This window comes from Squalius cephalus (genome assembly GCF_949319135.1).
Source record: "Squalius cephalus genome assembly, chromosome: 8".
In the NCBI taxonomy this organism is placed as follows: Eukaryota; Metazoa; Chordata; class Actinopteri; order Cypriniformes; family Leuciscidae; genus Squalius; species Squalius cephalus.
The window spans coordinates 14737671-14809759 of NC_137129.1; the positions used below are offsets into that span (position 1 = coordinate 14737671).

The following is a 72089-nucleotide window of genomic DNA, read 5'->3' on the forward strand; positions in this document are numbered from 1 at the left end:
CTGGTTTGTATCTTATATAACATTATTTTACTTTTTTTTTTTAACAAAATTATTCTCATAACATTTTTAACTGTGGAGTTCATTTCTATTTTTACATGAATGTTTGAAATATCGCTTATGTCCACACCTTGACAGGTTTTAATCAATATAATATCAACGAGAGGTCAGATGTTACATTTTGTGACAGCTTCCATTTAGGAACCAGAACCCTGTCCCCTGTTTCACAGACAAGACTTTAGTCTAGTCCCAGACTAAAATGCACGTTTGAGCTGTTTTACCTGAAAAAAACTTGCACTGACAATCTTAAAATATACCAGCACTATTGTTTTGTCTCAAGAAGCACACCAGTAATGTTTTTTTCCTAAAGCACATTTATTAAAGATACTTGAATGTCCTAATTGAACTAAAGCCTAATCCTCCTGGCTTAATCTAAGAACTGTCTGTGAAACCAGGCCTATTCCAACCGACACACATCAATATTAAATGAATACACTGGATAGCATGATTTAAAGTGCATAAATCATAACAGTACAGATGTCTGGCTTAGATTTATTTTATTCTGTTAATATGTTTGAAATGTAAAACGCTAGATCAGTGAATTTCTTTAGCTTATTGCTGGCGTGCCCTTGTCTTGCTTATACTGCCATGGCTTCCAATCTCACACCAAACCAATAGCGAATGGCTTATGTCTGGGATAAATCATACAAATACACCTGTTATGCAGTTTTGTAAATGTCCTTATTCATTTTCTTCACTAAATTCTCGCAGCACACTGAATAACAAGTACATATTAGATCACTGTCCATGGTGCTGAAATGAACAAAATAACCTCCCAATCACAGCCTCTTTGGATGAAAAACAGGAGGGGAAAACCATTAGAAAAGCACAATTACTGAATTTAATAACACATTATGGGGTTTTATAATGAAACACAACTGTGTGTATTTTGAAATGTATGTAAATGTAGTTTAACTACATAAGGATATTTTTATTAGCATTTTTTTGCAAGACGCCAAATTCACAGTCAACCTATTTAGTTACATGTATTGCCTTTTTAAATTTACAACCTTATTAATAGCTTTTAAAACTTAAGGACATTTATTCCATTTGGTTTGCATTTTAAGGTTTGCTGATTCTCATCCAAATTGCACACAGATACCACACTCATATTTCAAGCATACATGATGGTGCACGATGCAAACTTGCGCAGTGTAGTGTATCATTTTGATTGACAATATTTCTACCCTTCAAAATCTCACAATATAAAAAACTACTTTAATCATGATCTCCTCCTACCTCTCTGAACACACACATATACACAAACACACAGGTAGACATGATGAGGGGATGCAGCGCGATGCTTATGTCCTCAGATTCATCTGCTTTTGGTACAGCATAAAGTCATCTGGTATGGAATCTGTGCAAAATACCAGAAGAAAAAAAGTCACTCTGAATCGAGATGTACACGCTTTCAATTTGAAGCTCACAGTACAATGAACCATTACAATTCCGATTTTATATTTCTATATATAGCCTAGAATTTTCAAATTGACCCTCAGATACTGAGATTCCATTTAGAATGCATCTCACATCATGTTACTTACCATTGCATCTATAGCCGAGATTAGACCATATGACGTTCTCCTGGGAGAAGCAGAAGACGCCCAACCGCCCTCCTCTCATAGTGGTGTCTATCACGACTCCTGAATCGGCCACCAGGGCTGTACCTTCATACAGTCTTAATCTGTCCCATAGATATAAAGAACCCAGTCAAACTCTACAAAACTAAATATTTCAAGTTCTAATAGTAAGAGATATGATTGTGTGAGTCCTCATTTATAGAAAAATGTTTTGTGTATCTCTTAAAGTTAAATCAGATCAGCTCTCACCTTATGTAGCCCACCTGTGGGCGGTGAGAGAGGTGCCAGCGATAGGACGTTCTGTCCTTCCAACCCACATTTCTTGGGTCCTTCCAAAGCAAAGTAACTTCCCCTGACGTGTCTCCTGTGTGCCACAGGGCATTACGCAGATACTCACCAGGGCCGGTACGAGACTTCACTGCCTGGAAGAGTGAGGTAACAAGAGACTTCTGAGTAATGTTAATAAAAGGCATTTAAACATGAATATATGCACTACTGTTTAAAAGTTTCCCGTGAGTGAGATTTTTAAAAAGAAATTAATACTTTTAATTAGCAAGGATGCATTAAATTGATCACAAGTGACAGCAAATAATTTTACATTGTTAAAGAAAAATTCTATTTCAAATAAATGGTGTTTTTTTAACTTTCTATTCATCAAAGAATCCTGAAAAAAAAAAAAATTTGTTTTCAACATAAAATAATAATAAATGATAATAATAAATGTTTCTTGAGCAGCAAATCAACATATTAGAATGATTTCTGAAGGAGCAAGCATGTGACACTGAATACTGGAGTAATGGTGCTGAAAATTCAGCTGTCATCACAGGAATAAATTACATTTTAAAATATATTCAGATAGAAAACATTTCACAATAATATTTTTTACTGTATTTTCGATTAAATAAATGCTGCCTTGGTGAGCTAAGAGAGTTTTTTTTTTTTTTTTTTTATATATTACTGTTGCCAAACCTTTTAATATTTTTTTTTAATCAGGCCTACATTATGTCCCAAATGTTCTCCTTTCTCCCTCCACATTCCTTTCTCACAATCGTAAAAATGCAACACTGGTGAATTTTTGTGTATTCAATGCTTTAATTATCTGCCACAATAAAGTACTACATTTGCTTTGCTTTTCTCAGCAAATATTCACATTCAGTTAATTCATTAACATTATTCTGCATATCAGGTTCCTTACAAAAAATAAGTATACTTCTTTAAGTATTCTTACGAAAAGTTCAAGAATATTTTGAAGTATAGGCTACTTTATGTATTATACTAATATCAATGTACTAGTAGTATCCTTGTAAGTGTACTATTTCAATACTACTTGGGACTAAACTGACCCACCTTTTAGTGTATAAAAGTATACTTTTAAGCATGCTTTAAGTGTAACAGTAGTAAACTTTGAGTGCACAACTAGTTTACAACTGCGTTTTTCATTTATACTGAAACTATACTACAAGTGAAGTATACAATACACTTATAGGTGTACTGATAGTTTACTAGTCGAATATTGTAGCACATTTCTTAGTAGTTTTGAGTGCACAACTAGTTTACAACTGCGTTTTTCATTTATACTGAAACTATACTACAAGTGAAGTATACAATACACTTATAGGTGTACTGATAGTTTACTAGTCGAATATTGTAGCACATTTCTTAGTAGTTTTATACTGCAAGTATATTTGTATCTTTAAGTGAACTTAACATCATAGATATAGTTTACTATTTATGTATAATTTTTACACTTTAAGTATACTACAGTACTATATTTCTATTTAGGTATTCGTTTTTATACTTTAAATATACTTTTCACTGTACTTTAAGTAAATTTGAAGTCAATTCCTATGTACACTACCACCAGTGGACAAAACAATTCAAATACTCAGAACTAGGAACATATCTGTTTTCTTTTTAAATCAATATTTTTTAAACAATGTAAAACTATGAGAAAATACTAATTAATAGGTTACTCAATCAAAAGAGTAAATACAACTACAATCCAAGTATACTTAGAATACTTAATTATACATTTAATTATACACTCACCTAAAGGATTATTAGGAACACCATACTAATACTGTGTTTGACCCCCTTTCGCCTTCAGAACTGCCTTAATTCTACGTGGCATTGATTCAACAAGGTGCTGAAAGCATTCTTTAGAAATGTTGGCCCATATTGATAGGATAGCATCTTGCAGTTGATGGAGATTTGTGGGATGCACATCCAGGGCACGAAGCTCCCGTTCCACCACAACCCAAAGATGCTCTATTGGGTTGAGATCTGGTGACTGTGGGGGCCATTTTAGTACAGTGAACTCATTGTCATGTTCAAGAAACCAATTTGAAATGATTCGAGCTTTGTGACATGGTGCATTATCCTGCTGGAAGTAGCCATCAGAGGATGGGTACATGGTGGTCATAAAGGGATGGACATGGTCAGAAACAATGCTCAGGTAGGCCATGGCATTTAAACGATGCCCAATTGGCACTAAGGGGCCTAAAGTGTGCCAAGAAAACATCCCCCACACCATTACACCACCACCACCAGCCTGCACAGTGGTAACAAGGCATGATGGATCCATGTTCTCATTCTGTTTACGCCAAATTCTGACTCTACCATCTGAATGTCTCAACAGAAATCGAGACTCATCAGACCAGGCAACATTTTTCCAGTCTTCAACTGTCCAATTTTGGTGAGCTCGTGCAAATTGTAGCCTCTTTTTCCTATTTGTAGTGGAGATGAGTGGTACCCGGTGGGGTCTTCTGCTGTTGTAGCCCATCCGCCTCAAGGTTGTGCGTGTTGTGGCTTCACAAATGCTTTGCTGCATACCTCGGTTGTAACGAGTGGTTATTTCAGTCAAAGTTGCTCTTCTATCAGCTTGAATCAGTCGGCCCATTCTCCTCTGACCTCTAGCATCAACAAGGCATTTTCGCCCACAGGACTGCCGCATACTGGATGTTTTTCCTTTTCACACCATTCTTTGTAAACCCTAGAAATGGTTGTGCGTGAAAATCCCAGTAACTGAGCAGATTGTGAAATACTCAGACCGGCCCGTCTGGCACCAACAACCATGCCATGCTCAAAATTGCTTAAATCACTTTTCTTTCCCATTCTGACATTCAGTTTGGAGTTCAGGAGATTGTCTTGACCAGGACCACACCCCTAAATGCATTGAAGCAACTGCCATGTGATTGGTTAATTAGATAATTGCATTAATGAGAAATTGAACAGGTGTTCCTAATAATCCTTTAGGTGAGTGTATCTCGATCAAAATATTGAGTACAAGTATAGGCCAAATATATTTAGACATTTATAATTCAAGTATACTTGAGTGTAATTTTAAGTATATTTCTGAGAAGTAAATAAAAAGTAGACTGAAAGTTTTATTTTTAGTTTAAAAGAAGTATACTAGTAGCACACTTAAACTTAAACTTTTTGTAAGGGGTGCATAATTCAGTTACATTATTGACAGCCCTAATTTGAATGCATATTTTAAATTGACTTTACCTTAAGCTGTAGTCCAGGCTGAGCTGAGGCTTTAAAGGGTAAATTCTGCCAGTATGTCTGTTCTGTCTGTTTCCACATCACCACATAGAAGCTGGAAGAGTCCTGATAGCCAAAGATGAAGCCCACGTAATCATCATCAGTGGCCGTGTTCACATGGATCGTGCCCTCAAAATCAACACCATTAAATGCTGTGTAACCTAAATAAAAAAAATTGTTGAGACACAGAAATGTCAATTAATCTGTTGAAAGTGAAGTAAATGAACTGTGAAAGTCACAAAACACCAACTGTGATTTTATGGCTGTGCGAAAATGTAAAAGAGTTTTATGTACACTATTAAAACATGTTAAAACAATGTTTTACAAGAAAATACTATTTCAGTCTTTCTTCTTCAAAATTTCACGTTTAATTCAATGTATTACTTGCCATTTCTTTTTAATTATTTGTGACTTTTACAAGTAATTTCTGAGTATAAATTGTTATAAAGTAGGCCAAAACCTTACACAATTTTTTGTTCAGTGTACATACCCACAGCCAAACCAGGGTCGCTATTCATGGTCTGCACAATCTCCATTCCCTAAAAAAACACCAAAGTTGTTTTTATAATACTTCAAAGACTTTGTCTACAATAAGCACAACAATATAGGAAAAGCTAGCTGATCAAATAAAAGCCATTTTAATCAATAATCACCTTATTTAGTACCAGCCAATTGGGGTCGATCTGAGCATCTCCTTCAGGGTCAAGAATGACTGTCTGGAACGCCCTGAAATCTGTCATAGTGACCTCAGCACTTTCAGGGCACGCATCCAACAAGTCATTCACCTTATCGTTGTCGAAGTCTGTCTCACACATGTCACCAACTCCATTGGCTGAAAGGAGAGAAGGTACAAAACAAATATGTTAATTTCTAGAGTGTCAATAAGACAATAAGTGTATATATGTGACAGGTATCTTTGGAAAAGAATATTAGCATACCGGTTACCGTTACTGCATCATATTTATTTTTTACAATCTGAAAAGTCTGTGAAACAGCACATGTTGTTTTTTAAAATGTTATACTATACTATACTTTATTGTTGTCACATAATCTCATTACTTCAGAAGTTTAGTTCAGTGAGTGTTGGTCCAGATATCATCTCAGAAATAAAAAATCAAATTTTCTGTAAAATGTCCCACTCCAATAAAACATTATGACCTCCAGTCAAGCAAATATGTTTAAAGTTGTGGTTGATATTACTTTGAGTTCCTTCGTCACATTGGAAATAGAAAGCCAAGTTGAATAGATAGCATTGTGGAATATACTGTAGTATTTCGTGCAATGCGCTCTTCTTACTGCACATTCTGGCAAAAATAGTATGAAATTTAAAATTTACATACTGTGCACTGAATATATACTGCAGAAACAGTAAGTGTAGTATGCTTTTACAAAATACAGAATTAAGAATCAGACCATCAGTGTCTTTTTGACTGGGGTTGGGAACAAGTCTGCAGTTATCTGGACCAGGAGGGAGGATATCTGGAATTCCATCGTTATCATCATCATCATCACACTCGTCCCCAATGCCGTCATTATCCGAGTCCAGCTGAGAACTGTTGGGCACTTCAGGGCAGTTATCCCTCGTGTCCTGATATCCATCATCATCCCTACACACAGAGAATCATTTTCAGTAGGTCTTTAAACACTAAATAAGCTGATTTTTCTGAGTGATGAATTATACCACATAAGAAATTGAAACGGACTTATACTAAAAGAAAACAAACTTAAAACAACTATTACACTTTAAAAGAACTGTAAAAATCCCCTGTTCTTGGGTAAAATAAACATTTATCAACACAAGTACTCACATGTCCTTGTTTGTATCACACACATCTCCCACCAAATCGTTATCCATATCTGACTGCAAAAAAGCAAAATATGAGAATTAATCATTGCATTCATATTTAAAAAGCAGGGTGGTCATAGTCCCTGCTCCATTGGCTTCAGTTGATTAAGTGCCACTATTTGTTCACAAAATCTAACCAATTTCATTTTATTTATTATTTATATGCCTCTTTAATAATTATGGAAGAAATGTTGATACATTCAACTAATGTCATTGAAGCCCTCACCTCTTGTAAATGAACAGAAGTTAACCCTAACATAAGCTACTGTTTCTGTAGTTATCAACAGTTCTGAAAAAGTGATGAAAAGTGATCATGTTCATTTTTTGCTTCAATTTTGCTTAAGTAGTCATGTTGTGGAATTTGGCTATTGAAAATGCAACATTTTAATTTGACTGCTCAAATGAGCAGAGTTAAATTAAAGCAATGGGTGAGCAATGAGCAGTAAACAATTTATGCAAAATATTTTGTCAGGCAACCTAAAAACCCTGGGGTGCCTCAAGGTTCAGTGTTTGGACCTCTACTCTTCTCGATATACACAACCTCACTGGGCACTAACATAAAAGCACACTAGTTCTATGATTCTACACAAATGATAGACAGTTTTACATCATTCCGGCCTAATGTCCCCACTATCTCAGCTGTAGCTCTGCCTCCATTTTTTAGACATCTCAACCTGAGATGAAGAACCTTCAGCTTCATCTCTGGATGGTTCCCCCTCTTCCCTTCCTTTTACCATTATATTGATCCCTTTGTCAAACCTGCAAAGGATCGTTGACCTCAGGACAGCTGTCACACGCGTCACCCACACCATCTCCGTCTCGGTCTGTCTGCATGGGATTGGGTATTTTAGGACAGTTATCCAAAATGTTAGGGATGCCTGCGCAGAGAATACAGTGGCAGGAGTAGATGATGTTGTACAATGCTGTAAAACTACAGAACAGTTAAAAGTGAGTAGACCAGTACCATCTCCATCAATATCATTGTCACAGATATCTCCTTTGCCATTGCCATCCGTATCAAGCTGATCTCCATTGGGAACGTTAGGGCAGTTGTCGCAAGCATCGCCATACGAATCTGTGTCAGAGTTCTGCTGGTCCTTATTGGGCACTAGACGGCAGTTGTCCTAGAAACATGCAATTAGAATAACTACTGCTTAGGATCTGTCCTACAGACAATTGGTTTCAAAATAATTAAAAAAAACAAAAAAAACATCAGGACATCTACCAATATGAAACCGGTATGGTATCTAATTATTGCTCAATATTTCAACAATCCTTAGCCACTTGATCAGAAACCTCAACATTTTTGATTCCATCTCCATCTGCATCCTCATCACATTGATCACCAATCCCATCTCCATCTGTATCTTCTTGTCCAGAGTTTGGGGTATTCGCACAGTTATCCTGCACAGGGATATTCAAATTATTAATACTCATATTATACCAAAAAGCATGATTAAAAAATCACAACAGAGATGTTAAGCAGAAATCTGTTCACAGGATAGTAAACAATGAATAGGACAGAATGTGGCAAATTCAATAGAGTTTCGGCTAATTTAACCAGGTGATATTTGGACTGGTGTTGCGATGCAATAAGCATGTTAAATTAAGTAATACTCTGATGACCAATATAATTTTGTTTAAACAAGATTTTGTACACGTTGTATCAATCGATGGTAGTAATTCATCAATTGATAAAGAAGAGTGCTATAACCAGTGTTTCTCAGTATTTTAGACATTATGATCTGGCCAGTGCAATTCGGCATGGATATTTTATTCAGCACAAGTGTTTGTCTTCTGATGATTAATTTCTTTAGTGAATTGGGTGATTAAACAAGGCAGATGAGCAATTTAAAGAACTATTAGTGGGTCCAATTTATTCTTTGTGAATGAGCATGTACCGCTCTGCAGTGTTGGTCATTGTCAATGCATGGAAGTGGTTCATCAGGGTAACCATCAATGTCTGAGTCTGGACCACAAATGTTCCCATTACCTGCCCAGCCAACGTTACACTGCGGGACACAAAATGAAGAGAAGGATCAGCCATTTGGACAATTCTGGCTTTTTGAGTTAAAAGAAGCAAAGAAGTAATCCAAAACATTAAAGAATTTGTCATCTCACTTAAGAGCAGCATGTGCTTTAATTACAAATGAATATTTTATATTCAGAATTTCCAGGTAGGAAAATTAATTTCTAGATTCTCACCAAGCATGAAATGTCATTATTGCGGCCCATCGCACAGTGTGCATTTACATCACAGGGGTTATAGCCCAGAGTTTCACACGTCCTCCTTGCAAAACAGCCAGCAGTCTGATTACCCACAAATCCTGCTTTACACTGGCCACACTTGAACGATCCCTATGAAAAGAGAGAAGTCAGTTTGACAGTGGTACATTTATGTTTCACCAATTATATTGGCTTGCGAATTCTGGTGTTAACTTAATTAAAGTGCAAAATTTGAGAGTTTACTCACCACTGTATTTATACAGACTGAGTTGGGCACACAGGCACTTGAGTGCTCAGCACACTCATCAATATCAACACATTCCTGAAAAAAATTAACAATATTCTCACAGTAAAAGCCTGTTCACACCAAGAACATTAAATAGTAAAGCTAATCGCAGACATAATGTCTGTTCAATTAAATAAAAAATACTGAGGTCTGAATGGGCCATATCTTTACATTTTGTTATCCTCACTATTTTTGGTTGTAATTGGATTTTTTTACACATTTTTACCTGCTTGTGGCTCTTGGCAAACTCCAAACCAACCCCCCTGAGTGTTGTACCGGTGAATCCTATGGGACAGGGCTCACAGGTGAATCCTTTAGCTGTGTTCACACACAACTCTGCAGAGAAACAGGGCTGAGCAGTGCACTATAACAAAGGGAGATATTGAGAGAAAAAAGAAAAGTATGGCAAAAAACAAATTATGTTAAAACTGTAACTTCCATTTTCTGCTGCAGCACAAATTAAATATCTCAATATGCTATGTATTTACCAAGATGTCATGAGTGTGGCTTTGTGGTTACTAGCTGCTTGCTTACTGGGCATATGTATAATGTTATTATTATATATTATTTATATATATGCTATTATTATATATTAATTATATATATATAATTTTTTTTTTTTTTTTTTTCACAAGGGTATCTAGAGATCAGAACACTGTAGAAACCTGGGGGTTGGTCAATTTGAGTTTGCCCAGTAAGCAAGCAGCTAGCAACTACAGTTTATATATATATATATATATATATATATATATATATATATATATATATATATATATATATATATATATATACTTATAAACTGTACTTATAGATAATATAACATCAATGAAATAAAAGTCCACTTAAGAGTACTTTAAGAAGTGCACTTTTTAAAAGTGTACATAAGTATTTTAAGAAACAAAAATGTACACTCTTTATGTCAAATTACGTTTTACTTTAAAGTACATTTTAAAACATATTTTAATAATCTTTTGCTGTGCTTTAAAGAAATACACATATTTTGATGTGTTGAGTAACATTCTAATTTGATTGATTCTAATTTTAACTGTAGTCTGTTATTTAATATTACAATATTATGTTGTCATGTTTAGTTTCATGGTGTTTTGGTTTAGTTTTCCCTGTTCTTGGTCATTGTTAGTTTCTATGGTTGTCAATTAAGTTACACACCTGTTCCCTGTTCTGTTGATTATCCTCCCTTGTGTATTTAAGCACTCAGTTCTCCCAGTTTTTTGCTCGGTGTCGTCGTTGTTTTAAAATGAGCGAACTAAGGAACGACTGCGCAAAGATGGTCCTCAAGGGACATTTTTGCCAAATTTGTGGAGTGGGAGCTGGCTAATAACAATTCGCTGTTGACTGTGTGCCTCACGGGTGAGCCAGAGTTGACACCTAAGCCCAACTTCATCCCGGAGTCTGACCAGTTGCGTGAGCAAGCAACACCGTCCGTCCCAGTGGGTGTCCTCGTGGAGTACGAGGGCATGGATTGAACCCTGACCATACTCCAGATACTGAGGGTGAGATGTGTCTGGCCTCTGTAAATGTTTGTGAGGAAAGTGGTTATTCCCCAAAGCCTCCAACTCCGCCTTGGCACGTGGATCCCCTGGTTCCGCCTTAGGCTGCCAAGCCCGTCACTCCATCTCGGCCCGTTGACCAGTCGGCTCCACCTTGGTTCCTCACCCCCTCGGCTCCACATGGGACCATCGTCGTCACGGCTTCACCAGGCTCCCTCGTCACTCCGGCTCCGCCTTGGTCAGTCATCACTGCCTACACCACAGGACTTCCAGGCTTTTGGCTGCACCTTGTCCCTCCACCCCTTCAGCTCTGTCCGGCTCCTCCTTACCTTCAGCTCCACCTTGGGCCTCAGTCCCACCGGCTCTGCCTCAATCCTCCGACACCCTGGCTCCTTCTGCCCGCTCGTCACCACGGTTCCACCTTGGCCTCCACTACCTATGGTGTCACTCAGTCTCTGTGTCTCCTCCTTTGCCTGGGTCTCCAGCTATCCTGGCTCCACCGGTGGGTCAACCTCCTAGTGTCCGTCTGTCTCCAGCTTTTCGACCACCTCCAGAGCCGCCACCCTTCCTCATATGCACAATGATGCACCTTCTGGGAGGTGGGTGTTTTGTCAGAGTTATGTTTAGTAATGTTTAGTTTCATGGTGTTTTTATTTTGTTTTCGCTCTTCCCGTTTTGCCTGTGTTCCTGGTCATTGTTAGTTTCCATGGTTGTTAATTAAGTTACACACCTGTTCCCTGTTTTGTTGATTATCCTCCCTTGTGAATATTATTTCTGTAATAAGTACTAATAAGTAATAAGTGTCTTTATAAGTGTATGACTCTGGTATTTTTGGAGCAATATAAAAAATACTTGATGCCTTAGCAAACACTAATAATAAACTATGCGATATTAGCAGGAACCTCATCAATGTCCTGGCAGTGTGTTCCGTTGCCTGTCATGCCCTCTGGGCAGGGGCCACATTGATATCCTGGGTACGCCAAACTCTCCATGCAGCTTACGCCGTTATAGCAGGGGTTAGGATGACACCGTGATTGAGGCTCATGGAATCCTGATAAACAGAGAGAGAGCAACATACAGGTTACCTCTCTCCACCTAATTTTTCATGAAAGAAAGGGCACGGCCATTTGTAAATTTCATAAATTGTAAATTTCTTCATGTGTCTTGGCTTCTGGTGTCATCCGCTTCCAGTTATTATTAGCTGTACAAAACAGCTTTTTATGCTGCTTGATATTGCAAACTGGTTATTTCTTACCACATTATTTTAATGTATTGTCAAAATTATAAACCCACTGGTTTGTAGCGCAAATAGTTTTACCATTTACTGCACTTTGATATTATTTTCGTTATTTCCCTATAACGGCTAAGGAATTGGAAGCCTCACATATTCACAGAAAACAGCTTACTTCCGTGTTGGAAAATAAGGTGAATATCATGACAATCTTCAGACATGTTTTAACAAAACCTAATAGATCCATTATCAGATCCATTATCCAGATCCATTATCCTTCCTGCTTTTTCTCCACCACTTACCACACACTTGACATTCAAGGATGGTGTTTCGTATGAGAGACATCTCTTTAGTCTAAAAACACAGAAAAGCAGAGAGAATTTGATTTGATAAAATCCCATACCCCATTTAAAAACAGAAATGTGCAATACAATACCTGTTCTCTGATATCCTCTCTCAGCTCTCCCATGATCTGGTTAAAGATTATCAGCTGTCCAATCAGAGCTTTGGTGTGATCACCTGGCCATATGAGAGGGTATTTTTATTATTACAGAAAAGCATTACAGGCATGGAGATAATTCAATTGTGATAGTACATTCACATGATTTGATAATATTTGATATTTACCAAGGATGGCGTTGATGTCACTGGCTACTGTAAAGAAACAGCATCAACATTTTATATATAAAAAACAAATCTTGTTCTAAAACAAAATAATATACAGACAAATATTTTTGAAGTCTGTTGTTTTTTTTATTTAAAAATCTTTAATTAAAAAATGTGTTGTGATGTTATTTGTAATGATTTTTAAAAATTGTAATGCATATATCTAATGCTCACAAAATTACAGTAAAAAGAGTACTGTGAAATTGTCTTACAATTTATACTTTTCTATTTGAATATATTTTAAAATGTATTTTATTCCTGTGATGTCAAAGCTGAATTTTCAGCTTAATATTATCAGTTTTAAAAACAGTTGTGCTGCCTAATATTTTTGTGGAAATTGTTTAAAAAAAAATCAGGATTCTTTGATGAATTGAATGTTTAAAAGGACACCGTTTATTTTAATTTGAAATTCATTCAGTTAAAATCATAAAATTATAAATGTCTGGTGTCAGATAATGACAGTTCTACAGTGATAAGTCTATGGAAGCCACAGAATAAAAAAATTAAAAAGGTAATTTTGAGTTTATATCTCACAATTATGAGAGGAATGAGTGAATACATTGATGTTTTTAACATGACTGTGGTATGAAGCAGGTCGTGATTGCTAATGAGAGACAGATTTCAGCCCCACACGCGAGTCCCGCGGATATAAAGGAATAAGGACATTTCATTCTACCAAAATACACGCAAGTGCAGAATTACTACTCACACAGGTCAGTTTATTAGACGAATGAAACTTGTGAGGTAATGCAGTGCTGTTTCACTTGGTCTACACTATCACACTAAACTGCATTTGAGTGTGTTGAAAGTTATAATGTTATTCTATGTGTTAGTTTGTTGGCTGTATGAGACTAGCAGTAAGCTAGATCAACATTAAAATAACATACTGATCATATTCTCTAACATTTCATCATGTAACTTGAGCTATATAACATTGATTAGTTTTATGTACATTTGCTCACCTGTCTAATAAAGTACATGCAAGAGCGGCGTCTCTGTCAAGTCGAAGTTAGTCGCGGACGTGGAGCTCTTGGCATTTCGAAAACGCCACGCTGATATTGATCCTTGTTTTAGTTCTCCTTTTGTCCCAAAGTCTCCTTGCCATGGTCCATAATGTTTGAACGAAACAACAACAGTGTGAGCGTGCCGCTAGACGTAACGCAGTTGTCCATGTCTGTCGCCATGGTTACTATGGCAGTACGAGCGGAAACCAGGGATAACGCCGATATTATGTCATTGACATGCGACAAGTGAACAGGGACGAGCCATTATTTAAAATAGGAATTTCTCTGAAATTAAAAATCTTTGGGAACTTTTGGGATATTGCAAGTACACAACTGCAGGAAATATATCACACTGTGCAAGTGATTTTTGGATATTTTATTACTTACATATTGTACCTTTAACTGTAGGCCCAATATATTGTGTCCCATTTGAACTGCATATGTGAAAATTATGTAGACTTATTCATGCTTTAATAGTAGACTAATCATTTCACCAGTCCAGTCTGTGGCTTGTAACATAAATGTCTTTGTATAGTTTTAAAGGGCGTATTTGATGACGGAATTCTATACATCTATTATGACATCCTAAGGCACAATAAATATAAAAATTCTTATTCTGTGGATTTTGCCAGTTATCTCCAATTGTTACCACTGTTTTTCTGCCACCATAATGCGTATACAGGTGCAAATGACGTAATTGTGACGTCTGCTCCCAAATGGTCTATCTATAATGGGCATAATTTCTGCATTGCCACAAGAGGGCAGTATGATGACATGATAATGGAATACTATAATAGTATACTATGCAGTATGTACTATCCTACCTAATATTTAAAAACAATTGTCTGAAAAAACATTATAGTATGTATTAATAAAGGTCTGACAAAAAGTAGCATACTTTAGTGCTGTCACGTTATATTATTTATAGTTTATTTGTCACAATGTAAATGAAAGAATTAATTGAGTGCACTGTTGGACATTGAGTGCCCAGTGTGCTCTGCTGTAAATTGTGTATTTTTTAACATGTCTTGTAAGTTACCACATAGTTAAAGTTTCTCTGATGCTGTAAGAAGTCATTACCTGCATTGTTAATAGCTGAATCTCCTTGAAATGGACAGTCAATGAGAAGACCAGCTGTAGCCAGAGAGCCCCCGAGAGCCAGTTTGACAGACTCTACTGAGCCCTAAAATGTATACAGCACATATATATATATATATATATATATATATGAAACATACTCATTACTGGCATATTTACACATGTATCCTTATCTCTCTTCTTCTAGACTTCATAATTTAACACACTGATCTTCACTCCTCTGCACACAGGAAAATGTATAAAATATCCATCAGAGCAGTATTTAAGTCACTTGAAAAGTACAAACCACACAATTTGAAATATCATTTATGAGCTGTGGATTATGTGTGCTCCTGTAAAGGTTAAGTTCACCAAAAAAAACAAAATTCTGTCATCATTTACTCACCCTCATTTCAAACTTACTTTCATTCATCTTCGAAACACAAATTAAGACATTTTTATCCTCTCATCCTTTTACAAAATTTGTCTACATTAACAAAGCAAAAAAAAAAAAAAAAAAAAAACTATGAGTGTAATTCATATATGAATCGAGAGGTTTAAACTAAGTTTTATACATGTATGTACAAAAGCCTAAAATAAATCTGTTCATCATATAAAGTGATTGTGTCTCTTCAGAGGACAATTCATATGGATTATCTTTACAATGCCACATGTTGAAGCATCCGAGTTTTGGTTGCATGGACTTGAAGGGACAGAAATCTCTCAGTTTTTTTTTTAAATATCTTCATTTGTGTTTTCAAAAATGAAAAAAGTCTTATGGGTTTGGTACAACATGCATTTGAGTAAATGACAAAAAAATATTTTTTTCCTTCAAGTTTTCTGAACAGTTACTTTGATTCACACAGACTGCAAAACATGACAAAAAATGTGAATTAATTGTTGACCTAAATGAATCACCTGTATCCTGGCATAAGACTTCTGTCCGGTGCGAACATCCACAGATTCTGCCTCTGATGGAAGCCCGACAAAGGACGGGAGGCCCTGAGCAGAGTCGACCATTCGACAGTTTACATAAAGCTCTAGGGTTATGTGACTCCGTCTAAGTCCACCCATTCTGAGAATAAATGATTGGGTGCGTCCCTCAGCGAGGACAGGATTTTGTAAATTGACAGCATGAGCTTTTCCATCAGAGCGCAGGTATCGCACCAGTACTGAGGAGAGAAAGGAGAATTGATCTTTCCAATAACAGGAATCATAAACAAAGACTTATTTAAACTATTGAGAACCTTTTGAAACACAAATGACATTTGGGGGAATGTTTGCAAAGGTATTTGGAAAAAGCACTTACTTTTGTTGATCTTGCCTACAGCAGCAATCTCCAGGTACTTCTTGTTGTCCTCCTTATCATAGAGGCCGAACAAAACGCCGCCGAGTTTGGGTGGCAGCATGAAGGTGGAGGTGATGTACAGATCTCCCACTGTCTGCAGAGATCCAGACAGATTCTCTATAGCTGCAGCTGTCTGACGTGGATCACGGAGCTCCAAAATATTTATCACTGAGAGAGACACAGAGCACATTTTAAGAGATTTGTTTGCTTCAGGCAGGTATTATGCACAGATCATTTTGTTGAATATGCACTATACATATTCATTATATTTTTATTTAACCTGTTATATTCATTTTTTAAAGAGGACATTTTAGGCCCCTTTTCAGTCTTGATTTTGTTTTTGGGGTCTACTAGAATAGGTTTTAATGCTTGAATGTTCAAAAGACACATTATTTGTCACATATTTTGACATTGTTGCAGCACACTCTCTGCCCAGTCCATCAGTAACGCTCTGTTTAGTTTCTGCCTCTATGAAGCCCCTCCTTCCGAAAAGGACAAAGGGCTCTTATTGGTCAGATGATTGGTCACTGGGTGTTGTGATTGGTCATAGCGTGTTTGGAAATGTCACGCCCCTTACCAAAACCGCAACTTTCTACACCCATGTGTACCGCACACTACCTGAAAAGTGAAGCCAAAGCATTTCGATCGCCCCCTGGTGGCTGGAAGCAGTCAGGCCATAAACCCTAGCCTCTCCATGTAATTGAATGGGACAAGAGTCAAACTAAAAAATCCAATTACACATCCATTATTTTTTTTTCCACAAATGGTTTCTGTCATTTTAGGTAGTTCTTATCACACAGACGTATGTTCAGGTGTTCGTTTTAGCAATAAGTTTGGATTCAGTTAGTTATTTGATAATGGGGTGTAACGTCATGATTGACAGCAGTGTCTGCGGGAGTATGGGCAGGACCTTGATACCACAACTCCACCTCAGGATCACTACTGCAAAGACTCAAGCTCCGAATGACGTAATCGGCAACAACCGTTTCTGGGATATTTTGGCTTCATTTCCCTATACAGTGGAAAGAAGCGGAGATGCGCTGTCCATCTTTTTTTCAACATAGGGCCCTGTTCCAAATGGAACCCTAAGCCCTCGCGATCTTCCTCCGAGTCCACACTTTCGTGACGTAATGCTGCTTTGACTGACAGGTAGAAGTCTTCTGCGGAGCTTGCAGGCTTGTGGGCTCGGTAAAAGTGTGCATCGAAGGCGCATAACGACCAAAAAGAGCCCCCTTCTGAAACCTAAAATGACAAATGGGACACCCTGGTCTTGTCAAAGTCCCTTTCAAGGAAAGTCTGTTCACTCGGCAGCCATATTTGTAACGCCTCATGGTAGTGAGGCATCCAAGACCAAGTTCTGTCTATTTGAGAGGGGGAATCCTGAAATCTCAAAAACTACTTGCAACAAAATCTTTCATGAACTGTCAAATATTGTTTAAAAAAAGCTAATTTTTCAGGCTAGACCAGCCAATGCGCATGTGCATTCATTCCTAAGCGCGAGTCTCAGGTTTCTATGGGAACCGGAGCTTCTTATGGCAGCTGCAGTGACGCAATGACTTTACCAATCAGCGATTGGCTCTTTTACTTTGAAGGCGGGATGTATTGCGCCATATTGCGTGTTGCAGTTTCACCAAGTCATAAGTAATAGGAGTGAACCGTTTTCCTATATCGATAGTCTTTGGTCTTGTGAACTTAACGGAAACGTGCACACTGCAGAAATCGTAAGTTCAAAAGACCACAAGTGCACATGAAGTGAGCCATTTGGGACAGGGCCACACTACTAATGCAAATCAATCAGGCCTTGTCCATTTTTTTCTTTTTTTTTTAAATGAAATTATTATAATTAAACGGAATTATTTAAATGAGGAATATTGTGACGTGGATATTCCCGGAATATTTCAGGGTGTTCAGAAACAGTGCTTACTGATACAGAGAATAACTCCCTTTGGAGTGGACTTTGTAACTTTGCAGTCCTTTTTCATGTTCAGACAGCAATACAGATTAAAGTAAGTTGAAAACGTAAAATAAGTTTGAATAAATCGGTCATGAAAACAGACACCTTTTAAATACCTTTTAATCCATCAAGAATCCATTTTCCAAACCATGTTTTTCTCTTATCCTGAATCACTACTGTACTTCTATAATAAGTGTTTATATTCAGACTATTTTAGACTGGTACGGGTCGTACCACTGCAGAGTAGCACCCATTACACGCTTACAGTCAGGTGTAAATATTGAATGAAAACCTGTGCACACAAGTAAGTTGTATGAGATTGAGTATAATTGGCCAAGTAAGTGGTGTCTGACCAATATGTAAAATGACCAGCCAAATGCTTTTGGTCAGTCATTATGGGTGCAGGTGCACCAATACATTTAGGGGCAGGTAGCCTAAGCCTGAAATGCCTGAGACCAAAATAATAGACTGGCATGCAACAAATTATTGATCCATTCAAATAATGATGCAACTCCATAGGCTGTACAGACAACACCGAAGAGTTTGGAAAATATATACAGTTGCAATCGAAATTATTCAACTCCCATTGCAAATCAGGTTCATTGTCAAAATGTACAGACTTTCAGCTGTTCACATAGTCCAGGCGTTTTAGGAAAAAAGGGTGAACAAATTGCAACAGAATCAAACTCAACTGATTTTGTATCCTCCATATGTCCTGAGTAAGGAAAAAAAAACCCCGAAGAATCCCATTAGGGGAAAGTTCTGAAAAAGACCCAAATATATCCTATTCATACGCCTATTCATTATTTTTCTCACATGAATAGGGTACAAATTTTAACCTTTAGATATCACCATGAAAATTACTGAGTTGATTACTTATATCAAGACAAACAAAAAATGTATTACAAATTTTTTTAAATTATTTGTTAACATGGACAAACGGTACATAATCTAATTACAGATGTGCTAATTTGCATAAATTCCACAACAGATCTAAACATTAGGTATAGCCAGGTGTCTTGTTGAATCTTGTTGACAAATCAGGACACATGGAGGATACAAAATCAGTTGAGTTTGATTCTGTTGCAATTTGTTCACGGTTGACATTTTGTCTTAAAACGCCTGGACTAACACTGCAACGGTCACAATATGACCACACTCTGCACTCACGGATTAAAAAGCATAATTCAACATATAAACAACACTTTTTTAATAGCCTACTATTTTTATTACATTATATGTGTTTATTACAAATAAATCGTTAAATGCTAGAAATTAATAAATGTAAATAAATGAACAATCCTGTGAAAACCAATTATTGGTTGTTCACCTGAGTTGATTTTGTTAATAATTACATTTTCCATTTAAAATAAATGCATTTAGCAGACACTTTTATTCAAATGAGAATGTGCTATAATGCAGAACATTGCAGAAATAAACTAGAGCTTTTAAACAATATGCCACAAAGACAAAGGCCCATGAAAATCAATTATAAGAGGCAAAAGGTTGCCCCTCAATAAATGTAATTTATTTCTAGTCAGAGTTTGTTTGTACTGGGTAACAGCTTACTTATTTGCATGATATTACCTCATTGTTTGGGGACATTGTCTGACCACTATAGGACTGGGTCACTAGGGGGAAGCATTAAGTGAGCCAATAAAGAACAGTTTTAAATGAGGAATTAACGGTTTAACAGTGCAACTAACCAGCTGAACCCATCATGAATGTGAAAGTTTTATAGCACTGAACGTGCACCATCACTTGTTATTTTCACATTGAACACAGTGGGGGGGGGGGGGGGGGGGGAAATAATCAGGATCCAAGTCCAATGGAAGAAAACCCCCACACAAATTAGTGTTTCTATTACATTTTAAGATGTATAAAAAACCCACCTTTAATTTCCGATGATTCGGAGAAGTGGCCAAACGCAACATACAGGACAAGCAGGTTTGACACAATTTTCCTCAACTCCATCCTCTTAAAGTCCAGCAAATATTGTTTAATAAAACGATTCGAATATATTCCAGTTTACAGTCCTGTTTCCCAAAGACACGAACAGCTCAAAGCGCCCAAGATCTTCATAACATCACATAAACCCGCTGACCGGAGAGTCGCTGTGACCTGAACGGGCCGGGGTTCAAAGTGTCTGAGCGGGTGCCGGGTGAGTCTGACTCTGCGGGTCCTCTGAGACTCTGCGGCGCTCAACACTTTCTATACCAAATGAGAAACAGAAGTTGAGCTGTAGGACGGCAGGGGGAGAGATAACGAGCCTTGTCAATCAACCTACAAGTATTTATTGCGGGTCTCTCCCGCTGCGACTTCAGCTTACCGCACTGAGCTCGTCTCAGACTATTGCATTTCATCCCATTTCATCGTGCAAATGAAAATCTATGAAAGTTTTTGTTTCGGTGAACTAAAAATAGATATTTGAGTTTGGGTTCAACAATACATAAAGCATATACGACAGAGTGCAAATTAAAGCTAACGTTACGACAACGGTTGGATAATTTTGAGGGCGGAATTCGAAGCTCACTGTCTTCGCTTGTCTTAATTTAGAGAAAGAAAAAAAAACTTGTTTAGTTATGATAAATGACATAAGTGCTTTTTTAATGTTTTTGCCACACTGGCAGGCGGAAACTAGCGGAAAGCGCTAGTGTAGTTCACTGTTGCTATGGCTACTTCCGCGAGCGTTTGTTTGGTGCTTTTACCCAAAAAAAAAGAAAAGAAAAGAAACACACACACACACAACAACAACAACTTTGGTTAGCCTACTACACGTTGATTTTGTATTATAACAATTTTTTTTAAACACACAAGTAGATATAGCTCAATGCAAACGGTACAAAGGGCCCAGAAAACCGAGCAAAACCACTGCATTTTAAGGTCCACAAACCTTTTATCTTCGGGTATGGGCCGGAGGCAAATGTGTCTTGTCACATGTAAAATGAGAGCATCATTTCATTGTACAACAAAACTAAGTCACATCTGAACAAATTATGCTCAGCTATGTCACTACAAGTCTAGTCCATCACATTAACTATGATTATGAACATGTTCATAAGCAGCTACTGCTTGAAATGTTATATTTTATTAAAACACATGCCACGTGCGTTTACACAACAATGATAAAGGAAAGGTTGCGTTTTTTCATGTGGCAATGCTGTCGAAAAAAAGAAACCACGCCTATCGACTGAACAGATGATACGCATGCGCATGACGTCATATTTTTTACGATTTCGTGTTTTTGTAGCAACGATAACGATAACGTTTTCAAAAACTTGCACTTTTTCAAATGTTTGCACTTTCAGGACCCCCAAAACGCTGTTGTTGTGTAAATAAATGCTAAAACAGATCAAAAGTTTTCTTTTTTTTAGTTGAAAATTCTTAATTCTTAATTAATTATTAAGATTCTATGGATTATAACTTTATGATCCTGTCAAAAATAGTTTCAAACGCAAACCCTATGGCACTCTTTGCAATTGATTGGTTTAACCAAACTGGGATTTGAAACACTCTCACATTACATTTAAAACACAAACACCTAAAATCCCATGGGAAGTAGGAGGCAGAAATTTTCAACTAAATCTAACTTGATGCTAAACAGCAGCATAATTGGAACAAGACTACTGAAAGAATTTTGATCAAGATAGGTCTGAAGATCATAAAACAAATGATAAAGTTAAACACATGCAAGCTGTGTAAACAACCATCTACATTCTATGTTAATCTCGACCGATGATGACCTAATACTTAATGCTGAAAGAATTTTTTTTTAAAAACGCCCTTAAAACTGTCTACTTTGTTGTTATTAAACACTGCTTCAAAGTACACTTATGTTGATTTTTTTATTATTATTATTTATGGACCAGCATTATACAGAAAATGCATTGCAGCCTGTATTTGTTTTAAACAAAACATTTTGTCATTAAATGTGGAATCCTTTCATGATTACACAGTTGCACAAGTTACTGACAGTAAAATACTTTTGTAGGAACTTTGAGAAGGTTTAACCCTGTGAGGTACAGCGAAGGTCTGGCCTCAGAGCAACAAAACGGATGAGCCCACTGTGCTTTGGGTTTCCGGTGAGAGATTGGGATGGAGAAGACCAGCTGTATAATGGCCACAGACTCCAACTTAACTGCAGTGTTTGGCATGTAATAATAAAGTTCTCGTCAGCAGTTCTCTGGGGAGCTCTAAAATCTGGCTGATTTATAAAGCATAGCATCTTGAGTGGTCAAAGAGCTCCAAGATGGTTGGTTTAAGATAAGAAGTCTCTGACAAGCTTACTCTGCAATGTGTTGGAAATGTTAATAGTTTGACAGTATGTTTAGTCTGCAGGACAGCATATTAGGTCACTGCACCATATAAATGTAACATTTAGAGCGTAAAAAAGTGATGAAGCATTACAATGCAGCTGTTAATGTTAACAACCTTTCTTCTGCATCTCTAATTTCAGAGCTGGTAACAGTCGGCTTCCACGATGATGATGTACAGTATACGTGCATACGGATTGCTACGTTGTACAGTTAAAACGGAGCATAGACCGATTTGCTCATATTAATGTGTTTAAAACTCACCAATACGCCGATAACTCCCAAAAATCAGTTTATTGAATTAACCCGTTGTCCCGGTTAACATGCAAACCAATAACCCTGTAATGCAAGTGAACCACGTTTACAAGATTTTATCCCGGTAAACCTAATCATTAGTGTATCTGACTCTGAGGGCCCTATCATACACCAGAAGCAATGCAGCGCCAGGCAAGACGCAAGTGTTTTTTGCTAGTTTCAGCCCAACGCAGTTATCATTTTCACGTCCTGCACCACGTTGTTTAAATAGCAAATGCATTTGCGCCCATTTGTGCGCCCATGGGCGTGCTGGTCTGAAAACGAGGTGTGTTCAGGCACATTGTTGGCGCGTTGCTATTTTGAGGCAACTGAAATAGACTGCGCCATTGACCAAATGAAACCTGGTCTAAAATCAATAGCGCAATTTTTTTTATTTAAAGAGCGCGTTAGTAATATGCGCCTATAGGCGGGTGCACAACGCACGTACACTTTATCCCGTAGATGGTCAGTTCGTGCGCTTTAAGTTCACGCATGAGCAGATCTGTTTCCTCGCGTGAGAAACGTTCAGTTTTTCCGTTTGCAAATTCCGCCATGGCGCAAGCGCAAATGGTTTTTAAAGGGAATGGGAGATAAGACTCGGATTGGTTTATTGCACGTTACACCCAAAACACACCCATTACTCATTAAGAGAATAGGGACAACCCTTTTACACCATGCGCACCAACCATTTTCCTGTCGTTAAAACTAGCAAAAGTGGATTCGGACACGCCCTAAGTGCACTTAGATCGTTAAAACAGGGCCCTGAGTATTCCATTTGTTATGTGAGAATGAATGCTTAATAAATAAGCAGTATTTTGACACTACCATTTCTACTTCGGCTGCATGGGATGAGAACACATTGCATTTCCTCCTCCCCTATCATGAAACGCTCGCTCTGTCTGGATGTGCTTAAATCCGCAGTAAGAACACTTTCCAGTTACATATCACATGTATGCACTTCAATAGGCCGACAGAACCAGGTTAATGTGTTTACATGCCAGGCGAAATCAGGATATGGGGTAAAAATCTAGCTGTGTCGATCGGTTTATGCTAAAGCCGTTTATAACCTTACTCCGATTAAGGAAAAAGGGTAAAAGACTTTACATGACCACATGCATTATCGACTTAACATAATCGGGTTAAGATCATACATGTAAACGTGCTTAATATTTCCCAGGTTGAGAGTTTTTTTGAAGTGGCATGTTTACGTGAATGCAGACCAGGAGATAAAACTGTGAGATATCTTTTAATGACCTAAAAAACAAGTTAAAATTCCTGCCTGTGTGAGACCTGACAAAATTACAGACCACTGAAGAATCACAAGTATAACAATTATATTAACAGTAATTAAAATAAAAGGAAAAGCACCAATATAGGGCTCGCTTGAGGCTACATCAAGTGAGCGATTCTGTCAGAGCACACTCGTGCATGATGTAAAAAGAACTGAGGTAATAGTATGTGCAGCTCTGCTCTCAATGGCTGGTGAGCTAGAATGTGCGCCACTTGTCCCTAGTGGCACCCATCCCACTTTTCCTTTTGCATTTAGTCCTCGTCTTCTTCATCCTCGTCATCATGGCTAGAGTTGTTCAGCTGTGGCCGCTCACGCTTGATCTTAACAATCCCAGTGAAGATGGCGTAACCCAGCATGGCTCCCACAGCGAACAAAACAGAAAGAATCTGGTTACGGCGCTTGTGGGGCTCATTGTCGAAGTCGCCGCTATGAGGTTGAACATGAATCTTGTGACCTGGTGCCTCTGAAAAGGGGGGAAGGTAAAGTTTAATTAAGTTAGTTTCAGCAAAAATGTCAAGGGTTATTTGAGTCCTCTTTAACTGAACCAAACTCAGACCCCTTTAAATGGACCAAAAAGTGACCAGAAATAAAAAGAACCCGGTTCTCTGCATTTACACTATCAGCGGTCATAAAAGGAGGCTCAGATCTAATTTTACTTCATTTAGTTTACATTAGATTTACATCAATGTTTTTAGAACCTTATTAAAATAAGTTAAAATATTCATTGATTAGTAATAATAATAAAGCATTACATTAAATTAACTTTTTTGGTATTATTTATTATATAATATTCATACTACTACTACTACTACTACTAATAATAATAATAATACGATTTTTATTAATTAATTTAAATTAACCTTTTTAAAATTAAATGATTACGTTTTAATATCATCATCATTATTATTATTATTATGATTATGAATAATAATACTTATTAAATTAAGGAAAGGTTTTTCGTAATATTATTCATATACTATTCATATGATAATTAATAATATTAATAATAATTTGTATTATTAATTATATTATCATAATTATTATTATCAGTAGTAGTAGTAGTAGTCGTATTGTTGTTATTAATAATACTTAAATTAATATAACATACATAATGTTTATATTAGGCCTACTACTACTACTACTACTGATAAAAAAATAAATAAAAAAAAATTAACTAGTAGTAGTAAAATACTACTAAAATTAAATGATAATTGAATTAATAAGGTTAATTTAAATTAATAATAATAAAATGTATTAATAATCGTGTAAATATTATATAATTAATAATAATTAAAAATTATATAATTAATAATACCAAAAACTTTCCTAAATGTAATATTCATATGATTATTAATAATAATTTGTATTATTAACTTAACCTTTTACATTAAATTATTAATTATTATTGTTGTTGTTGTTAATACTTATTACATTAATATAATATACATAATATTTGTATTATGCCTACTACTAGTCCTCCTACCTCTACTACTACTACTACTACTATTATTATTAATAATGCATTATTAATCATTTAATTTATACATTCAATTAAATAATAATTTAATATTTTTGGTATTATTATTTGTATTAGCTTCATAATATTTATTAACTACAACTACTAATAAAAATAATGATACTACTTACTACTACCAAGATCAAAATCTTTATCAAAATATAATACAGCAATATCCACCTCGTGCATCAGAGGGGAAGTAGAGTTCTAGGATGTTGGAGCAGTACTGCTGCAGGTTGTTCAGAGAGTTGAGGTGCTGCTGAAGCTTTCCATTAGGCAGTTTGATCTTCAACAGAGGAGCCAGGTGTGCAAACACATACGCATCTAGCGACGAGGGACTGGAAGCACATGAAACATCATGGTCACATACGCACGTTCTCACACAAACACATACATACACAAATTATGCAATTACACACAATTGGTGTTGCTTACGAGTCTCCAAAGAAGAATTTTTGTGAGCCCAGTCTCTGCGATAGGAGGGTCATACATTCAAATGCGTCACGATAAAGCTACAGAGCAGAAACACAAACACAAAGATTAAGTTAAAAGATAAAAACTGCTGCCAATTTTTTTTGTAAAAAAGGACATGTACATCTGTCTTTGCTCATAACTCAAAATTAATCACACTCTTTTCCAAAGCCTTCCTCTAAACCCAACAAAGCAGTGATAACATGAAGACATGTTGCCATGGCAATGAGTAATCTGACCCAATTCTTTCTATGTTGTGTAAACATATGACGGAGATCCTGCAGAATGGTCCAGGACTCAGGAGTGTCTTTGAAACAAATGTAGACCACCAAGAGACTGTCAAAAACAAAGCCCACATATAGAAATTCTCATGGTTTGAATGTAGCAGCATATATTGAGATAAGGTAAAAGAATTTCTTCCCCCGGTTTCACAGACAAGGCTTAAGCATAGTCTCAGACTAAAATGCATGTTTGAGCTGTTTTAACTGAAAGCAACTTGCACTATCATATCTTAAAATATGTCAGTGCCATTGTTTTGTCTCGAGATAGACACTTAAATGCCCTAATTAAACTAAGGCCTAATCCTGGCTTGATCTAAGCCCTGTCTGTGAAACCAGGCCTTAATGACATGAATTTGGATGAGATTTTACTTTAGCAGATTACACCTATAGTGAAAGCTTTTTAGAAAGGTTGTATAACCTGTTACAGTCACCTAAAACAATGCTTAAATTGCTTCCGGAAAGCTCGGAGAGCTTTCTGTCCCTCCATTTATGACCTACGAGACTACTCATTTCAAGCCCCAGAAAGGTAGTAAAGACATAATTAAAGTAATCCATATGACTCTAGTGGTTTAACCTCAATTTTATGAAGCAACGCGAGTGCTTTGTTTGTGAAAAACAAAACAAAAAAACTAATTTACCACTTTACCACTCAGGTCAACACAACCCGCATGCGTCATGGTGCTCTCATCAACACGCTTTAGAGATCATTTTATGATGGCTTTACTACCTTTCTGGGGTTTGAAAGTGGTAGTTGCATAGGCTATCAATGGTAAAATAACAGTAAAATACCTTTATTTGTGTTCCGAAGATGAACGAAAGTCTTATGGGTTTGGAATGACATGAAGGTGAGTAATTAATGACAGAATTTTCATTTTTGGGTGAACTAACCCATTAATTTCTTTATTTTTTCAATCTTACCTGATCCCAAACTTTAAAACAGTAGCGTAGATTATATGTTTTTTCATGTCATATATTTCTTCAAAGCATTTCCTTTAAATTTCAATTTTAAATCATTGAAGGAGAACATTGTAACAGAACTAAAATCTTCAGCGTTTGTTCCTCCCATCTCACCTCTTTCTCCAGCTGTTCACCGGGCTCCAGGACTGCGTCTCCCCTCACGAGTCTCAACTTCTCCAGCTGCTGGCTGTGCATGCGGTTGGGTAGCAGGAAGTTAAGAGGGAAGGGGATGTTTTCTGCATACCAGCCCCGTGTAACATCCACATAGTTTTTTGAATCTATCCACAGTGTGTAGACCTACCCAGGCAGAATGGTTCAGAGACATATGAAGTTTCTCAGAACTCCAATTAAGTTCCACTAAGACTGTTAATGTCTCCGTTTTACAGTTTTAAATGGGAAAACAGGATGTGCGCCACATCAGTAAACATGACGGATGTCCGCAGGGGGACAGTGAAAGATCAAACATCAGCATTTGAGTGGTGTCATCATGCAGAGAGTACAAATGACTGTAGAGAAATAGCTTTGTAATGAATAGGAAATACTGGATACAATATAAGGGCTTTGAATATGTTTTTTCCAGACAGAGGTATCCGTTTTAGGGAGTTTTCAGACCTGTAGATCGTTTGCTTGGTTCTGAAACAGGAGTTCAAATAGTTATAATGTTGCAATTTCTTCTTGGTTTGGTTTGCTATTTCAAAGCATTTCTAAACAGACCGAAATTTGTTTATACAAGTCACGTGCAAGTAAACTGTCCTCTCATTGGTCAGAGTGCACCTGACAAACTTATCAATTTCATCTCCTGGACTCCCAATCTTGCAGAGGTGTCAAAAGTATTCACATTCATTACTCAGGTAGAAGTATAGATACTAGGGTTTAAAAATACTTCTGTAGAAGTTGAAGTATCAACTCAAGCTTTTTACTCAAGTAAAAGTATAAAAGTACTTGTTTCAAACCTACTTAAAGTGTAAAAGTAATGCAAGTAAAAAAAATCCGCTTACCGCATGTAGGTTTCCTTCGGAGGACTTTTGACGCTGCGCACAACCAAATGTGACTACAGCCTCTCACAAGTTAGAAAGACACCACAACGCCAATCAGTTTAGCGATGCGTATTCAGGAGGCGGGAGTCAGATCTAAACCGTTTGTGTAATTGGCCAATTTTAGGGTCCGACAAGCCGGAATGAAAACAAGCCGAAATTAAATAAGAGTAACGAGGCTATTTTTAAAATGTAAGGAGTAGAAAGTACAGATAATTGCGTCAAAATGTAAGGAGTAGAAGTAAAAAGTCGTCTGAAAAATAATTACTCCAGTAAAGTATAGATACCTCAAATTTCTACTTAAGTAAGGTAACGAAGTATTTGTACTTCGTTACTTGACACCTCTGAAATCTTGTGAAGTGAATCTCAAACTTTTATGCATGTATTGTTGACAGTTTTTTTTTAGCCTACGCACGACACTGTTCCACGGAGCGATTAAAGCACGTCTCTTTGAGACGCTCGCTAAACACCTTTTAAACTTCTGTTTCCATGCGTTTTGGACAGTTGTTCATCCGACCAAATTTAAATTAGGCTTTTCACTTCGTCTTTGCTCTAGGTTAACCCACGATTCATTTCGAGTGGCATTAGCAATACAAACACTGCTGCTTTTTATGCAACTTACTAATTACTCGTAAATAATTTGTGATACAGCCTGGTTCGTTGGCCTGTTGGGTCGGATTGCTTTCTTTCCACAAGCTAACCACTCCAGTTTTAGATTCTTTAAGTGGGCCGAGACCACGGCTGCGTTTCTCAAAAGCATGATAAGCCAAAGTTGATAGTAGAACCATTGCCACCAATGCTCTCTACGATCAACTTAGCTCACGACACTTTTGATAAACGCAGCCTATCTCAGACCGATTTCTTCGGTACGGATGTGGCAATGTTCATATATGCCTAAATGAACTGAACTAAGGGAGAAAACGCGCCAGGTTCACTAACAGGTGTGAAAACGCCCTTGTCTTTTGCTGCTCACTCCTCACCAGTGCAGGTAGCAGTTTCTCCTCCAGTAGAGAGACAAAGGCAAGAGTATCGGCACCCTCCTTTGCTGAAAGGTCATAGTCTGCATTGTACTTCTGAAACAAGAGACAGACAATTATTTAACTGCAACTTTCAAAAGCACTCGTCACATTGGATTGCATTGCGTTCTTCATCTACTGTAAGGGTGAAATAAGCAGTGACTAACAATCAAAGCAGCAGCTGCAGTATGCCAGCAGTTGTTAATGTGAATGTTAGCAGTGAATGTAACTGACCATGATGTGTTTAGACATCTCTGAATGTCTACCACATTGCCAAAAAAAACTCTCTCAAGGATTAATGGATATAATAAGGAAAGGTTAAGCAATAAAATTAGTCAATTTCCAGAGTTCTTTCATGGGAGTAACTCGGACATGCTGTGCATGCTTGTTCACCACTAACAAGCCATAAACGCTCATGCCATACCCACCGCCTTTAAAACACAAACCGGAAGCTGTTATTGGGAAACCGCTCTCAGTCTCATGACAGCTACAACAACCAATATGACCAACAAAGTCAAGAATACTGTCGTACTCTTTTAAAATGTCCTGCAAATATTCCATTAGGATTGTACAATAATAATTTTACTGAGATTTCTGGGTGGATTTCCATTTGTATGTCAGGTAACAGTCTTTTGAATTTTATTTATTATTAGCATACAGATATTCAATAGTGTAAAATATCGGTTGGTGTTATATAATGAAATAAGACCGTCAGTGGATCGACTTATTATTCTAGGTTTTTCTCTGCATAAACTAGCAGTAATGAATTATGCAGTATCATTTGAGATTATTAAGATGTTTTTCTGCTGCTCACCAAGGATGCATATATTTGATATAACTACAGAAAAAACAAATATCATTACAATTTAAAATAACAGTTCCCTATTTGAATATACTGTCAAATGTAATATATTTTTGTGATGGCAAAGCTGAATTTTAAGCCGCCATTATTCCAGTTTAGTGTCATATGATTCTTCAAAAATTATTCAATATGCTGATTTGCAGCTTAAGGAACATGTCTTATTATTAATATTGCTGCTAAATATTGTTGTGGAAACTGACTTTTTATTTCTTCCTTTTTTTCTTCATAAAGTTCAATAGAACAAAAAAATTTAAATAGAAATATTTATGTTTAAATATCTTTAATATTTTAAATATCTTTACTATCATTAACAACTTCCTTTTAAAAGAGCTTCAGAACAGCTGTCTTTACATCACTCAACACCCTTTCACAACCTACTTAGCATCTGCTCATAAACTGGTTTAAGGAAAATCCTTCACCTGTTTTCTGAGGATGCAGATCTTGATTTAGATGCTGAGAAGCTTTAGAGTCTAATCCTCACCTGTTGTGTGTGTGTGTGTGTGTGTGTGTGTGTGTGTGTGTGTGTGTGTGTGTGTGTGTGTGTGAGTTCATCTTGCCCCCAAAGGTTGTTAGCCTCTGAGGGTTGAGGGGGGGTCGTTCACCTGTTTTCGGAGATGAATGATGATCTTACTGGGTTGGGAGATGCTTCCTTCTTCCCTAGTCTTCAGAGAAGGCAGAGTACCTGTTGGAGGAGGAAACAACTCGCATGTTAACCCCTGCAGCAGAAAATTTTAGAAAAATTTAACACGTGTATTCAAATCAAACACAATCCATGCAGGGTTCTAGAAGTCAGTGGAGGCTTGACACATTGACCTATGACCTGTTGAACTCAGCTCATTACACCCTCTTTCAGTTTGGGTCACTCTAAGGTTCCCTCATACAAGCTGTCATTCAGTCTTCAGTCCTTGGCAGTAGCTCACTTTTACAGCTTGATGACCACTCACCTGTAGGACTTCTCCATGGGTTGGTGATTTTGTGAACTTTGAGAGGAGCTCCAGCAAACTTGGCATAGGCCTAAAGAGAAAAAAACAAAGAGAAAACATGGAATAAACTCAGTTATTTATGGAAGCTTGTTTCCGCCACAAAATAAAAAAATAAAAAGATAATTGCGACTTTTTATCTCACAATTGCGAGTTTACATCTCGCAATTCTGACTTTATTTCTCAGAATTGCGAGATATAAAGTCAGAATTCTGAGATATAAAGTCAGAATTGCGTGAAATAAAGTCAGAATTCTGAGATATAAAGTCAGAATTGCGAGATATAAAGTCGCAATTGCGTGTTATAAAGTCAGAATTCTGACTTTTTTTCTCGCAATTGCGACTTTATATCACGCAATTCTGACTTTATATCTCAGAATTCTGACTTTATATCTCAGAATTCTGACTTTATATCACGCAATTGCGAGTTTATATCTCGCAATTCTGACATCTTTTCTCAGAATTGTGAGATATAAAGTCCAATTCTAAGGGGAAAAAAAAGGACGGACTTTTTTTTTTTTTTTACCTTAGAATAGTTTATATCTCACAATTCTGACTTTATAACACGCAATTGCGACTTTATATCATGCAATTCTGACTTTATATCTCGCAATTGCGTGATATAAAGTCAGAATTCTGAGATATAAAGTCAGAATTCTGAGATATAAAGTCAGAATTGCGTGATATAAAGTCGCAATTGCGGGAAAAAAGTAAGAATTCTGACTTTATAACACGCAATTGCGACTTTATATCTCGCAATTCTGACTTTATATCTCAGAATTCTGACTTTATTTCACGCAATTCTGACTTTATATCTCAGAATTCTGACTTTATATCTCGCAATTCTGAGAAATAAAGTCAGAATTGCGAGATGTAAACTCGCAATTGTGAGATAAAAAGTCGCAATTATCTTTTTTATTTTTTTATTTTGTGGCGGAAACAAGCTTCCATAGTTATTTATTCCCAAGATACATAAAAAAAAAAAAAAAAAATGTAGCGGAACAGTTGAGTTCTGGAAGTATAATCCCAATAATTCAAGTCGAACATTGTTAAAATTGTTCATATAAACATACAAGATGCTATAGCTATAATAATAATAATAATATATGGCTATATATGAACATGGTTTTTAGTAAAAGTTTTTATTTTTAAAAAGTACTTTTTCTGTACTTTTTGGTCTTAAAAAAAACAATTATATATATATTTAAAATATATATATATTAGAGGTGGGCATAGATTAATTTTTTTAATCTAGATTAATCTAGATTAATTTTGAAATTAATCTAGATTAATCTAGATTAAAATGGCTCATTTGAATTCTGCCGAAGGCATTCAGAATATGTGTGCTACCCAAATAATGACTATAAAAGTAAGTCTTTGAGAACGGGTTTCTCAAGCCAGGTGGCGCATTAGACCAGGGGCTCATCTCCTGTTTCCAAAATGCATCACAAACTGCCTGAGAAAGCTGTTCTACTCATAGACTGTAAAAGGTTACTACTGTACTGTTACCGTCCGTAGGCAACATTAGGTAGGCCTATGTTATTATCAACTACTATAGGCTATCAATTAGGGATGGGCGATATGGCCTAAAATCCATATTGTGATATACATTGCAGCCTCTTGCGATAACGATATATATTATAATAAAACCATTTCAGAACAGGTTACACAGACCCTGCTAAACAACTGCTAAATGTTTTTTTTTTTTTTTTTTTTTTGAAAGGGTGTATGTAGTTTTGAGAACATATATTGTGCAAAACTGTAAGTATACAACATAATTTTGCAGATAAATAAAATTTAAGTACACTAGCTGCAGAGACTTAAGTAGGTCTAATGTTTATTATGGCTTGGAGCTTATGAAACCCCAAATTTAAAATTAGAATATTGTCTAACTGATGTCTTTTCAGTTAAAAAGAAACACAACAACGATTCTTAAAATCGGGCGCTTTTAATAAAAAGAGATTATGTGCTAACTTACACCACTCACTAAGATATATTGGGAATAATACGCGCGCGCTGGTATTCAGTGATATGTTTCGTTTTGAATTTGAGGTGGTAGAACGGATTAGGGCCTGCTCATATATCGCGTCTTTTGCGCGCGCAAGTTCGTTATTTCAAATGTAGCCGCGCGGTATGCGCGCTCATAATGGAAGCGACGCGGTCGCGGTGCGACGCGCTCGTTTTTTCCAAGCGCGTCCGCGCCGCATCGAGATAAAAACATCTCAACTTTTCAGAATGCCGCAAGCGCACCGCAGGTCACGTGACAAGAACCAAGCTTAGCAACGACAGACGCCTCCGAAGCGCAACCACCTCGAGCGCTTTGGAAAAAGGAGAACGCGGCGCGCCTAGCGTTTTCGACGCGTTTTTATGCGCGATATGTGAGCGCCGCCTTAAGCCTTGTTTATACTCGACGCAGCCGCAAGAGCGCGAGTCACCGCAGACCGCGCGCGCACCTCTCCAGACGGACGAGGCGTTTATACTTGACGCGCTCGCCGTTGTACTATTCTTTGAAACGACAGGGGGCGACTATTGGGTAATTGTCCTCTAAACCATCAGGAGTCAGCGGTGAGAAGAAGAAAGCTATACACACGTGACAGTTTATTTTAGTACACCACCACCAATACCATACAAAAAGAATTGTGTAAAACCCAGTAAACCCTGAGATTATTACTCGTGACAATAAAAACAAATATATGGAAATGAGAATGTGTATACAATATAACTAAATTAACAATCTCTTACATATTTTCTAATTTCACTAAACATTTCATTAAGTTGTGTGAACATTTTTATTAAACATGGACCTTTATGTTCATTAAAAATACTTATTATGCTATTGTATGCTCATTTTTTAAATGTAAGGAACTTATTTAGATGTGCAAACTGGGTGCCCATGTGGTGAGAAGTTCGAGCTCGGCCAGATTCGGCTCGAAGTCGTTCATCTTCGGATGCGGCGCCGCGCGCGTTGTTACAAAAAGTGCCGTGCACACCGCCAGGCGAAATTGGGTCTTGCGAACCCAACGCGCGAGACCGCCCACTCCGCAATGACGTCATTTTTGCCGCGCGCGCCTCGCGATCTTGCGGCTGCGTCGAGTATAAACGGTGCGTTTCCACTACAGCGGCAAAAGTCCGCTCAGTGCCGCTGGCAACGCTATAACGCCTCCGCTTTGGGGTGTGTCATTGCGAGTGTGTTTAATCGAAGTTTTTTTCAACACACTGACAGTATAATCATCAGCGATGCACGCGATTACATTTACAAATAGACAAGCTTTGTTTCCAAATGCATCAAGCAAAGATCCTTTCAATTTTATAAACTTTTATAAACCCAGCCAATATAATCACAATGAACACATCCAAAATAAAATCTTTAACATATATATAACAACTGCAAAGCGTCTAATTTGTAAACAAAATGATTTACGCACTAAATCCAGCATAAACTCCAGCAAAATTTGCATATTTTTAAACTCTCAAAACAGATGTCACATCACGAACCTCACAGCAATTGGCTGCCGACCGCGTTTTTCGCTTGATATTTGCATAAAGTCAAAAACTGCCCAACCTTTTTGACGCTCTCGGTCGCTCTCAACGCTTTCTCCGGTCCGCTGGCAATCCCAAAATGCACTGCGCGAGCGTGAAGCTCAACTTCCATAGGAATGAATTGAAAACGCTCGCTCCGCTCCGCTCGCAACGCGCCAGTGGAAACGCACCGTTACGGTGCGTTTCCACTACAGCGGCAAAAGTCCGCTCAGTGCCGCTGGTAACGCTATAACGCCTCCGCTTTGGGGTGTGTCATTGCGAGTGTGTTTAATCGAAGTTTTTTTCAACACACGGACAGTATAATCACCAGAAATGCACGCGATTACATTTACAAATACACAAGCTTTGTTTCCAAATGCATCAAGCAAAGATCCTTTCAATTTTATAAACTTTTATAAACCCAGCCAATATAATCACAATGAACACATCCAAAATAAAATCTTTAACATATATATAACAACTGCAAAGCGTCTAATTTGTAAACAAAATGATTTACGCACTAAATCCAGCATAAACTCCAGCAAAATTTGCATAATTTTAAACTCTCAAAACAGATGTCACATCACGAACCTCACAGCAATTGGCTGCCGACCGCGTTTTTCGCTTGATATTTGCATAAAGTCAAAAACTGCCCAACCTTTTTGACGCTCTCGGTCGCTCTCAACGCTTTCTCCGGTCCGCTGGCAATCCCAAAATGCACTGCGCGAGCGTGAAGCTCAACTTCCATAGGAATGAATTGAAAACGCTCGCTCCGCTCCGCTCGCAACGCGCCAGTGGAAACGCACCGTTAGTCGTGTGTTTACTTACCGAACTGTTACACCACACAGTCTACGTCGGACGGCTTAAATCCGAACCAAGTCCAAATAATGGATGTTGCACGGATCTTTTTCACCAGCTTTCACTTTCAGCCGTGTTTACTTAAGATGACGACGAATATGATGCGTTGCAGCCGGGTGTTCCTCGCGGCCGCGGGTAGATTGCGTCATCATAGCTTGTGTAGCTTGAGCCAGCTCCCAACCCAACTTGGAGAATAGATTAACGGCGATATTTTTTTTTATCGCGCGATAAGAGTCTCGCGTTAACGCCGATAACGGCCCACCACTAATATATATATATATATATATATATATATATATATATATATATATATATATATATATTTTTTTTTTTTTTTTTTTTTTTTTTACATTAACTAATAATAATGCAAAATTACTTAAGTCACTCTTATAATGAGGCTTTTTTTCCTTTTAATCTCAGGAATGTTGTATAACCCAAATGTAATCTTCGCTTTAAAAAAAAAGAAAGTAATTTTATGTGTGAATCAGTGCTATTTTAGGATCATTGAGATACTATAATAGTTTTTCATTGAGATAACTATAAAGTTAAACTCAATGAAAATGAGATGTTGCCTTGACAACTAGTTGACTAGTTGAAGTTTAATTCTGTTTAATTATATTTGGTCTCAGATAATGTTTATTTCATTTCAGTTACACAGTTTTTTGAATGGTTTAGTTTACTACAATAACCTTGGTGTGTGAATTGCATTTGTATTTTGTAATGTATTGAGCATTAAAAATGAAAGTCATGTCATTGACCCTAATATACAGTAATATGAATTATGGCACAGGAACGCTGTAATGACCATTCAGCATCTAAGACTAGAGCTATGCATTTTATGAAGAAAAAATATATATACTTGGGGAAAAAAAAAGTTAAGTTAATTTATAATAAAAATAAAAAGTCTGTCATTACTCCTCAAAGGAGTTAAAATTTCACACGGATGAGTAATAGTAGGGCTGGATCATCGTAGCATTGCTACATTGCTATTGAGACATTTCTGCGGGGGCTCAACGGGTAAGTCACTAATTGTGCCGTCCAAAAATGTGCTGACTTGAGTTAGTGCCTGGGAGGGTTTTATGTTTGCCAATGGGGGAGATCAAATTCTGGACTCACTCCAAGTCTAGATAGTAAACAACATTTTGCAGTCAGCTCTGTATTAAATTGAACATGAAGACGCCAATCGTAGCTCTCACACTTAATGGAATTTATGAAAGTCACTGAACATATACGAAGGTAAGTAGGAAAGATCAGATGAGAGAGACCTGATGTAGTCTCTTTTATTTCCAACCCATCACGAATGTACTACTAAAGAACATCAAACAACAGCGCTGCCGCTCTGTAAATTCCAGTGTGGTTTGCGGCTCTTGACTGCTGTGCTGAGAAGGCATTTAACAGGAAAATAATTCATAGAGTTATGTTTTCTTTGTTTATGGAAAACTAAGAGAGTGAGTATAATAGCATGTTTGTAACAGAAATGAATCATGTATCCAAAATACAAGATGACATCATGGGACACAGTAAAAATTTGAAGCAGTAATAATAGACAGGCTCACATAAATACAACATCTTTAAGATTACGAGTTGAATGGCAGCAAGCACAGCTGGTAACCTGAGAAGTGCCCTGAGAAACGTCTGGATGCAGTTAAAGTAATGCTTATGTTTTTCAATCTCACACACAAGCCAATGTGCTACTGGTCTTAAAACCTTCATTCATGTTTTTCTAACATCGACTGCACATTTATGTTGCGGTCTGAGCAGCTCGAAAGGGTGCTTTTGAAATCGTCTAGCCTACTCTCTAAATAAGTTCTTCTTTTAACTACTTCACGGACGTAAAAAAAAAAAAAGATGTTCTATTCAGTATATCAATGTGTGAACTCATTTTAAGTTTTCAAGTCTGTCTGTGTGTGTATCAATAATTTGTATTATTTATTTATTTTTTATTCATTTGTTTTTTTAATGTCTTATGCCTATATTTAATTTTTTTTTTTTTTAATTGAGTTTCATTTTTTGTCATTTTGGTACATCAAGTCAAACTATTGCCTTGGCAAGGTTTTTTTTTTCTTTTCAGTTTACCCAAGTAAAGTGACCAATCACAGTTTTTTTTTTTTTTTGTTTTTATGTGGTGTTTAGAGGGTTATGCTATAAAAACAGTTATAATAGTCTGGCATAGCCAGGGAAAGATGCATTTTTGTATTCAAAAACAGCTGGATGGAGTGCAACGGAATATAACAGAATGCAGTGGTCTCAAATCATGTTTTACAGTTTTATTGGTAGTCAACTAGTCAACCATTGTGACCCATCCCTGCAAAAGACTTGTCAACAACCTATCATAGGAATCTGACATTATTTAAAATTTTGGTGAATTGGTCGTGAATTCCTATAATCTAATTTGTACGCATCCGACTGGGGTTAGGTTTAGGGGTGGACCTTCATGCTTATTTTTTAAACATAGAAGTTAGCCTATGTTTTCTCATGAGATCGGGTTGGACTTGTTAAGGCCAATAAAAAAAAGACCCAATTTCACTGGAAAATATTATTTATATTAACTAGACACTTAAGTGTTCCTGTAGCTCAAACAGTAGAGCATGGTGCTATTAACGCCAATGTCATGGGTTTGATTCCCAGGAAATGCATGAACTAATGAAAAAAAGCATAGGCAATATTCAATGCAATACAAAACGCTTATGATAAAAACATCTGACAAATGCATAAATGAATGTGTCAAACTTCAGAAAATAAGAAAAAGCAGTACCAGCGCAATTGACTGAACTCACCCCTGCTTTAAATCTAAATCCAGATGATTTTTTGGCCTTTTTTACACATTGTTTTATCTAACCAATTGAACCAAAGCAATTTTGTGATAGTGATCCACCCACATTTTTCAATAAATATAGCTCCCTTTCCCAAATCTGCTTATATAGCTTTAATCTACTCAACATAAGAGCAGCTGGAGACTTGAGCCTCTGTGATGACTTTTCTGTAGACATAGAAACCATAAACCACCCGTTCTCCATGAGAATGTTTAGGCTAGACAAAAGAGGAAAGTCGTCACCATTGCAAAAACCTCTGCTGCCTATATCATTTCATGTTTTTCCAAAAAAATTCATGTTTTTCAGAAACTATGACTAATGAAGACCAAAAAAAAGTGAAACTTTTCACACTAAAAATAGTTATCCCTGGGTTATTCTAAACCCCAGGTAACCGGAATTCTGGGTTATCTTCCTTCATGTTTCACAATGCTCACTGTACATTCCTAAACCCTGGGTTAACATTCTTATTTCAAATAAGGTATTTGCATATTTGCGGTGTCGGTGTCACTGATCGGACAAACGCTGTACGTGATACGTAAATGTTTACAAAAAGGCTCTACCATTGCATATCCTAATATAATATATGACTGACTGTATCAAGTTTATCCTCAATGGACTTTTCAGACTATAAGGGTAAAGGCCCATTCACACCAAGAAAGATAACTATAACGATAACTATAATAGTGTATACAACACACGATACTGTTCTGTTTATTCTAATAAATGATTATTCTGCCACTTTAAATGCCCGAGCTCTCTAAAGAATGATTGATTCCGACAGGATGTCAATCTTTTTATTGTATCAGCTAGAAAAAATTATTCTAAAAGTGATTCCAACAATATCATTTCTCTGTGCCGTTATCGTAAAAGTTGTGGTATGGACTCAGCTATTCTTTTATATTAAGAACAAGCTTTAGAACTATATTTTTCTGGTTATGGTACAGCGGCATGATTAATTCCTTATTAACAATGATTTGCCATTCAAATCTGTGTTGGTGCTGCTGCTGACCCAGAGAGAGCAGTTGTCAGGTATGAAACAGCTTCACAAACAGTCTTTTCAACCACACACTATCATTATTTCTGTGTTACAATAATTCAAATAATCTCAGAAGTACTGGGATAAAAGTTTGGATATAAAACAGTGATGTCTAACAATAGCCATCAAAAAAAAGAAAAAGAAAAAAAAGAGTAGGCTAAAATCACCTTTTGAAAGTAACTTGATGCTTCAAATAAAAATTGTATCAATTACATTAATTGTTACACCAGTATGTGCACCAAGTGACTGTTAGAAAAATGCATTTGTCAATTAATCATTCATTCAAGAGATTTGTTCAAAAATGCTGATTCATAAGTCATTGAATCAATCTTTCAACTTTTTTAATAATTTTTTTTTTTTTTTTTTAATAGACTGCAACAACTAACATTTTGTCCGAACCTCTAGTAAACTGCATGTTATTGCGTTGAGTTGTCTATTCAGAATCTTGGGAAAATCTCTATTTAAAAACAATTGTGATCCTCAATTTATCCAGAATCAAGCAGCTCTACATTATAGGATTATAGGATAGTTTACAGGGCGGAAATATGCTAATAAAAATATGCTAATACGGGACAGTCCATCAGCGGTTCCAAACGGCTTAGTTATTGAGAGTGTTTAGGCTTTAGACAGGTGTTTAGGCTTTTATACTGTCTTTCTTACTTACTGTCATGACTGACTACATTTGTGCCATTACCTGATTTGTATCGATTCAAAGTGAAACACTCATTGAAGTTATTTCAAAGTTACACGGTCAAAAAGAAACTCAGACTGAATAAATAGCTGGATCACTGCATGTCCATTCATGTTGAAAAGTTTCAGTTATTATCCTTGTCCTGAAGTTTTTTTTTTGTTTTTTTTTTTGTCACTGTCATTGTCGAGAAACATGAGAACCTCTCGATTACACTGTTTGTTTTTGTTTTTGTGTTTGGGGAGTTTGGATATCTACACTTCACTCCCTAGCATACACAAACTGTTGGTTGTTTAGACAGCTGTGGCGGACAAGCAGATAATCCTGTCTTTCTCTACTGTCATCCGCAATGAGTAGTATACACAAACAAAGACAAGTGATAATAGACACACATGGCCACTTCGCACTATTATTGATGTTTTCGTTCTTTCTAATAAAACTATGGAAGTTGTACAGTAGATCTGTAAACCCAGCATCTCTGATTTAAAGGGAGGGGTGTAACTTTAGGAAAAAAATACATCTCATTAAATGATGCTTAAAAAAATTGTTGAAAATTATGTAATTTACTCACCCTCAAGTTGTTGTAAACTTATATGGGTTTCTGCTGAACACAAAAGAAGATATTTTGAAGAATATGGGTAACCAAACAGTATGGGGAAAATCTATGGAAGTCAATGGGGTCCATCAACTGTTTGGTTTGCCAACATTCTTCAAAATATCTTCTTTAGTGTTCAGCAGAAGAAAGAAATTCATACAGGTTTAGAACAACTTGAGGGTGAGAAAGTGATGACATAATTTTTCATTTTTGGGTGAACTATACCTTTAAATTACTGTAGGCTAATTGACGTACGTACCCCATCCACCGAACCAAAAGGACGACCGCTCAGTATATTATCAGAAATACAACGGTTTGACATATGAGAGTTTGAAGTTTGAACCCATAGACATGTGTGTGCGATTTTGGCACCATCAATAACGCGTGCTGGAAGTCACCTCCCATCTTTCCTGACAACCGACACACAAATACATCACATTTATGACAAATACCGCAAAGCATAAAACATAAACTAATGTGATAACCAACCAACCGATGTGTTTTTCTTACCAGCACAGTTAAACAGTCGATATCTACTGAAGGTAATCCATAGTCGCCTTTCCAACAGAACAACTCCAAGGGAGCAGCCATATTTGAGTGACTTTTCACCTGGAAGTACTGCGCTCTGTGGTTCCTACTGGCAACTGTCAGTTGTGTGGTACCAGTACCCTTTTTTCCCAATCTATGGTGGTTCCATGTTTCTATTAAAATGATGTATTTTGTATGATGTATTTTCAACCACTTATTAAAGGAATAAACGCTAAAACACTCCTTGCTTATTGAACGGCAAAGTGACACTAATATTAAATAGACTGTACATGTGACAGCTAATACCTCAACCTTTTAATGAAATAATTATTACAAACATTTCAACGGTGGTTTGCAAACATGAAAGATTTATTACTTACATGTTGTAATGTAAAATATAGTATATTTTTATAATACCACATTATAGAGCGTCACATAATTATTAGTAGTATTATTTATTTTTAGTTTTTAGTTTCCTGAATTTGAAAGCACAGCTGGCTCATTAATATGCCCTGAAACACTGGATATTAAGTTTTGAGAATACATTTTTAAAATGGAATGGACACATACAGAAAGATTATCATTGGAGTATATACACCATTAAAAATTACTATTTTTAATGTTTTTGAAAGAAGTCTCATATGCTCATCAAGCCTGCATTTATTTGATCAAAAATACAGTGGGAAAAACAGTAATATTGTAAAATAGTATTACAATTAAAAAATAATGGTTTTCTGTTTTAATATAGGCTAGGCCTACTTTATAATTTATGTGATGCAAAGCTGAATTTTCAGCATCATTTCTCCAGTCTTCAGTGTCACATGATCCTTCAGAAATGATTCTAATGTGCTGAAAAACAATAAAACGTTAAAAAATAGTAATGTTTCCAAAAATCAGGGATGCCTTCTGTTGATTGTGCGATAAACAGGGATGAAAAGCAGAGGGAGCCAATGTTTCATTCAACCCAAAAATCTCTGTGGCAGCAGCGGATCACCTAAGAGTATAGAATGTGATTACATGTGTTTCACAGTTTATTCTGCAAGTTACACATCAAATCCATATTCTGGAGAAAAACAAGAAAAAAACAAACAGTATTTGTCTTAAAAATAAATAAATTAAGATTTGCTTCTCAAAAGTTTAGAAAAACATTCTAATGTTGTAGTATAATTTCTTTGAACACTAGATGGAGTCAGAGCAATCCCTACATGTGTTTAGAGGTCCAGGCTCCAGGTGATGTATGCATTTGCCGTTTGTGATCCAAAGATAACACATGGCACGTTTTTATAATTATTTTTTACAAAAATGTAAATAAAGAAAAAACTCAAGAAATGTAATTTATGTTATTTTTATTAAACAAAAAACAAAACACAAAAGTTGTTCTTACATTCACAAGAGTGTGCTAGTCCCCTCTGTGATGCCATGTCAAATCATATACAGTAGTATGTATCAAAACCCTGCAGAATCTCTCTCCCAAGGCAAAGGTAGGGGTGCACTTCGTCTAGGACCTATGACAAACATGTTGATAAGTGTAAAAGTGCATTCAATTGTTCACACAGGACAAATGCATAATAAATCATACAAAAATATGTTAAATTCGTAACCACATACATATTCAGCCCTAATTCTATAAACATAGTCAAGTGCCTTTTATTCATTGGATGTTAACCTAGTTTGTACCAGCAGGGGCATCAGTTTCCTAGTTCAACACACCCAATTTTATTTTATTTTTTTCAAAGGAAAACCGCCTTTTTCTCTCTCCTCCCTGTGTCCTGGTACTCATCAACAACCAAACGTTGCACGTAGCTCACATTTAAGGTTTCAGTTGAATTTATCATTGGTTCTCCAAATTGTTGGGCATGCCCTTGCAACATCACACTGCATTGTTCAGAAACGTCTCATCATCAGGTTCACTCCTCCTCCTCAGTGCCTCCTCCAGTCCCGCAGCTGCTGTGCACTCGCTCGGCGCTCTCAGCCACGAGGTGTCCACGCGCCGCTTCTGGCCGCTGATTGGCCAGTGACGACATAAACACCTAATTTCGACCAATGGGAGCGCTGTGCATGCGCTGAGCCATCCAGTGCATTCCACTTCCACATGAACAGCTGAAATGGTAAACAAGCCTAGTGAGTCACTGGCAGAAGTGTCTGAGTATAAAACCCTAGCCTAGCCCAGCGTGCACAAAGCTTCTATACTAACCATGCGAGCCAGCAGTGTGAATTGTGAATTTGCATAAATCATTAATTTTCTGCAATTCATTCCCTACCAAACGTTAATTCGTTTGGACTGAAGACTGGATGCACTTTTGAAGGACTACTAAATATTTGGCTGATTTACCAACTTTTAGTAGCTTAGAGACGCGTATCTTCCTTCTTCTTTTTAGCTTGTATATCACTATGGTAGCGATGACAAAAAGAGTCAAGGCCTTTGAGATCGTTTTCAACGATCCATCCAAGACATTTTACTGCAGTGGAGATAAAGTGGCTGGGAAGATCTTGGTGGAGGTTTCGGAGGTGACCAAGGTGATGGCCATGAGGGTCGTGGGAGTTGGATGCGCTAAAGTGGAGTACGCGAAAGGCAAACAGAGATGCCGTGAAGAAATTGACTATCTGAAGTATGAAGAGGTTGTCTACTTGGACGACCATCCCGCAGGTGATTTAAAACGGTTTATCTTGCTTTTAATGTTGACTTTGCTCTGGTAGATGCATTTGCTGGGATGATGCTGATGTTGGAATGTGGCAGTTCATTGTGAAATACTGTATATTCTAAAATAAGTCGTTAACACATTGTCTTCAACTACTAGCCTGTGTACTAACATTTAAGTGATTGCACTTTATTTTACAGTAACTTATGTGTACTTACAGTGTACTTTCCTAAGAAAGTACTGGGTAATTTAAGGTAACATAAGTTAAGGTTAGGTTTAAAGGATAGGCTCAGGGACAGGGTTAGGACCTAGAATTTCCCAGTTATTGCAATTACTATAAGTACTTAGTATGTACATGGATAATAGGTCTGTAAAATAAAGTGCTACCATTTAAGTGAAACATTTTATACAATAAACTTATTGTGTACAAGCATGTTTTACATTGTACTGATCTTCTATAATTACACTGTTGAAAGTGGTCCTAAATGTGGTGTTAAATGCAAAACATATAAACAATAGTTCCTAACTGAAAGTAGGATTTATAATGAGGGGATTCCTTTGCTAAAGTTTTTAGTGGGTTTGTTTTGTCTCATTTGTTGAATATCTCTTGAAACTGTCCAAAACTAATATACTTATCTTTGCTTCTCACAGACACAGATGGTTCGGTTGTTCTCCGTCCTGGCAACAAATACGAATACTCCTTTGGCTTTGAGCTTCCTCAACAAGGGTAAGCATTCTAATTGACAAGCTTTAGGCATTCATTTCCGTTTGAGTCACATTTGCCTGTAAATTAATACAAATGTAATTTTCCCAACAGGCAACTGGTGTCTTCTTACAAGGGCAAATTTGGGTTTGTTCAATACTTTGTGAAGGCTCTGATGGAAAGACCCTCTCAGCCCGCCCTGGAGTGTAAGAAACACTTTGAAGTTGAAGAGCCCTTGGATGTCAACACTCCAGACTTGCTGGTGAGTTCCTCATATTAATATCTTTTATTAGACTGATATCAGAACAGATGAGCTTTAGGCCATAGTTCATCACTTTTGGTTGGGCTTATCCAAATTCTAGAGGCTGTTCTGTTAATCAAGTTAATCATATCTGTTTTTCCATCAATCACCAGTCCCCTACTGGAGGCATGAAGGAGAAGAAGGTCACCTGCATGTTCATCCCCGACGGCCAGGTTTCTCTGAACGCCAAGATTGACAGGCGTGGCTTCTGCGAGGGCGAAGAGATCTGCATTGATGCCAAATTTGAGAACACCTGCTCTCGCATCGTGGTACCAAAAGCGGCAATCATCGCCAAGCACACCTACCAGGCCAATAACCGCACCAAAGTCTTCAGGCAAAAACTCTCCTCAGTGCGTGGCAACCATATCATCTCCGGCATGTGCGACGCCTGGCAGGGGAAGAGCATTCGTGTGCCTAAGATCAAGCCCTCCATCTTAGGCTGCAACATCATTCGAGTGGAATATGCACTCATGGTGAGTTTTTTTTTTTTTTTTTTTTGCATATTGCAGTTACTGTAGTTGCATGATGTTGTGTTTTTCATCTACTAAGTGTAGGCACTTATTGAAATCTCTTTGTTCTCCTTTATCTACAGATTTATATGCACATCCCTGGCAGTGATAAGTTGATTCTGGAGTTGCCTCTGGTTATTGGGACCGTTCCCTACAATGGCTTTGGTAGCCGCACCAACAGTATGAGCAGCCAGGATGGTTCTGTCAGCACAGCGTCGGCGAGCTGGGTGTCCCTGCGAATGCCGTCATCTGCCCCACCAAGCTACTGTGACATTAGACGCGACTGCAGCCTAGATCAACCTCTCACACCTCTATTGGATGACTATGATGGAGGAGACAGTCCCATCTTCATGAACGCACCCCAATTCCAGTTCCCCCCACTCCCCACTTATTCTGAGGTGAGTGTAAAGTATATTCGCCTAAGTTGCGGTCACATTTACCTTTGCTTGGCGAAATTTCAGTAAGAATTTGCACGTTTGGGAGTTTGACATGAGGGCGGAAAAGTTCTCCTCGCAGATTTTGCTCATGGTTTAGTTGGTCACGTGGCAACGTGGTGCTGACCAACCATCGAAATTTTACCAAAATAGTACTAATGTGATTGCACCTTTAGTGTATACAATATGAATACCAGTCGCTATTGGATATCAACATAAAAACTGATCTAATTTCTTGTTTTTCTGTCGTTTAGGTGGAGGAGGAATTCAATGGAAACGCCCGCATGCTTCCTGTCTGCTGAACCTACCCAGCAGCTCTAGAACTGAACTGAATGCCCATCATAAAAGGGTTTTTTCCCACTTTAAGCACTCCGGGCTTTCACCATGCGGATCAGAGGTGGTTTGAGAAGTGTCGTATGGATGTTTGAGAGTGAAGATGGAGCGGTGGATTTTGGGACCCGAGTGGCCCCTCTCCAGGATGAGCTAGTCGAAGTTCAGAGGAAAAAGGAGTGAAGTCCGAGCTCACTTGTGCCTGCATTGCTGACAGCCATCTTATATAATGCATCATTTAAGTTAAACATGTTTCTGTCATACTTTTGATGCTGTTTCAGAGTCTGAAAGAGGGCGCACAGACTGTTTGGCGATTCGAGATTACTGAGGTGCAAACTGATTGTGTGCCGCATTATAGCCATTTAAGCACACATAGACTTTCCCCATTGGTGTTCATGTAACTTCCAATAGTCCCCAACATATCATTCAATAGCAATCAGCTTATTTTCGTTATCATTCCATTACAACCCAATGTTTTTTTTTGTGGGGATGAAAGATTTCATTTGTAGACATGCATTTGTTTTGTTTTTTCTTTTTATGTTGGTTGTGAGGTTAAGTCAATGTGCTAGGCAGAGATATATTATTCTAAGTAACTGAAATGTAAAGAAGAAATGTAGTATATTGATATTTTCATCAAGGAAAATCATGCAGTGTCAGTCTATAATGAACCAGTGTTTTGTTTTTCATTTGATTGCACTTTTTATGGATGCAAGTTACTGTATAACTTACTCGCAGGGAGATTTCCTTTGTTTTTCGTTTTGTTTTTCTCTTGTCTTCCAAAATTGTTCGCTGAGGGATCAGGCATTGCATGTTTTATTCAAGATTCTGTACTGTAATGCGTTCAAAACCTCGTCCTAAGAAAGGGCTCCACTGATGTTGCCTCTTCCACTGTGGACTTGAACATTAGGCCAAAAAAGAACTTAATACTTTAAGTGCCAAAATTAGGGTCTGTTTGGACTTCGAGCCCTGACCATGTTCATATGCGAGACCAGAACCTGCACTGTGTGTAGACATATCCTGAAGACATTTTGATCAACATTTTCACTTGTGGATATCTTCCTTAACTTCTCGTGTGTGTGTGTCTGTGTGTTGTTTTGTTTCTGATTGTAAAGACTGTTACTGTTATTATAAATCGTGCAAAGTATCCTTTTTGTATCTAAATTAAAGTGTTTTTTTTGTATGAGCATTTTCAATAAAAGTTTTAAGATGATATAATAATTTCTGCGTTCTTTTGTTCAGTTGAAGTATTCATAAATTAAAACCACAAACAGGTATGATATGAATCAATATCAGAGATCAAATGCTTATTGTAACAGATTATTAATTAGTGGTGTATTCTTAAGAAATTGGGATTTTATTTATTCGGGACAGTGCACATTAATGAACAATCTTGCACTTGAGCCAGATTATAGCATAAATGCTCATTTTCATCTGTAGTCCCGAGGCTTTTTGAAGTATTAAACTTTAAAACTCGTCCAGTTTGTGCTATGGACATTAATCACACCTCAAATCGTGTGACTTATTGAGTGGAAGTTTTATTTTCTAAACAATCAGACTTGTGATTTCCGCCTAGCTCATCAAACGAGCAAACCAATCCCATGTACTTGCGTTGAAGGTCTATCTAGAGACCCGTGTGTCAGAACACGAAGGTGAGCTCTTGACTTGGGCCAGTAATTGACCATTCAAACATCTATTTGGCATTAGCATTGTGGTGGAGGTTTATCACATGCAAAAATTCATTTTTTACTGATATAGACTGTGTCAGATGGAGAAGATATAGCAACACATTACACAAACCCTTAAAAGCTCTCTTTCTCCAATCAAAAACAATTCTGCTGATAGAAAATCCATCGTTTCGCGGTCACAGGTCATTGTTTATTTTCAGTGCTTGGCTAAAGAGAAGATTTAAAGGCATAGTTCACCCAAAAATACAAAATACTGTCATTGTTTACTCTCAAATTGTTCCAAGTCTGTATAAATGTCTTTGTTCTGCTGTACACAAAAAGGAAGATCTTTGTAACCAAGCAGATCTCGGGTCCCATTGACTACCATATTGTTTTCCTTCTATGGTAGTCAATGGGACAAGAGATCTGTTTGGTTACCAACATTCTTTCAAATATCTTCCTTTGTGTTCAGCCGAGCAAAGAAATGTATACAGGTTTGAAACAACTTGAGGGTGAGTAAATGGTGACAGAATTTACATTTTTGGGTGAACTATCCCTTCAAATGTGTAAACAGGAGACCAAAAGTGAATTTTGAATCAATGCAAGGTAAACAGACATGGATGTTCATGTTTGTTCAAGGCAAACATCAGGATCTGATCGATGACAGAAAACAAGGCTTATTCAATAAAACCAGGGATGTTGCTTGGGATTCAAGGACCCTGGTACTGGTAAAACACATCTAAATTACCCATAATGTTGGTGTTTTTATTTGTGATTATTGATTTGTATGTAGTTTACAGTCTCTTGCGAGAAAAATAGCAAAACACTCAACTCTGTTGGTCTGAATTTTGAAAACTGTTTTAAATTTGATCCAAATTTGATTCCAAGTAGACACCCTGCACAATTTTTTATCACATGAATCAGATCCAGCCTTCATAACCTGTTTTTCTTTGCTTAAGCAGTTTTTCTAGTCTTGTAGAGTTGGAGAGAGGTCAAGTCATTAACGTCATTTTTGTGCTGCTCTCTTTCTTATGCGCATGAAGCATTTGTTGAGACGTGCCCTGCTGCCGAAGAGCAGTAAGCGATAAGGGCAGAACTGTTTATCTTGTGCAAAACACTTGCTGAATGAGCCCCTCTCTGTCCTCTCCTTTGCATGCTTTCTGTTCATCTACCTCAGGAAAACCCTGTCATTTTTAATGCACTTGCCCAATCTGCAATCCCTCTCCCAACATGGCTGCTTTAATACTAATATTAAATCTAAATCTTCCTCTCTTATATCTGTATAAAATGTGGTTCTCAGCAGATTAATTCAGCCCATATTACACATACGCTGTTTGACAGGAGAAATCTCTTGTCTAGACATGGTTAAACTGACAAATCCAGTGTTTCTTGTACACTGAATGCAAACAATGGTGTTTTTTTTTCCCCAGATTGTGTAACTGACATTATTATTGTTTAATAATATATTTAATATTATTATCATTATACATTACACATATAACATTGTTATTTCAGAGATGTTTATTTGTTCTTTTCTGAATTGCATAATATATTGTTGTACGTTGCAGATGCAGCACAGCCTCATCAAGGGCAAGTGGATACCGAGTGTTTGAGATTTTGACTTTGAAGTCCACAAATTTCACAGAAGTTAGGATTATTTTTAGGAGCTGGTGCTGTTGATGGACCCCAATGAATGAATGAAAAAAAAAAATACTGTGGAAGTCACTGGGGCCCATCAACTCTTTGGTTACTGACATTCTTCAAAATACCTTCTTTTGTGTGCAGCAGAAGAAAGAAATTCATACAGGTTTAGAACAACTGAGGGTGAGTAAATGATGACAGAATTTTCATTTTTGGGTGAACTATCCCTTTAAGTGCACTTTCATGACTGTTTCTTAACACACTTAAGTACACTTAAAAATCTTAGGTGGGTCAAAAAGCACTCTAAAGTTCAGCTTATTTCATTCAATATAAATGTCAACTATAATACATTTTAAATTTCGATTTAAATTAACATACATTAAGGATCTGAAAACATTCAGTTCACACTCAAGCATTATTTTAAAGTATATTATTTCATTTTAAAAGTAGTCATTCTTTTTCACAAGGGTATATGGGACTGTGATCTTGATATACCATGACCAGCCAGGTCTACAGATGTTCTAAACACATGGGGAGGTATAGGTGTCATTGATAATTGCCCATGCATAATGACCAGGTAACCAGACCAGACAAGACACGTCTTGTGTTGAATTATTTGCTGGATGCCTTTCACATGCCTTTTGGGAAATGCTTAGCATTATTTTCTAAAACTACACCTCTGAAACAGCCTCAGGAGCAGAGGGACATGTGCTACGTGCTCAGTGGCCTACAGCCTATGTGAAAACATTGAAGATTCTGTTTCTACATATAGACCCAAATTCCTAATTCATGCATGCATTTATGTAGGCCTATATGTTAGCCCATAATTTGTTCACATTTTAATTTACATGCATAGTAAAAGTTGTTTTAGCATTTTTCAATCACTGAATATTTCCTTTCAACTTGAATTTCTCTTAGCACTTTTTTAAAATAGAATCCTTGGTTACACTTTATTTTAAGGTGTCATTGTTACAGTGTAAAGTACTGAGTAATATTAAGCAATTACATGTAGGCTACTTACTATAGGGTTAGGATAGGATTGGGGTTTGGTTGAGGGTTAGTTGCATGTAATTATGCATAATTTATGTTATTACTATGAGTACATGTAACATGTAACAAGGACACTGTAAAATTAAGTGTTACTGAATCCTCTATTATCTCCTTATTTGAGGTTGTGGCTTTATTGTGTGCATTTAATTTTATAGGCTAATTATAATAAAGAAAATTATTGTATGAGCTGGAATATTTGTTAAATGAAAACTATGAAGGGAACAGAATTACATTTAAAATGTACTTTTCTGCTGTCATTTCATGAACAGATAGAGATAGAGAAAAATATATAATATAAAGATATAAAAAGATTTAAATATAAGATATTAAAGATATTAATATAAATATAAAGAAAAAATGACAGATTCTCAATTTATAATGCGGCTATGAGCTATAGGCCTAACACACGTTCTTTCTGCATGTCTTTTATGTGTTTGCTAGAGGTTGAATTCAAATCAAATACTGTCAAACTGCCCATATTACTTCTGTCTACTTCATAAATAGTATGAAAATTATGGAAATGTATGGTTCATATCAATTCAAACCATATATGGAAATGAAAGAGTCCTTATATGGTCACCAATGGAGTCTGGATGTAATCTAGTGGAAAAGTTGGGTAATGTGCCCCAAACAGAATAATCTCACTGAAAGCTAATTTCTTGAGGTATCAACCTCAAATTTGGAACAAAACGTAATTGTTCAGATTAATGGCTTTGCTTTTCTTGCAGTTTTAAAGTAAAACATGTTTTGTAAAATATATATATTTTATGTAAAATAATAATATTTTTAAATATTTACATTTCATAAAATTAAAACCCTTTTCACTTTCTTTTTTTTTTTTTTTTTTACTTCCACTTTAAATGGTTATACATCTTTAAAATTAGAAGTTTTCAAGATTTATAACCATTTAAAGTGGAACTGTCATTTAGGGGTCTATGCCCCAAAAATGGGACTGACAGTTAAAGGCAGGGTAGGTAGGATTTTTCTAAAAAAAAAACCTTCCAAATTTGTTTAAACTGTCTTTATATACCAATACATAATTAAAATGTAAGTACTCTGAAAAAGAGAGTAAAAAAATCGAGTGTATGTAGACCTCTCACGACTGTTGTAAACAAAGCTAATTATTTCCATTCACTCCACCCCCTCCCTTCTGAGCTCCTTCCAAAGCCACGCCCCCAAAACACATGAACGCGTGACGCCAAACGCTCAGGCTCAGCTGGAAGACGCATTTATTTACCTGAGACGAGTGGAGAGGAAGGAGCCCAGTGCATGCAGTGACATCATGTCAGAATCACATGTAATAAAATACCTAACTTTATCACTATAAATATAAACAAATAAGATTTATTTTAGTACTCACTATCAAGCTTGCATATCGATACTGGTAAAGTTTAAAATATACTTTGTTTGATTCGGTAATAAGCTATATTTATAGGTAACGAGCTATATTTATAAGGCAAAGCTAAAAACAGGTTGCATTGATACACGTTTTTTCCATTACCATCAGTTATACTGTGATGAAGGTGAATTTCGTGTAAGATTCATAACATATACGGTGTTTTGCGAGTTTCCATGATGAAAACATTGTTGACTCTAATGAGGACTACACTCCGGAGACAAGTACCGCATCGTCGGTTCGAGGACAGGTCCGGGGTCGAGGGCGAAGCAGAGGAGGTCGTTCAAGAGTGCGGGCAACCAGGGTCCGAGGAAGTAGTTTTTGCCTGTTTGCCTTCGCTGACTGAATATGCAGGTGCTTTGAATTTTGAATGCTCTTTCTCTGCCATAATTTTACTCTTCGTAGGTTCCGCGCCTCTCTTGCAACTCCTCAAATCAAACGGGTGCGCGCGCATATGGGCAGATCTAGCAACAGGGGTGGTAGCCATGGTTGCGAGCGTGAGTGACAGTCGCCCAAACCAATCAATTGTTTCGTCCCGAATGGAAATAATGAGCTGTGTTTATTGCAGATTAAAAGGTCTACAGTCACTCGATTTTTATACTCTCTTTTTCAGAGCACTTACATTTTAATTATGTATTGGTATACAAAGACAGTTTAAACAAATTTGAAAAAAGTTTTTTTATAAAAATCCTACCTACCCTACCTTTAAAGGGTTAAGAGTCTTGAAAGTGTACTCTCTTTAAGGACACTTGAGTGGCCTTTTATTTCATTAGTATTAAATTATCTGCATGTATAGTTAAAAATATACTTTGAAGATTTGAAGTACACTACAAGTTCACATTTATACAATTAAGCACAGTTCTGGGGCTTTCACTTTTGATGTAGATTTGCACCTATTGCCGAAAAGCAAACAGATCAATTGTTTCATGCCTGAAAATAGTTCAGTGGGAATATTTAGACAGGCAGGTCAGATACTCTTGACCTCTGACTTCAAACAAATATCTTCTTGACCTCTGGGAGGAAACAAGCCCTTTCTTGCCATTTAAAGCTTCACAAATAAGAAGTCAATGACCGTAAGAAGCATTTGGAAAAGTTTTTCAGAATCTTTTAAACAATGTGAAAGTTCATGTACTGGTGATAACAAATCTCTTCCTCTGCTCTTTCTCAAACCAGCAGTTTCACCTCTAAAAATGTAAATAAAAGCCGCTTTTTAAAACTATACGTTTTTATAGATTATCATTATCTTCAACACCAGATCAGCACATTAACCTTTTAAACTTGCCTTGAATAAAATTGTAGAGCCATGAGACAGTTTCAGTTCAGGATTACTGGTGTGCTTACTATGGATTAGATTCATATAGTTTCACACTGCCTGAAGCATACAGTTACAGACCAGACATGTCAAAACCATTAGCACTCAGTCTCTAGTATTCAGCCAGAGGTTATAAATTGTTCTATACCTGAGAAATGTCACTTGTAACTCACTTGGGCTTAACCTATAATAGATTTATTTTAAAGAAATTGTGAGTAGCACACATAGTTGAAGAGTTATGTTTGTTCAAATCCCAAGGTGCTAATAGTGATGCTTACATTAGCAAAAAACATTAATCAATAAATTAAATAAGAATTAAAAAAAAAATCATTATTCTTATTCTTATATTATTTATTTATTCAGATGTATTTCATAAATGTAAACTAAATGGAATAATCTTATTTAATTTGATTTACTTTATTGTAAATTATTGATTATTGTATGTAATTTGTAAATAAAATTAAATAAATAGAAATACATTAAATAATAATTAAATGAATGAATCAGATGCTTAAGTATCAAATATATTTCAGAATTTCAGAACCACACCCATTTCTTTATTTTTGGCTAGCTAGTATTATTGTCTCTCTCTTGGTTGGTTAGCACATGCATGGTTAAATGTTCTGTATAGTCAGGGGCACAGGGATATGTTTCCTCATGGAAGGACCTTCTCTTGTGTCATTGTCAATTCTTGGAAATGCAGCACTGGGTTGCAGACAGTGTGTGATGATTTGTTATGGCCAAACTGGACAGGCGTATTTTCTCTAACTTTATGACTGTCAAATATTCTGGAGATTTAGGAGAATATCTTTGATGTAGCCTAAACTAATCAGCCTAAATGTTTTGTACACACACAGTCTCTTCTCCATTCTTTCTCTTTTCTTACCAGCATTGTTGCTCCATCCATTTCCCATAATGGAAATGCTATTCATGGAGTCATTAAGCCAAACTGAGAATGGAAAATTAGTTCTGCCCTTCTTCGAAACTTTAGGGCGAGCACATAAACGACACACACACACGCACGCACGCACGCACGCACGCAGCAAACACACACACACACACACACACGCACGCACGCAGCACACACACACGCACACGCACACGCACATGCACACGCACACACGCAAACACACACGCACACACACACATGCACACTCACACTCAGTTTCCTGGTTTTATGGGTACTTTCCATAGACGTAATGATTTATATACTGTACAAACTGTATACCTTCTATCCCCTAACCCGAACCCTACCCCTAAACCAATACCTATCACAAAAAACTTTCTGCATTTTTACATTTTCAAAAAAACATCAATTAGTACGAATTATTATACAGTAAGATGACCAAAAAGAAAGTCTCCGCTAGGTCAAAATTTACTGGTATTAATATCCTTGTGGGGACATTTGGTCCTCAACCTCCTTTCCACAGAGAGTCTTATCAGTTAACTACAGGCATGAGAGATACCTCAAATCATGCTCACAGAAGATGTTTACGTGATTGGACTTTTGTGAAGGGACAAAGGAAAGCGCTCTGTTGATTGATTATTAACCACCCATAACACCCAAGCAACGTACCTAAAACATTTTTAAAAACTTAATTGCATAGAAATGGCTTGAAAAGCACCCAAGACGTTGCCATTGCATTGAGTTTTGCATGGGTAAGCACCACACTACTAAAAATCATCAAGTCATCAATTTATGATTACATCCTCAAATTATCCAAGGTTCCAAAAGGGTTTTTTTTTCACAGCGATGCAGAAGAAGAACCATTTTTTTGGTTCCCAAAAGAACCTTTCAGTGACCAGTTCTTAAAATAACTTAAAGTAACTGTGATGTGGAGAAAAGAATCTAAAGAATAGTCTAAAGTTTTTCAATTGAAAGTTTCCATGGATTTGAAAGATTCTTCATGGCTCCATCAATGCCCATAAAGAACCTTTATTTTGAATGGTGTATATTACTCCAGTCAGTCCATCATAAGAAACCCGAGCTTGCTGTATGACACGGCTGCCAGCTGCTTCTAAAAACAGGAAGTCACATGTGAAAGCCTCAAAAACTGCTCTCTTCCGTTCACCTTTCCCCTAATTCTTACTGCTTCTTAGTCAATCCTTAATCTGCCATTCATGAGTGGGAAAATCAAGTCATTTCCTAAACAGTAACAGCACGCCACTTGACTTTTCATTCTTTTCTGCCTTATAAATAAACAAATTCTTCAACAGTTTCACGCGAAGGACTTCCTGTAATTTAATTATAACTAATGATGTATGTACACAGTATGTTTATCATCAGATGCTCAGACTTTTTAGCGCTGAACGTCATATGCGCCTGTTTGAATAATGTTCCATAGAGAGCTGAAAAATAAATTGTGCAACAAACGACTCATGAGTTCTATCACCTGTCACTCAGGACAGCTCAGACGTCTATCTGATACAGTACAATGCTTGTTTGTTTTGTTTCCATCATTAGCATGCCATGCCAGCCAGTCTGGGAATAGTACAAAAGATATTTATAGACTGTATATTGATCTTTATAGACATAGTAAACTGACTGCACTCTTGTCTGTTCAAAACAAACAAACAATGATATTAGTATTAAAAGTGCAGATATTATGCTCATTTACAAGTTCATAATTTTATTTTTGGAGTCTGGATATATATACATGATTTAAAAACCCATTATTTATGTATTGCTGCAGCACCTCTTTTCACCCTCTGTTTTAGCTTCTTTTCTCTTTATATCCCACATTTCCAAATACAGTCCTGAAAGGCCTGTGAGGGGTCAATTTTTGTTATATAAAAAAACATGAGTGGCATATTTTTTTTTTAGGTTTTAGATGTAGAGTCAGGTGCTGAGCGGGTAGGGACATTGCAAGGTTGACATCTCTGTCTTGATGTCATATTATGCAAGCTTGGCATCAAGCCATGTGGAACAAAGGTGATTGTCCATTGTCCTACAGTAATGGAAACTCATCTCATATTCCTGTTCGGTAATGGAATGCCGGCTGTTCTTTTTCCTCTGCTTGTTTGTAGCTCCTCATCATAGCATATGCTTTATTGGAGCTTCTGTATACAAGCATGTGATGCACATCATATGAGAAACAAAGAATGCTGACCTTGTTACGTGAATACATTCTACCACATGTAGGGAACTGCACATTCGAGTTTTATTGCAGGGCCCTTTCTTAATGCAACAGTGGAGAAAGGTTTGCTACATTTTGATTGGATCTAGGTGGACTTGGCGGTCCAACACCATCAGATAAGGATGCTAGGACAACTGACAGACACCTCAAGCACGGAAGGACAGGACTTCTAATTGGTCCACAGACAGTTTCTGCCCTGCACACATTATGAGACTAATCCCTGGTTGAAGATAACCGCATAAAAATTCTTTAGGACTTTTTGGATGCAAGAGCAATGGCTGAAACAAAGGGAGGCTACAATGATCCATCCAATCCATTCCAAACTATGTTTGGAAACCGTAAAACTGATGTAAACTACACACATCCATTTCATACTTATTTAGAGGAATACGTATTCTCAGTGACAGCTATAGTGCAACATCTTACACAAATTCAGCTGTTAATGTACAAATGAATGAATGCATGACAGTTCAATCTTTTTCCATCTTGTTTAGACTCCTATTTGTTTAGAATATTGCTTAAGGTTTTGAAAGTGAAAAATGCATTGGTAAAAAAAAAAAAAAAGTGCTTTAGATTGTACAAATGAGTTCCACAGGGGAAAGAAGGTGTAAGGTCCACCCAATCGGCCCAACGACAGTTTGCGATAAGCAGGTGAAGGATTACTTCACGTTCGGTCATTTCCGTAAGTAGTTTAATTCCAATTTACTTTTATCTGACTCAATTTTATCGTGACCTTGAATGTAGGTTGGAATGCCAATTAGTTATTGGTCATTTATATGATAATTTATCTAAACATTTATTATTTATTTTATTATCCTTTATTTTTCCAGGAAGGTCCCACTGAGATTAAAAGAAATCTCTTCCTCCAGGGAGTCCTGGCCAAGATGGCCATACTACAAGTCACACATTTACAAACATATGACACATATAAAACATTCTAGACAGTCAAAGCACAACATTCATCATAAATCAATAAATTAAGTAAAACAGCAACATGATTCATTCATTTTAGACTGCAGTACATTTTTTAATATATTCAAAGGAGGAATTGTTTTTAGTGGAACAATAGCTCGAAATTCATTCCACAGCCATGGAGCATAGAAAGAGAAAGATGATTTTCCATGCTCTGAATGTACCCTAGGTACTACTAATTTAATCCCATTAGATGATCTGGTGTTATAGTTATTTCTACGTAAACATAGAAGACTAGTAATGTAATTTGGAAGCATACCCATCAATGTCTTTACAATAAATACTAACATATGTGATTTCCTTCTTTGAAATAAAGAGGACCAACCCAAATAGTTGTACAGCAAACAATTTTTTTTTTTATAAAACGCCGTGCAGCATGATAAACACCATCCAGTCTTTTCAATAAATATGTAGAAGCATGCATATAAACAATATCACCATAATCTAAAATAGGTAACAAAGTACTCTGTATAATTCTCTTTCTAGCTGTAAAGGAAAAACATTTTTTTTCCCGAAAAAGAAAACCCAATCTTGGTTTAAGCCTTTTCACCAAGTAATTAATAGAACATCAAAGGCTAACTTCTCATCAAGCCATATTCCTAAATATTTATAAGTTGGTACTCTTTCTATATGTAAGTCCTCAATAGTCAGAATAGGCGGGACAGTGGACATAGAACGGCTGCGTGTAAAAATAATATACTTAGTTTTATTTACATTTAAAACTAATTTCAGTTTTAGCAAAGTAAGCTGAAAAGTATAAAAAGAATCCTTAAGAATTTCAATAGCCTGAGACACAGAGGATGCAGTGGAATAAATAATTGTATCGTCAGCATAAAAATGTAGCTTTGCCGATTGTATTCCCTGCCCCAATTCATTAATAAAAATAAAAAAAAGAAGTGGTGCCAGTAAAGATAATTTGATTATTCCATTTTACTCTTTACTCATATTTTACTCGTTCATTCAATGTCGCTAAGGGTCTTGCGGCGGCCGTTTAACGCGGACCCCACAATCACAAACTCGTGAGTCTTGGTCACTGGGCAGATGTAATTTACTATACTATTTAGAGGCCTGCTCTCATGCTTACTCTCTCTAAAAGTATTTTGTTTAGTTTCCATAGATATGTATACACTTGAATTAAAGCAACACTATCTCTAGTCAGAGGTCATGAATCCTGCTATAGATATAGGCTGACCAACATTACTTTCTCTGATAGTAGTTTTGGTTTCGTTATTTCATGATTCTCCATGTACACTAGCTAGGGTAACATAACAATAATTAAACGTAGCGTCAGTTCTGGCAGGTCACGTTAGTCAAGCTGGCATCAGCTGACTCTCAGCTGAATCACGTCTACCTATAGGAATATGATACCTATCACTGTATACATATATAAGCTCCTTCAGTATTATCAACATCTATCATGTTTCTCAGTAGTTACCCTCCTCCATCCTCAGCTCCTCCTCTCGTCAGTCAGGATTTGGCATTCTGATTCCCCTTTGAATCAGACTAAATTCTCATTTGTACTTTAAAATCTTGAATTAATGATGTCTGCAATACATTCATGTTGGTTCTGTTCTGTTTACCCTAAGGGGGGTTATTGCTGCTCTCCCTGCTCTTATCCATGCTAGGCTGCATGCGCAGGGAGTTCTCGCCCAGAACAGAACCATACCGCCAATCCTAAATGCTAACTGTCAATCGTATTTGATGATAGTGGTCCTGACAGAAAACAGGGGTAAGGCTCACTCTATTTAGGTTGGTTGAGCAACATTCTGTTGTCCTAAATGGAAATTCTCTTTATTAGCCTTTACAGTAAAGTACACTTGGACTAGCACCAATTTAGCCGGAACTCTAAAATCTTAGTTGGCGTGCCCTATGCTCCACTCAAAACTGGACTTTAGTCTGTTACTAACCTGACACAGATTTGCGGTAACAATGGATACAACGTAATAAAAGTAGTCAGAATAAAATCAAATGTAACAATTTATTATTAGTTAACAAGTAATTGTTTATTATTTAGCAGACGACACACTGGGGACGACCGATGGAGATGCAGCTACAGGAGATGGAGACCCAGGTGTAGCAGACGAGCCGAAGAGCCCATCACTGGCACTGGACTGGAGCTTCCGAGGAGTGAGCTTCCGACTCACGCAAATTGGTCAGACTCTCTGAGGGGCGCAGGCTCGAGGTCAATGTCCTCTCCTGTCCTCTCTGTTGGATTAGGCTCGTCGATCGCGGCAGGCAGGCCTCCCTTGCCTGTGGTGGACTCTCTTATCTCCATTGTGCCAGTCGTCGACGGATGACAGGTCTCTGGATGTGGAGTGGGGCTGGTGTGGTCCTCTGCCAAGCCAACGGTGAACAGGGAGTTGTTGTTCACCAGCACCAGCACCCTCTCCATGAATGCGGCAAAGTTTAAACTGGGTCACAGGGAAAAAACACAATGAAACATATAGGAACCCTGACATTTAGACCAAATCCTTACATGTATGGTGCCCATTTTAAGCATAAATCACAACACACCATTTTCCCTTTTAAAGCTTGTATACACAGGCATCTCAATACTACAAGGGGGACCATCACAAAAACATGTCCACATCACATTTTGAAAATTGTATTTTGAAAATTATGCTGAATTTTATGTTGTGACATTATTTCCTTAATTATTATTATAATTTTTTTTTTACTGAATGACAGTATGGACAGTATGAAAAATGTCCAATTCCGAAAGCCTGCTAAACTCTGCACCCCTGATCCAAAGACAAAATGTAAAGACAGTTCAGCAAATAATACCATATCATTAAATACTTACATTCAGTTTCTCACACAAAACTATCATAATGGATTCAGAAGAGTACTTTTATGGTGATTTTGTGTCGTAAAGCTCCAGTTATGTTCCACTGTGTGGGAAAAACAAATGTCATATGGGTTTGGAATGACAGAACGACGGTTGAGGAAATGATTGCAGAATTTAATTTTTTTGGTGATCTACTGCTGCTTTTTCAGTTTTATGTTTTCAATTAAATGAATTTACTGTAAATGAACCTTTTATCACTTGGCCTATTTTATTGTATTCTCTTTATTCTGTCATGTTAAATACTGATTGACTACACTTGATTGGAAGCAACTTGCATGATTAACTGCTGCTTGTTCTTCACTGAAGGTGAAACATATCCAGTTCAGTAACCTGTTTCTGCAGCTTAACTGGTAGAGCATGACACCAGTAAACTGACATTCGTGGATGCAGTCACCAGAAAACACGGAAATACACATGTACTGATCAAATGCAAGCCTTAAAATGCACTGTAAAATGTTTTGGATAAAAGCGTAACATAACATATAAAATACACAAATACAAAATCATGTATCTGACATGTGAGATTAGGATGTTTCTCTCTCCCTCTCTCTGTCCACACGTTTTATAATAGTTACCATGAGTTAACTCTAGCTATAGACTTCTAGCTAAAGCTATAGATTTCTAGTTTCTAGCTAAAAACACCCCTCTAAATAGTGTGGTTTTTAACTAGTTTGGGTATTTGGTATTTTAGTTGATAACATTGACTAATGTATATATTTAATTTAGTAGGCCTAATATAGTTTAACTAAACTCTGAAGAATGCCTCTCAGGCTAATTCATCTGTCAATTAATTATAGATGTCAAAAAATATATTTCCAATCAGTACCGTATTTTCCGCACTATAAGGCGCACCGGATTATAAGGCGCACCTTCAATGAATGGCCTATTTTAGAACTGTTTTCATATAGGCTATAGGGCGCACCGGATTATAAGGCGCATAGAATAGAAGATACTGCAGTCAAACATTTGACTGGGTTTGCGTTATGCAGTGGTCACCAACCTTTTCAAGCCTAAGATCACATCCAAAGTCCAAATGTAAACCAAGATCTACCACTTGCAATAAAATTATGAAAAAACAAGTGGCTGAGCTGTAAAACCTTGTTTTACTCGACGCGTCCGCATGAGCGCGAAGGTAATAAAAAAAACTAATATCCGTCTGCTCGGGCAAATTCGGCTCAAAGTCGTGCATCTTCGGATGCGGAGGCGCGCGCGCGGCAAAAATGACGTCATTGTAACAGCGTGCGCGCCTCCGCATCCGAAGATGCACGACTTTGAGCCGAATCTGCCCGAGCAGACGGATATTAGTACATCTCATCACACCGGCACCCAGTTTGCGCGTCTAAATCAGTTGTATGGTCTGGTGTTCAGTCTAAAACAAAACAGTTGCGTCAAGTAGGCTATAAATGCCTCGTCTGTTTGGGGAGGTGCGCGCGCAGTCAGCGGAGGCTCGCGCTCCAGTGCCAGGCGAAAGTATAAACAAGGATTAAGTCAGCGGTTGTTTTACAGACATTAATATAAGGCGCCAGATCCATATATAAGGCGCTCCGGATTATAAGGCGCACTGTCGTTTTTTGAAAAAATTAAAGGCTTTTAGGTGCGCCTTATAGTGCGGAAAATACGGTAAATGATATTTGAAGCTATTTTTATACCTGCTTCCCATGGCTGGTGTAGTTTCACTGTGCTAGTGCGTCATCACGTAATGTCACACCTAAGAGAGTATTCTCTTTCCTAAGATTCTGACTAAACCTAACCACTGCATTAATAATTCATCACCAGTAAGTGTGAACTATGGGCTGGAACTAAATATGAGTACAGAGTAACCATCCATGTGAGTAACCATCCATGTGCAAACTAACTAATAAGGATATGAAGGCAATATGTGCCTTCCAACCAATCAGGGAGAAATTAATCAGCTGCAATCTAAAAACTCCTTCATTTATGAAAAGCCTAGTTAAGTCATGAATTCCTCCAGATACAATAAAAACTTTATTACACTGGTCATTCTTAAATTGCGTTAGATTTCAGAGACTGTACACTCCCATTTACTAAGCTGATAGATTGAACTTTCAAAGAAAAACTAATGTTGTGGTTACCGTGTTAATGTGTTACATGTCAATCGGTAGGCTATGTGTAATCATCATATTACATATACACTGTAATATTTTGACCACATAGCATATAGTATTTAGAGTCTGCTATCTTATCTCTTATAACTTTTATACATTAGCATTAGCTCAGGACTGACCTAAAACAATAAAATGTTTTTGAAAAAGGTTATGTGGTTAAATCTAGAGCAGATAATTGTAATAAATTTAATCCAGACTAAAACCATTCACAGGGATTTGTGGACAATTAGGGAGAATTTGAGTATAGTTATTGTCATAAACCAAGCATTAGGTGCATTGTGTAGTCCAAACGGTAAACTGAAAAATCCTAAAAACAATCCGTGTTCATTTCGGTAGCATACAGAGGCCAGATATGGCTTTCCCAGCCTCCCAACACAAAACGCCTCTGGTATGCCTGAACTCTGGGCTTACTTGGCAGTACTACAGTAACAAAAACAAAAACAGCTCCACTGTTCACATGCATGAAATGGTTTCGAGGAAAAGGGGGAATCATTTGTACTAATGCCAACTCTCTGAGCTCAGAAGCAGAATCTGAGGTTAAGTGAGTTAGGGTTGATAGACAGAATAAACAATTTCAACCACAATTTCAGTTTCATTTGATCTGCTATGCTCCAGCCTGTCGCAAACGATGACTAAACTTAGATGGGAATTCTGAGTACTCTTCAGAGACAACTCATTTTCACTTAACTTGCTGTGATTAACAAGTCCCGCTATAAAGTTACGTGTGTTCAGGTTCAAAATTTCCACATAGTAAGCCCATGACATCAACTTTCTTGTCTGGCTGCATACTGTGCCTTCCTTTGATTGGCTAAACATACATAATCATGCATGTCATTGGTTGAGCCCAGTGTTTTGCAAGCTTTCATTCACCTAATGCATGCTCGGGATTTCCCATATTTTTTGTCTTCCTTCTTTATCTTTTGGTTTCTCTCACACACACCCATTTTCTAACAAATATAGTACAATTAGAACAGTTAGTACAGATTAGAAGGTCAGATTCTAATATGAATCTTATTTTGAAGAAGGAATCCCAAATGTTTGTTCTTTTCCAACATCATTATGTGTGATAAAATGATATGTTCTGTTGTGCTTATGTATATAAGCTTCAGCTGAAACGGACTGTTCCTCTGGCTTACAACTATCATGGTGTGCAGTTTAATTCCTGCAATAGATACTTTCAAAGTGGCCCCATTCAAAGTATTTCAACACTTACAAAAATGTAAAACTTTCACAGCGTTAGATATAATAATTAGGCTACATATAATGTTCTAAATGTCCCTTTGTGGTTGTCATATGTTAGTGATCATGTTCATAATAATTTATGATGAACTACAACTGTGTGAAATTGAGGCACTGACTTTATATCATACACTATAATATAAAAAATCATACAATACAATAAAAATAATATAATAAAATCTATTGTATTAAATATTTTATAAATACTTTTTTTTTTTTCTGAAGAACTATCAAACATCAGTGATTTTAGAGGACAAACATTATGCTAAATTCCAAAAAATGTAAAGAGCAGGCAGAATTCAAACTCTATTTATGAGGTCGCTCTTTTGACCCATGCACATGTGTACCCCCACAGATTCCTCTAAATGTTCCATTTCCTCGCTCTCGTTCTTCCTGTGTTCTGCCAAGTAGCAGTTTTTTCCCCCACCCACGTCATCCTTCCCTGGCTTGAGGCTGAGAACATTACTTCCCCTATAGTTGTGTACACCCAGTCTCAACTGTAGCTGAAATGTCTCTGACTTCTGATTGGTGGTTGACTCTGATCACGCTCTACCTCATTGGTTGGATGGCTTGAGCATGCTGTGATCACGCTGTGAATTCATGCCAGCATCCCCTGTTGGCTGATGTGTCTTGACTCTTCCCTGTTCTGTGTAAAATGCAGGTGTCAGCCCTTTTATGGACCGTGGCAATGTCTTGGGCTTGTGAAGATTGGGTAAGACATAAACACGGAGAGAGCAAATCTAAACCTGGACACTCCAACAGCTCCTTATTTATCTAATTTATTTGTATACAAGCAGAGATGTACTGAACTTTCTGGTGTCTTGTGGGTCACAGTTAGTAAAGCACTACCTATAAGTATTAGAAAAGGCCAATAGGCTAATATGTGTCATATGGATGAATGTGATTTCACCAAGTACATGTTCCTGGATCAACATCTTTGTTCAACAAATGATCCTTGAGCAGCAAATCAGCATATTAAAATGATTTCTGAAGGATTGTGTGACACTGAAGCCTGGAGTAATGGAGTAGTATATATTTATATACGGTTTAAAATAAGTGTAAAAAAAGTTTTGTGAGTAAAAACCAACAGTATGTCGAAATCTGTTCTGCACAGCAACCCTAAAGTTGTTGAATGTTTTAAAAGGGGAACTGAAGGTCACATTACATGTTGTTAATTTTAAATAGCTGTCTCAACAAACTCAGGCACAGAGAACCGAAACAAGGCAGAGAAACTGAGTAAAAATAAGGAAATTGGATTTGTCCAGAACATCACATTTTGTGTTAATTTTTCAAAACAAGGTAATCTTAGCATACGTGTTACATTCAATTTAAAAAAAAAAATGTTTTGGCTGCTGCACTGCAGGCTCACATTATTACATCACTGGGGAAGTGCTGTTTCTCATCCATTGACACATTGTGCCAGATTTCATGTGCGATATGATCAAAATAACCTCAGCGCACGAGCTGCAGAAATGTACACAGATATGTTTTCTGATTTTCTGTGCTGTGTGCTGCTGAACGCTTCTATTGGCCTTTATAGAAAAAGCAGCAGACACACTCCTCCCATGCTGCCTCTGGATGAGATCGGAATGTTCTGTTTACAGTGAGCGAAGCAAAAACACTTTGAGAAAAAGGAAATATCTTTTCAGCTAACCTTGACTTGTGCTGTAATGCCTACACCGATATATCATGATGCACAGGAACAGAAAATGCATTGTTGCTTAATTGTAACTGTACACAAACTTCATAATGAGTTGATATATAATAGAAAGCACAAACTCTTAGGATCAGTACCAGTTAGGCTTTTAAATGAAGATCTCTTCATTGAAAGTAACTCATGATCAGGGATTCCGAAATGAGGGTTTGTGAACCCCTAGAGAGGTTTATGGCGGAACTGCAGAGAGTTTGAGGAATTAAAATAATGCCTTTGTTAAATTGAACTAAATTACATTACATTAAATGAACAATGGTAAGCATTAAAAAGTACACAGCTGTTCATAAGTTGGGAGTAAGATTTTTTTTTTTTATGCATATTTATATTTTTGTTCAAATTTCAGTAAAGATGAATTAACCCATAAATGCATGAATGTTTCGCCAATCATTAATACATATTCGGGACTTTAGTGACACGGATCTATATCTAAAACGGATGGAACTCTACCGATAATATACAACTCTCCTGATATTAGAGTAACAATTACATAAGAATAAAATAAAGCATATTTTGTTACCCTTTGGAGCTTGGAAGAGTTCTGTTTGAGCAGATGTTTTATATCATCATCACTGTCCTTGTAAGAGCTCATTTCCCAGTACATTCAGCATATATTCGCCATCTCAAAAATATTCTCAAACTATCATTTTCAACATCTTCAAAATCAGTATTTTGATCGCTGACAGCTTCTTCACCAGATCCACCATCAAGTGACAGTGACACTAATGTTTGATTGTGTTCAGTATTTGCTCTGCAGTAAATCACTGAGCCATTTCAAATTTTTCTGATGATACTTCCTATTCTTTTGTTTTCTGCCTGCGGGTACTATGAATGAAACATCACTTCATTGTGTATCAGACATTGCCACCTTGAGGAATAAAGGTGAATTGCACTTTTTCAGTCATCAAAGATTCAACCATTATTGTGCAGAATAAAATATACTTACACTGTTACTGTAACGGTCACCAGCCAGAGTGCCCTTGAGAGCCACCAGAGGGCACTCCACACTGGAATATCATATTCACTCACAGACTACAATTCCCATCCTGCATCTTCCTGGACTGATTATTTCATACACCTGCACTGCACTGATTACACGCACACCTGCACCTCATTCACACACACATAAAAGCCACTGCCACACTCCACTTCTCTGCGAAGTATTGCATTGCCCTGGCGTACAATTTCTGAGCGTTTTCCCTGTGTTTGCTGAACTGTTACTGACCTTGGATTGTTTATACCGACTTCTGATTCTTCTGCTGCCTGTCTTGACCCGGATTGTTCATTGGACTGTGATTCCTGCCGCCTGCCTCGACCCTTGCCTGTTTTCTGTTTCTGCTCTGAGATTATCTCCATTGTTCTGTCTGCCCCTGATTTACCCTGCCTGTTGATTATTCTAATAAAGCTGCAATTGGATCTTACTGTGTCCTCCACATCATAACAGAATACTTCGCCGCTTCAGATCCAGCAGCTGAGAAAAGACCGAGACCCACCATGGACCCACTAATCAGTCTCTTCCGCCTCAGTCAAGGTAACCGATCTATAGAGGAATATGTTGAACAATTTTGTGAGCTCTGCCATGGGGTAGACTTGGACGAGGCAGTCTTAAAGGATAGTTTCAGATATGGGCTTGAGGACATGTTAAATTATCTAATGCCTGACAACACCCCTCAATGGACTCTATGTCAATATATTGAATTCGCTCTGAGGTTAAGCAGATCATCCTTTTCTGCGGGCCCTGTGGATGAGGGGTCCCATGAACTTACCACATCCGTTGAACCAGAATTCTGCTATACCTCCCCGTACTCTCGTTACTTCTCAGCAGATCTTCCAGAGCCCTGTCACTTCTCAGCAGATCTTCCAGAGCCTGGTCACTTCTCAGCAGATCTTCCAGAGCCCTGTCACTTCTCAGCAGATCTTCCAGAGCCTGGCCACTTCTCAGCAGATCTTCCAGAGCCTGGCCACTTCTCAGCAGATCTTCCAGAGCCCCGTCACTTCTCAGCAGATTTTCCAGAGACTGTTCCCGTCACGCCAGCCATCAAGCTAGTCACCGGATCGGTCTATTATTGTCCAGGACTGGTATCCAGTGTGGCCGATTCCCCGCTGAGGTCAGTACGTGTTGCCATAAGGGCCATCGTGCAGGAATCTCGTCCCGCTGAGACTATCCTGCATAAATCATGTTTTACCGAGACCTTCCTGCCTGAGTATCTTCCTGCCGAGCCTGCACTTCACGCCAGTCCAGTCGAGCCTGCACTTCACGCCAGTCCAGTCGAGCCTGCACTTCACGCCAGTCCAGTCGAGCCTGCACTTCACGCCAGTCCAGTCGAGCCTGCACTTCACGCCAGTCCAGTCGAGCCTGCACTTCACGCCAGTCCAGTCGAGCCTGCACTTCACGCCAGTCCAGTCGAGCCTGCACTTCACGCCAGTCCAGTCGAGCCTGCACTTCACGCCAGTCCAGAGCTGTGTTCACCGCTGGTCCTGCCCAGCACAAAGCCCTCACCGCTGGTCCTGCCCAGCACAAAGCCTTCACCGCTGGTCCTGCCCAGCTCAAAGCCTTCACCGCTGGTCCCGTCCAGCACAGAGCCTTCACCGCTGGTCCCGTCCAGCACAGAGCCTTCACTGCTGGTCCCATCCAGCACAGAGCCCTCTTCATCGCTGGTTCCGTCCAGTTCAGAGCCCTCTTCGCCGCTGGTCCTGCCCAGCATAGAGCCTTCACCGCTGGTCCCGTCCAGCTCAGAGCCCTCTTCGCCGCTGGTCCTGCCCAGCATAGAGCCTTCTTCGCCGCTGGTTCCGTCCAGCTCAGAGCCCTCTTCACCGCTGGTCCTGCCCAGCATAGAGCCTTCTTCACCGCTGGTCCCGTCCAGCTCAGAGCCCTCTTCGCCGCTGGTCCTGCCCAGCATAGAGCCTTCACCGCTGGTCCCGTCCAGCCCAGAGCCCTCTTCGCCGCTGGTTCTACCCAGCTCAAAGCCCTCGCCGCCGCTGGTCCCGTCAAGCTCAGAGCGCGCTGATCCTGATCCAGAGACTGAGCTTCACGTCACTTCTGCCGATCCAGAGACTGAGCTTCACGTCACTTCTGCCGATCCAGAGACTGAACTTCACGTCACTTCTGCCGATCCAGAGACTGAGCTTCACGTCACGTCCGCCCGTCAAGAGTCTCGTCCCGCCGAGACTGAATCTGTTCCTGAGCCTGAATCTGATCCTGATACTGAGCCTGAATCTGTTCCTCTTCCTCTTTCTGCGCCTGTGTCTTCGGACAAGATGGCCAACTCCACGCCTGTGTCTTCGGACAAGATGGCCGACTCCACGCCTGTGTCTTCGGACAAGATGGCCGACTCCACGCCTGTGTCTTCGGACAAGATGGCCGACTCCACGCCTGTGTCTTCGGACAAGATGGCCGACTCCACGCCTGTGTCTTCGGACAAGATGGCCGACTCCACGCCTGTGTCTTCGGACAAGATGGCCGACTCCACGCCTGTGTCTTCGGACAAGATGGCCGACTCCACGCCTCTGTCTTCGGACAAGATGGCCGACTCCACACCTGTGTCTTCGGACAAGATGGCCGAAACCACGCCTGTGTCTTCGGACAAGATGGTCGCCGCCGAGCCAGTGTCTCAGGACAAGATGGTCTCCGCCGAGCAAGTGTCTTCGGACAAGATGGCCGCCCCTGAGCCGATGTCTGTTCCTGTCCCTGAGCCGGTGTCTGTTCCTGTCCCTGAGCCGGTGTCTGTTCCTGTCCCTGAACCGGTGTCTGTTCCTGTCCCTGTGTCTGTTTCTGTGCCATGGTCGCCTCCCTGGCCGCCTGAAGGGTCGTCTCCTCCCTGGCCGCCTGCACAGCCTGCTCCGCCCTGGCCGCCTGCACAGCCTGCTCCGCCCTGGCCGCCTGCACAGCCTGCTCCGCCCTGGCCGCCTGCACAGCCTGCTCCGCCCTGGCCGCCTGCACAGCCTGCTCCGCCCTGGCCGCCTGCACAGCCTGCTCCGCCCTGGCCGCCTGCACAGCCTGCTCCGCCCTGGCCGCCTGCACAGCCTGCTCCGCCCTGGCCGCCTGCACAGCCTGCTCCGCCCTGGCCGCCTGCACAGCCTGCTCCGCCCTGGCCGCCTGCTCTGCCCTGGTCGCCTGCACAGCCTGCTCCGCCCTGGTCGCCTGCTCCGCCCTGGTCGCCTGCACAGCCTGCTCCACGGACCTGGCCCTCCATCCCGCCCCCGGATCCGCCTCCGGGCCACCTCCCACCTGGACAGTTTGAGCGTCTGGAAGCCGCTCTTTGGGGAGGGGCTATGTAACGGTCACCAGCCAGAGTGCCCTTGAGAGCCACCAGAGGGCACTCCACACTGGAATATCATATTCACTCACAGACTACAATTCCCATCCTGCATCTTCCTGGACTGATTATTTCATACACCTGCACTGCACTGATTACACGCACACCTGCACCTCATTCACACACACATAAAAGCCACTGCCACACTCCACTTCTCTGCGAAGTATTGCATTGCCCTGGCGTACAATTTCTGAGCGTTTTCCCTGTGTTTGCTGAACTGTTACTGACCTTGGATTGTTTATACCGACTTCTGATTCTTCTGCTGCCTGTCTTGACCCGGATTGTTCATTGGACTGTGATTCCTGCCGCCTGCCTCGACCCTTGCCTGTTTTCTGTTTCTGCTCTGAGATTATCTCCATTGTTCTGTCTGCCCCTGATTTACCCTGCCTGTTGATTATTCTAATAAAGCTGCAATTGGATCTTACTGTGTCCTCCACATCATAACAGTTACACACCTCGGGTCATTAGCGACCCAATACATTTTATTTTTTTTTATTATTCTGGGAAAACAGGTATTCTTTTATATATATATATATTAAAAAATCTTGTTATATTGTTAATAATGAATTAATTCAGGAATACTAAAAAGGTTGATAACTAACTTTAAATAATGAATGAGGACGAGGAGGGTAGTGTCACTAAAGACCCGATGTATGCGTTAAAGGGTTAAATTGATCGAAAAGTGACAGCAGACATTTATGAAGTTACAAAAGATTTATATTTCAAATAAATACTGTTCTTTTGAACTTTCTATTCATAAAAGAATCTTGAAAAAAAAATTATCATGGTATGTTAAAGGTGCATTGTGTAATATTTTTTATTACCCTAGAATGAGCCATTTCTATCTACATACACCGCGGGTCCCCTTACATTAAAAAATGTTTCGTCACTATGTTGTTCTTCGTGCAAGGAAGCAAGCTAAAGTCAGCAAATAAAACTCTGACACAATGATGAACAAGTAGGCTAACAATAATATTCGCAATAACATATCGTTTTACTGAATAATAAAGTGAACATCATTTCTTAATTTATCTTTGTAAAGATGAACTGAACTGGCTACTCTCTGCTGTCTCAGACGACGACATCTTTTCCTGTCGGCCACCGTAACTTTTGTTGGTTGCAATTCGTAACCTCACCACTAGATGCAAAAATGCTAAAAATCACACACTGCACCTTTAAGCAGCACAACAGTTTTCAACATTGATAATAAGAAATGTTTCATGAAAATCACCTCTAGATCAAAATGTAATAAGAAACATACATTTTTGATTGGCACTTTGTAGCTCCCCAATCTTATACAATACAAAGAGTTATCAAATGTATTTTTCAATGTACCCCTTAAAAAGGTCAGAACATTAGGGTGTTCCAAATACCAGGGACTTCATCAATCATTTGTCAAAGGGTTTCAGCAGATGGTGGGGGGAATCCTTGCTGGCAAAGGTTAAGTGGCTCAAGTGAGCATTGTTGAGACGGCAAGAGTGTGATATCAACTCTGCAGTTTCTGGGTCACTCTGTCAAAGAGCATCCCTTTCTATAGTAGCACATGATTATAACCACTAAGGCTGTTTGCCTGTTTGCCCGTGTGCATAAATTCATTAACATGACCCCACTGAAGTCAGAATTAAACAGAAGTTGCAATAGATTTTTCTTTTCTATGTGGCGTATGAGTGAAATATACATTCATTTAAATAATCTAATATGAACTCTCCTTGACATGCACAAATCAGTGAAGCTCAAACTTGGTCACACAGTCCCCTCAGCCGCTGAATGAGCCATGACTCAGTGAACAGCAACACCTGCGGCTTCATTTAGGGGTGACGCCGCGGACTGATGAGCTGCTGACAAGCCTTGGCGTGAAGACAGTGTCATGATATATCACAGCCCTAGCGTCAGTAAGACCTAAGCTGACAGTGACACAACGAGGAAGTCAAGGCACTGAACATGCTTTATGTTTGACCCAAAGCAATGATTTGGTACTGGCACTGATATTATGGGCAGTGCTAGTCAGCCTACCTACATTACGTCAACATTTCAGCAGTGCAGCTTTAATTAAGATTCTGGAAGGACAAAAACATCAGTAAGAAAGCCAGAGATAATGTTCAGTGTAATGCCCTTGATTACGTCTGTCTCCTGAGTCCTGTTTAGTCTAAAAATCGTCTGATTCCCATTTAGCGCCCTAATCAGAGAACTCTACGCAAACAATAAGCACACTTCACAGCTTTCACGTGGTTTCCCATAACTAATATTATTGTTGTGTTTTTGAACATGGAAATTTCTACCAGTATGTGGGAGGAAGAGCCTTCATCCAGTGCAGATTGCAGGGTCCATATGTCAAAGCAACTAAACAGATCAATTGCAACAATCAACGTTTAACATTA

At 38.1% G+C, this 72089-nt stretch overlaps 2 protein-coding genes across 4 annotated transcripts; one reads left to right on the forward strand and one right to left on the reverse strand.

The window, feature by feature from the left end:
* Window positions 1–361: 361 nt before the first annotated feature.
* thbs3b (thrombospondin 3b) lies at window positions 362–41512 on the reverse strand. 3 transcript variants are annotated; one of them, XM_079880074.1, is made up of 29 exons: window positions 41366–41512; window positions 31312–31381; window positions 30970–31049; window positions 29470–29562; window positions 27570–27752; window positions 26182–26258; window positions 25927–26084; window positions 16340–16546; window positions 15949–16202; window positions 15034–15136; window positions 12911–12937; window positions 12720–12802; window positions 12586–12637; window positions 11955–12103; window positions 9771–9908; window positions 9506–9580; window positions 9238–9390; window positions 8934–9044; window positions 8329–8436; window positions 7997–8156; window positions 7792–7910; window positions 6995–7047; window positions 6600–6793; window positions 5840–6018; window positions 5677–5725; window positions 5151–5347; window positions 1890–2062; window positions 1605–1744; window positions 362–1417 (listed from the first exon to the last, which is right to left on the reverse strand). In XM_079880074.1, the coding sequence occupies exons 1-29, from the start codon at window positions 41444–41446 to the stop codon at window positions 1362–1364; spliced, it is 3522 nt and encodes a 1173-aa protein (XP_079736200.1). In that variant the 5' UTR covers window positions 41447–41512; the 3' UTR covers window positions 362–1361. The 3 variants fall into 3 exon arrangements, 2 of the variants coding, with proteins under 2 accessions (XP_079736200.1, XP_079736199.1); XR_013822161.1 differs by lacking the exons at window positions 25927–26084; window positions 26182–26258; window positions 27570–27752; ... (2 more) ...; window positions 31312–31381; window positions 41366–41512 and adding an exon at window positions 20225–20550 and having other exon boundaries at window positions 616–689; window positions 1297–1417; XM_079880073.1 differs by lacking the exons at window positions 25927–26084; window positions 26182–26258; window positions 27570–27752; ... (2 more) ...; window positions 31312–31381; window positions 41366–41512 and adding an exon at window positions 20225–20683.
* A 1822-nt stretch (window positions 41513–43334) lies between these two features.
* On the forward strand, window positions 43335–47517 carry txnipa (thioredoxin interacting protein a). Its single transcript, XM_079880075.1, has 6 exons — window positions 43335–44030; window positions 44674–44749; window positions 44840–44987; window positions 45140–45499; window positions 45619–45933; window positions 46224–47517. The coding sequence occupies exons 1-6, from the start codon at window positions 43775–43777 to the stop codon at window positions 46269–46271; spliced, it is 1203 nt and encodes a 400-aa protein (XP_079736201.1). The 5' UTR covers window positions 43335–43774; the 3' UTR covers window positions 46272–47517.
* The last annotated feature ends 24572 nt before the right edge of the window (window positions 47518–72089 follow it).

Excerpts from the sequence above, each read along its gene's own strand:
- thbs3b (XM_079880074.1), bottom strand. The coding sequence starts at position 41,446 with ATGGCTGCTCCCTTGGAGTTGTTCTGTTGGAAAGGCGACTATGGATTA. Across the intron at positions 9,909-11,954 it reads ACTGCCAGGACATTGATGAG|TGCACTGCTCAGCCCTGTTT; the intron begins GTTCCTGCTAAT and ends CCTTTGTTATAG. Across the intron at positions 8,157-8,328 it reads ATGGAATCAAAAATGTTGAG|GACAACTGCCGTCTAGTGCC; the intron begins GTTTCTGATCAA and ends GCATGTTTCTAG.
- txnipa (XM_079880075.1), top strand. The coding sequence starts at position 43,775 with ATGGTAGCGATGACAAAAAGAGTCAAGGCCTTTGAGATCGTTTTCAAC. Across the intron at positions 44,031-44,673 it reads CTTGGACGACCATCCCGCAG|ACACAGATGGTTCGGTTGTT; the intron begins GTGATTTAAAAC and ends TGCTTCTCACAG. Across the intron at positions 44,988-45,139 it reads TCAACACTCCAGACTTGCTG|TCCCCTACTGGAGGCATGAA; the intron begins GTGAGTTCCTCA and ends ATCAATCACCAG.